The sequence below is a fragment of the Ixodes scapularis genome, unplaced genomic scaffold (assembly GCF_016920785.2).
Source record: "Ixodes scapularis isolate PalLabHiFi unplaced genomic scaffold, ASM1692078v2 PGA_scaffold0__279_contigs__length_252992795, whole genome shotgun sequence".
Lineage (NCBI taxonomy): Eukaryota > Metazoa > Arthropoda > Arachnida > Ixodida > Ixodidae > Ixodes > Ixodes scapularis.
Genome location: NW_024609835.1, coordinates 176,313,669 through 176,385,757, shown reverse-complemented (window position 1 = coordinate 176,385,757; position 72,089 = coordinate 176,313,669). Strand labels below are relative to the sequence as shown.

General features: G+C 47.6%; 1 protein-coding gene and 3 pseudogenes across 1 annotated transcript; 3 read left to right on the top strand and 1 right to left on the bottom strand.

Moving 5' to 3' along the window:
- Positions 1-25,424: 25,424 nt before the first annotated feature.
- LOC8053255 (aminopeptidase N) lies at positions 25,425-42,644 on the bottom strand. Its single transcript, XM_040213417.2, has 5 exons — positions 42,583-42,644; positions 34,219-34,392; positions 27,958-28,101; positions 25,647-25,719; positions 25,425-25,574 (listed from the first exon to the last, which is right to left on the bottom strand). Exons 1-5 carry the CDS (start codon positions 42,606-42,608, stop codon positions 25,425-25,427), a joined length of 567 nt encoding a protein of 188 aa, XP_040069351.2. The 5' UTR covers positions 42,609-42,644.
- A 13,609-nt stretch (positions 42,645-56,253) lies between these two features.
- Positions 56,254-58,051, top strand: LOC120850113 (annotated as a pseudogene).
- Positions 58,052-58,720: 669 nt separating this feature from the next.
- Positions 58,721-59,621, top strand: LOC121837746 (annotated as a pseudogene).
- Positions 59,622-61,360: 1,739 nt separating this feature from the next.
- LOC121837744 lies at positions 61,361-69,748 on the top strand (annotated as a pseudogene).
- Positions 69,749-72,089: the final 2,341 nt, after the last annotated feature.

The window sequence follows — 72,089 nt, the reverse complement described above, 5'->3', positions numbered from 1 at the left end:
ATGGCGCCGGTTTTCAGCGCCTACATAACCGTTCTCACGCTGCGTGCAATGTAATATACCTTTCCCCAAGAAAATCGCGAGCGCTCCGAGATTCTCGTCGTTCATCATCTTTTCTGGGCGAGTAAGCCCAGATCCAGCGCCGCCATTGGCACACGAATCGGCGAACGAAGCTGTCAGTTGCAAACCAAAGTGGTTTTCCTGGTGGCATCTGTCGCGAGAACAAAAAAAAGAATCTCGTACACTCTCAGAAAAAAAGGTGTATTATTACTCCCCTTGTCCCATATAATGAACCCCAAAACTTCAATTTGACGTACAGCTCTTCATAATCGAACAGGCGGCCCCAAAGTTTACGAGGGGCTTGATAGCCGTGTAGTACAACTTATTAAGATAGCTGATGTACGTATTTTTGACTACAAAAAAGATTATCGGAGTTTTTTTGGCCGTACTGCAAAAGCTCCGTGCCTTCTTTCTTTGGTCTTTGATACGTACTTTAGCAATTTAATAAGTTATATCTCACCGTTATCAAGCCCCTGCTAAAATTTGGTGCCGTCTGTTCGACTATAGGGCGCTGTACGTCGTTCAGAAGTTTCGGGGTGTATTATATGGGACAAAAAGGTGTAAGGTGATACCCTTTTTTTTTAGAGTGTAGATAACTGCACGCAAGAACACCATTAAGTCTTTCCAATAGATGTGTAAATATACCGAAGATGCGTTAAATAGCATCTTTTATCTTGATGGACCTAGTAAACGCAGATGAATAGACCCGTTTGAAAAGTAAGAGCCGTTTCCCCCTCCCTTCTCCAGCGTTCCGATTGCTTCCTCAAATACTTTACTGGGGGAAATACATTCCACTTTGCTCATTTGCATTAGACAGAACGCCTACAGCGCCGAATCAAGCCCTGACAGAGTGGAGGTCCACATCAGTCCACGCGCATGTGCACGTGGATGTTCGCGGCGGCTGCAGCGGTGTCGTCTCCGATTCCACCTAAAGCCAATTCATGTTTCAAAAGTAGCACAAGGTGCGTCGGTGCACGAGGCACGTGCAACGTGCAATCCTTGGGAAGATCATGGCGGCACAGCGCAGCAAAGTATTTGGCACAGCACTGAGCTAGATTTTAGACGCCATGTTCTTCCTTGAAGTGGCGCGCGGAACGTGGCTCGAGCATTTCTACAACAATAAATTTGGTGTGTAGAACAAACATCATCATCATCATCATTTACCGCCCGATAGCCGAGACCGTCCCGACGATAGATGGCTCTCGCCAAGCCCAGAAAACCTGTCCGCGCCGAGGCTATTGTATTTGAGAGGAGTGGAATGTAGTCCCCCCCAGTATTGTATTTGTATTCCTCCTCCCCGGCCCGTCTAACCCTCGCCCTACTTTCTTGAGTTGCAACGGATTCTAGTGCCAGTCTCAAAACTTAATTATTTTTTTTGCACTAATTTTGGTAATGAAAGAACAAGAACGCCTTCTAAAGCGGCTGGCCAATTAGCTTCTGGTTAGGTTTATAGCTGCCGTGCCGAGGGCCAGTACCCATCATCGCCAAACCCCTTGCATCGACTTGTGGATTTAAGGCCCGTTAGCACACTTGCGACACCTTAAAACCGACTGCCTTGAAACCTCTTAAAATTTCTTAGGACGAGAGAACACATTGGCACGCTGGCGCCATCTATGCTGGAACCCTGGAACTGCATTTCAGAAAAGGAAGGTTTTGAGGGATTTACGAGGTCAAATCTGTGTAATACGTGTGAGAGCTGCTCGTTTATAACGTTGACAAAAGTTTTTCGAGCCAAGAAAGAAAGGATGATGATGCACGAGAGAAATAGAAAATATGCGGACCGCCAAGTTTCCACTGCCACCCAATAGATGGCGCCAGTGTGTCCTATCGTTGTAAAAAATTTTAAGAGGTTCCAGGGCTCTCGCGGACATCGTCCACTACGCCGCGCCAAGCCGCGCGGAGAAGAGGCCGACCAAATGTGTTGAGTCCAGCGCGATCAAACGCGCTCCACTCAACACTTTTTTTTTTCTGCTCGTTTTTTGTCGATTTGTAATAATGCGATCGGTGTGTTCGAAGTAGCGATTTGGGGCAGGTTGGGGCAAAACCGAACAAACTCGACAGGATTTTGTGCGGTTTTGCACGCTCAACCATCTACATTTTAAGTTTCGGTTTGCTATCGGAGCGCATCTCAGCCCCGGCGGCACCGCGCCCCGTGGAGAGATAGTGCAGCCAACCTATGCGCTCCGATAGCAAACCAAAACTTAAAAACCTGTCGATTTTGTGCGGTTTTTCAGAAAGCCGTAAAATGCTTCGCGTGCCTTCTATCGTTCTGCACTTTGTTGATTTAGTGTTTTTTTGGTGATGCTGAGCAATTTTCTAATTTAAACCATGTCCTTAAACATAATATTAAAAAGTTAATTGCGCAGAAATAATTAACAACTTAATTATCCCGGACTTTAAAATTTTTCCTAAATGGGCCCCTGGCCCTGGACCAAGACGCCACAAGCCTTTTTTCGCTGCGATGAGTAGTTTTCGCAGCGATTTTGCCTGCGTTCTCTGAAACACCCTGTAGATATATATATAAAGCGGAAAACAACATGTGGCAGGCTTCGGTAATGGGCCTACGGGGTGATACCGCGTATGTACGGCGTGAGGTATAACCCCGATACTGCCGGCTCTGAAAGCACCGTAAAACAAGGAAGAAAAAACCGGGACACTGCCGATGCCTCGTCACTAATACTTTCGGGCTTTGATTTTTATATATGTATATCTTGCAGCGTGTAGCGTTTTTGCAATCGTTAGTAATGTTTAGGAACAGGCAAATTTCGATACTTGAAAATATCTGCAAAATGCCTTCACCACATAGGTGATCGCAGACACAAGGTGTTGCATGCTAAGATGAAAGCTTGGGAAAGTTGGGGATTTATGTTAGAGGCAACAGCGCGAAAAGAATTTGGCGATGTTGCTTATGATATGTCCTGTGTGTTTTCTTTTCTTTTTTTATTGTTGCCTTTTGGCGCTGTTGCTGCTAATATAAAACTGTGCAGCTAGGAAAAAAATCCGGACATTTGATGGCCGTTCGGGTGCAAAAATTATTTTATCGCGATTACTTTTTTTGTGTGCTTATATTCCACATTTTTGAAGCGTTCGAAGAAATAAAACGGTATCAGTGTTGAGGTTGTTCATTACCTCTTAAAAGCCACATCATTCACGCACACCATCGCGGGAACCTTCCTAATCTTCTCTCGCTTTTCCTTCCTGCAGACACTTGAGAAGAATACACTATGCCTGGGCTTGCAGGTACAAGTACGCTCCCTGCGTCATTGAAGCTAGACACGCCTTCAACTTCTTCAGGCGTTCTGGGCCGCGAAGCAAAAGGTAACGTGCTAATGTTGCTTTTGCATCCCCGTCTGACCAGGAACATTAGAGAAAAGACAAACTTTGGACATCGTCAGTCCATAATGGCGAACTTAAACCCGTTTCGAACAAATCCGGATTCTGGTTTGCGAGTTTTAAAAACCGCAAAGTCTCTGCAGCGTCCGCTGCCCGTTGCGGGAGGAAGTTTTATGGTTCAGTTTGGATGGTTTGAAGGGCCGACTGCTGATAACAAAGTGATTTTTTTCCTCGCCACGCACGACGTGAAAGAAAACAAGAGCGTGGCTTTCGAAGACTAGTGCAATCACCAACTACTTTATTATGGAATGCACTTTACTCCGACAAAATTCAATGGCCTTGGGGCCGCCAGCTTCCGCGTATACTACGTTTCACAATAGCTTGGCGAAGTGTGAAGGCTGTGGACCCCGCGACCCAATAAGAGCGCCAGAGCAAGACACGGGATAAAACTGCATGGCCGAGACCATAGGGTTGCTGCGGGGGCCTCGTTACCGCCAAAGCAACGGCGCCGTCCGTGGCGAAAAGTAGTTCTGGGCTTCTTTTTCTTTCAACAGCAATGGAACTAGCGTGATTTCATTTCTATCGTAAAGATATAAAAAAAAAATCATCACAAATTTATAAGTTTCAATATATAGAAACCAAAAAAGTGACGCCCCATTCGTATCCGCTCCCCATTTTTTTCCTCTTCGTAGCGTCATAGCCGTTGGCGATCGCAGCCGTGTAATCGGCTGTTTCCGCTCAAAACTTCGCGCTTGGCCCTGGCGCTAGCACTCGTTACTAATTCGATGGTAAATTGAGCGTGTGGTTGTCTCATGAATTGTTACCGAAGAGCCTTCTATTCCAGTGGACGGAAATGTTACGGAAGTGGACGTTCATCTGCAGTTGGCTAGTTTCAGTAAAATGGCTACCTGTCTAACTGAAAAAAAGCGCCTCAAAAATTCGTGGACACGAGAAAGAAGGGACAGGACCAAGCCCTACTTACAACTGAACGTTTATTGAAAACACACTCCCTATTAATAAAAGCAATTAGGCTTCCGATACAAAAAAAGCGAACTAGCTTTCTCGGTTAAGTGCATCGACGGTGCACTTGCGCAGTTATTTTCACCTTTTGCTCTTGTATGTAATAGGCCTCAAGCAATTATCTCCTAGATTTATTTTTTTAATTTTCTTACGATTTTGGTATCTTCACGAGTAGGCGCACAGGGTCACCTATCCCAACGAATGACGAGATTGCCCGATGGGGAGCTTGTGACAGATAGGGCATGCTCACGCGCCTTGTCATTTATACAGATTCAGGTTTGCTCAACGTACACTCTATACCGCAAGTCATAGGTATTTCGGAGACAACTGACGTTGCACAATCAACGTACTGCGCTGCGTTTTTGTTAGCACGTGTCTTTTTTTTTAAATTTTGTGTTGTGTTTCACAGCAGACGACAACCGGTTTCTCCGGGCCTCGCATTTGGCGCAGTGACACACACGCCTCGTGAAGCAGTGTCAAGTACCTCGCTCCAACGCTCTTGTTTCGTCGCAGTGTTAGTAGCCTACAGACCAAGTTATCGCGAAACGGGTATAGTAAGAACGGCTGAACGCGCGAAGCCTCGGGGTGTTACCCTTTGAACTGGATGGGGTGACTTCCGCCATCTATCGCCGTGGACAGCCTTCGACACAGCGGAGACGGCCGCCTGTGCTGTCTTGGCGGATCCGGTATCTGGGCGCGTTGTTGGCAGCACTCTTCCTCGGCGCAGTACAAAAGCGCGACAGCGTGGACAGCGCGATGCGCATGCGTTCTCTTGGGAGCGAGCTGCAGTCCACACCGATAGGGGAGTATTTGGTTCTGCAGTCGCGCTGTCTAATGAAAATAAGCGTAGTAGAATACATTCTCCTCGTAAACTATTTCTAGGCAGCACGAGGCGACTGGGCGGAGAGGGGCGGCAGGGCGGAGGTGCGTCCAGCCGTTGCGGATATCTGCAAGTTGAAATAAATGTAACTTTAAATCTGGCTGGCGGAAGCCCCTAGGTGTCGCAAATAACGTCACACAACCCGCAAAAAGATCTTACTTTTTATTATTTGCTTGACGGACCCCGGATTAGTTTTAACGTTTTTAAACCTACCTAACCTTTCTTCACGTCGTGAGTTATCCCGTCTTTGTCTGTTTCATAAAATTTATCATCACAATTCTTCCTTGCATCAAAAATTACTAACCCCTCCCTCATATGTCTCGCCACGCGTTGATCACCAACACAAAATCGGTCTACCTGTTTGTAAAACCACTACTTTTTATAATTCATTCATCCCCAATACAACAATCACGTGGAACCACCTTCCATCGTCAGTTGTGTCTGTAACAGATGCCACCATGTTTAAGCGTTGTTTAACCACTTTTCTAAGTTAAAATTTCTTATGTTCGTGTTTCTATTCTTAGGTTGTCATTTTGTTTTTTAGTGATTTTACTTTGTAACCCACTCCCCTCTGTAATGCCCTCGGGCCCTGAGGGTACAATAAATAAATAAATAAATAAACCGGCCTTTAGTGGATTCTTCAGCACCGGATGATTTCGTTTTTCTGTCGCACAGTCTGCTTGTAGACCATCAGGTGACCGTGTTCTGCACCGTCATCGAGGACGGCGGAGAAAGCGAGTGGCAGGCACTGTACAACCTGCTGAGTCACGCCTCCAGCCCCACTGAAAGGACCAACATCATCGTCTCGCTGGGCTGTTCCAAAAACCCCTCCACTTTACGCAGGTACAGCGTGGGTTTTTCGAATGGCGGGCTCTTCTTTTTTTTTTATTAATCTCTCAGCCATAAACTGAAAATTAGATACACGGTCTTCGTAAAATTTCATACGGTCTTCATAAAATGTCGCTAACCTCATAAATGTGTTTAAATGCGTATTTATTTATTTGGTTATTTCAAAAGGCCCCGATGGAGCATTACAAAGAGGGGTGTATCATATAAAACATGCGTGAAGGCACAAATAGTATCAGTATAAAAAAAATTTAACGACAACACAAATATAGATTACGAGTCCACAAGTCACAATCACCCACGAAGAGTCTAAGAAAAATCGATGCTGCTAAGCGAGTGAGAAAGGTTTACGAATGGTGAGTCATTAAGAATCACGCGACAGTGACATGAAGAAGTGTACCCTTATGTTAAAACCCAGCGCAGTCTCAGGTGTTTTAACATAATAGTAAATTTACACCAGCTCGCCTGCGCCCTCACTGTGCTTTTATGAGAAAGTGGAGGTCTCTGGTGAGAGCTATTTCACTTGCCAGCTCATTCCAGTCACTCCTGACCAGGAGGAACGTGGAAAATTTTTACAAATTCGGCTTAACAAAGGGAATCTGAACTTTGTAAGGGTGATCATGACGAGAAAAATTGCGAGTGGTTGGCCGGATGTCAGATTTTTTTAGTATGAACAGAGTTGCCCTGTTTTGTGTCGATTCAAGACTGTCGACTAAATATTTTTGATGTGGGTTCCAAATTATACATGTATATTCCAACTTTGACCCAACGAGAGCGGTGTACGCAAGCAGCTTAGTTTCTACCCTTGCCACATACAAATGTATTTTTTTATAAACTCAATGCTTGATTGGCGCTTCCTAACGTATTCTACATAGGTATTCCATAATAGGTTAGGAGTTAAGTGAACGCCCAAATATATGTAGCAACTTTTTCTAGATTGAAAACTATAATTTATTAATCGTAATTAAGCATTCTAAGACGGTTAGTTAATACAGTTTTTTTTCACATTTATTTTAATCTGCCATACTTCGGTCCATCTGCTTAGCTGAGAGATTAGGTATGTGGACACGTGTTTATTGGCCATGATGGTATTATTTTCTGTTGCTTATTTTGGTTGTTCATTTTTTACATTGAAACTCCAGTTGAGAGCCACCGCTTGTCTTGTGTACACCCTTCTACTTTGTCTTTGATCTTTTTTTTTTTTTTTGCGCTGTGTCATTTTTTTAGGCTGTCCAAGTCCCTTCGAAGAGCAACACATTCATCATTATCTGATCTATGGCGATAAACCACACAGTCGTCGGCAAATGAGCTCTGACTTCCTTTCCGATAAATATTTAAAAGCTTATATTAATAACGTTCTGTGTTATAATGTCCTTGTGAGCTACACAGTAAAAAAGACGCGGTCAAAACTTCGGTGTTTGGGTCGAAATTTTAAGCAAGCTCATTTACATGTGAAATTAACCGCGTACAAAATATTTATTCTTTCGACTTACAAGTATGGTGTACTTTTGTGAGTACATTTTTCTACTAAAAAATATACAAAGGAAAGCACATTGTTTTTTTTTTTTTTAACAATTACAGTTGCAAAGATTCAGTCTCAGCTTTTTTGTGAGCGGGCAAATTGGCTCATATTACAACAAGCACGCACGGTAGGCAGCTCAAAATGTATCTTCATTCTAAATTCTGGTTACGTATATCAGTACACATTACTATACTAGATACCCATTCACTAGATACCCATCAGTACACATTACTAGGTACCCATTCAGGCATCGAAACAGCGAGGTGTTCGCAAAACAGTTGCAGATTAGACGATTAGCAGATTAAGGGCCAGTTTTCCCAGTTTCGTGTCCGGTACCAAACAAATGTCGGCACAAAACTCTGGACAGCTACCGCCATCTATGAGCAACTGCGGCAACCAGACAACCAGTCTGGTTGCCGCCGTCGCTGAGAGATGGCGGCAACCTTTCCAGCTATCATAGAAGAATGGATAGTTGGGCGAGTTGGTGGGAATTCATCGTAGTAAACAGGCGAGCAAAACAGACGAGGACGAAGAAGAAACACAAGGAACGAGCGTACAGCTTCGCTGGTATTCCTTCTTCATTAGAGTGGAAAGGCCGAAACTTTTTTTAACACCCATGTTACACGGGCACCCTTAATCAGAGTTAAATCAACTTTAACTGCTGTTACGCGTCACCAGAGTTACCATATATGCCAGGGGTGGCCAGGCTGTCCCGGCCTAAGAGCCGCAAACAAACCCCCGAAACTTCCAAGAGCCGCGAGGGAGGGGGGGGCAGACTTTTGTCTAGGGAAATAAACGAAACTAGAACTACTTGCAATCTATCCGAGTCAAAAGCAGTCGAACTGTACGTAAAGTTGCAGTAGCATACGACTACCAAACCGCAACCTCTCTCAATATAAAATGCGTTCCATTTCTCTTTTTGGGGAAGTGCTCATGTGACCGGGAGGGATAGGTGTGTGCGTGTGTGTGTGTGTGGGGGGGGGGGGGGGGGGGGGAGGTGCTAGGGGAGGGAGCCGCGAGCCGCACTTTAACGCGCGAAGAGCCGCACCTTGGCCACCCCTGATATATGCTATACTCTTGGACATGTATTTCAGAAAAAGTGCATACTGTGCGTGCGCAGCTTTGATGAATGCGCAAGATGCTCAAGCTCACGTGCGCCCATAGCTTTGACTGCATAGCCGCAAAATGTTGTCCGCAAGTGTAGTGTGTTTTTAGAATAACTGCAGTTAAGATACCAACTTGTAATCTGTTTAGTGAAATCGTTTTGTTTGCTGTTCCTCGAAGCCCCACGGAAACCAAAAGTTGTGTTTTGTGTTTTGTTTGATTTTTCATATGTTGTCTTGATATTTCATATGTTGACTTACGACTTTGTATTGCATAAACGCGATGGCCCCTATTTCTACATTTTAAAGGCTTCATCCGCTGTTAGACCGTTGTGTTGATTTTGAAGTTATTTTTATTCCACTTTCACTATGTCTTTCTTTGTAAATAAAAAATGTGTGTAAATAAAAAAATCCTGAGCAGACACGGTAATATTTTAAAATAATTTGAAGTAGTTTATTACATTATTTGGCTTAATTAAGTATTAAACAAATAAAAGCCCTGAGAGCCCATTAGGCTAACATGAACACAAAGCAGGTTGGCACAGCTGACTTGAAACACGAAAGAATAAAACCGTCCATTTGTGTTTTATTCTTTCGAATTTTAACTCATTAGGCTTACTGGGCTTTTTTTGATTAATTAAGGAGATGACTTTCGTATTGCGAAAATACAAAAAATTTTGTTTCATTATATCTATACGGAAACAAATAAAAATCAGCTTTTTTGTTTCTTTTGTGTTTTGTTTGTCGGCTTTTGTAGAATACCTCCATAGTTAAAATAAAGTAGCATAATCAATACAGTCAGCCTCCGGCGACTTAAGTAACCTGTATTGAATGTTACGTATTTCTTGAGCATTTTTTCTTCGCCTTTGCAAATATTTTAATGTTAAGTTGTTTGACGACGTTAGGAGTGAATGGACGCGTGCTCGAAATCGTCTCTATAATGTAACGTGACTTCCATAGTTTTCTCTTGTTGTCGCAAGACTGTATTTCTATTAGATCCTAATAATCCTAGTTTTCCGCCTTTATTTTTTTTTTCTTATTTTCTGTTTAGGTACTTCCAGGTGTTCACGCCAACTCACATGATAGCCGTTCCGTTGATCTTTGAAGAAACGGCCAGACGCAGCACAATCGGAAGAGCCGCGGCATCGGAGTTCATTCTCGAGAACTCGCATGCTCTCAAGGTTATGTAAGCGTGCTTCACGATATGTACCGTACCGCCGTCTATATATCCGCCGACTAAACGAACCTTTATGCTTCTGCCGAATATGCGCCCAAACGAGAAACGAATTGGATTGAACATCGCGTTCTGCGCGTAGCTAGCTTCGTCTACTGGGCTGTGAAAGGCGTCCTGATTAGGCGGAACAGCTCTCATGCGTCTACTAGCCTACTGCCCGAACATATTTTCCCTGTGATAGGCTCTATAAAGGTTCATCGTTATTGACAGCTTAAGAAACATATGCAAAGGAAAACTGTTTTTTTTTTAACAGAATAGATGGAAAAAGGATGTCACAAAATAAATTTAAAACAAAAAATGCTGCAGTGTACTTAAGACTGCTTACTTGTAGGAATGCGAAAGCATTCCTTAATGCAATGCATTCCTACAAGCAGGGCGCCCAGCTGTCATCCGCGGCGCGGAGGACAGCGGGCAGCGCTGGCAGAGCGTATAACACGTGACACGGGAGCGGGAATTTCCCGCTCCCCCTTTCCCCACCCTCAAAAAAATTAGCTGGAGTATTGACTTGAGGATAATGCAATTAAATGCAAAGGTGCAAGCGAGTTGGACAAGAATGACGATAATAATTCTTGGAGAAGGGGAACAAGGGGGTCAAAGAACAAGCACAAATCTGCAAACACAGCTTGTCCTTGTTCCCCTTCTCCAGGGATTATTATCGTCGTTCTTGTCCGACTCGCTTGCACCTTAGCATTATTTGCATCATCATCATAATCTTAAGAATGCGGGTCGTTCAGCTTTGTTGATGTTAGACCGGTGGCAGCTGATAAAACCTGTTTGCTCTAATGACGTATAACTCCTGAATACCTCAGTGCAATAAAGAAGAAAAAAAAAACTCCTGGGTAGCTCAGTTGGTATACAGCTCCACTGGAAATGGAGAGGTCCCGGGCTCGATACCAGGACCAGGCGGATTTTTTCGGTCGCGCACCAGTCGCCTAGTTGTGTTTGGAGATTTGTGTTTGCCCTTTGTCCCCCTTGTTCCCCTTCGATTATCGTCCTCACATCGCGTTATGACATATGTCACTTTCCAGTCAAGATTGTTTAAACATTTTCTGCCGCGTCATCGCGTTCTGACATCTTTTATCTCTGGAGCGAATAGCGGAAGCAGGCATGAAATCACTGTGCGCTATTAGTGCTACGAAACGCTCCAACTTTATTGAGAAAATATCCAACGCCCTAGAGTCTGAAATAAAGGTTTAGAAGTCTGGGAAAACTAGCTGAGTATGAACACAAAGAAAATATTGGAAGTGATACCAGTTGGTAAAACCCGCAAATATCTAAATGAAATAAATATATATATATATATATATATATATATATATATATATATATATATATATATATATATATATCAGGGATGGGCAGTATTTCAAATTCAATTGTAATTAAATACTATTTTGCGGGCGAAAATACATCCCTTAAATTTATTGTCACTGTCCAGAGCAGGAAGAAAACTGCGTTCTGCACCGAATGCAGTGTCTCTCAATCAAGCACAAGCGTTTAGTGACTTTGTGATTATGGTGCTGTCCAGGGCAAGAATAGTGACGAAATCGACATTCACTGGCAGACGGGCTAAATAAGTGCCTGTAACAACTTGTGGTGCTTTCCAGCCTGATTTCCATCCATATTTTTGCCTGGAACATTCTAAATGCGCGGGTCGTCCAGATTTTCGTAACTGGTGCGAGTTGCAACTATAAAAACTTATAGCGCTCCGCGTCTTGGTCGTCTCGGTTCTTTGTTCGTCTATACCAAAATGTAATCGAAAAAAAAAAAACTGCTTGAAGCTCTGTATTTTTTTCACCTATTACGTCCAAGGTGATTACATTTTTTTTATTATATTTCTATTACGTTACTAGAGCCTCGCACACTAACTCCCGAGTGCGCGATGCAAAATTAAATTGAGATAACCAGAAACCCGTTGCAGGTGCCCTGAAGTCGCTGACGCAAACTTTGAGGAATGTATTTGGAAAAGTATTTGGAGGAGACCAAATACATTTGGTTGTATTTGTATCTTGTACTTAAATGCTTTTTTGGAAATGTAATTAGATGTGTAATTAAACACATTTTGACGAAGTATTTTGAATTTGTATTTTGATACATATTTGCATGTATTTTGCCCATCCCCGTTATATATATATATATATAAAACTGAGAAGAAAAAACCCTTAGTGAAAACAGCAACAACGGACGATTCAATCTTCGACGTTTCGGCCGGAGTCCGGCCTTCGTCAGGAAGATATATATATATATATATATATATATATATATATATATATATATATATATATATATATATATATATATATATATATATATATATATATATATATATATATATATATATATATATATATATATATATATATATATATATATATATATATATATATATATATATATATATATACCGGGTGTTTTTGCGAAGACTTTCAAAAATCCTAAAAATTAGGGCGATTGAAAAAAGAAGAAACTCTCTTCGGGAACAAACTACCAGCCACGGCGGACGTCAGGAATTGCCAAAAACCTACTAATTAGCCAGTAAATTAATTAAAACTTGTTAATTAACTTTTTTATTAGAGGAAATAGACATATGATTCCAATTAGAAAGTTGCTGAGCGTTATCGAAAACCACTAAATCAGTGATTTTCAGAAAGACTTTAAGCGCTTGAGAAGAGTAGTAGCGCACTAAAGTTACCACTCGTGGAGCAGGTACAAGGCTGGGGCTAGATAAGAGGCGGAAAAATCGCGCGGGCGCCTTACCGCAACCGCTAGCCTTGTACCTGCTCCACGAGTGGTAACTTTAGTGTGCTACCACTCGTCTCACGCGCTCACAGTCTTTCTGAAAATGACTGATTTAGTGGTTTTCGATAACGCTCAGCAACTTTCTAATTGGAACCATATGTTTATTTCCCCTAATTAAAAAGTTAATTAACAAGGTTTAATTAATTATCTGGCTAATTAGTAGGTTTTGGGCAATTCCTGACGTCCGCCGTGGCTGGTAGTTTGTTCCCGAAGAGAGTTGCTTCTTTTTTCAATCGCCCTAATTTTTAGGATTTTTGAAAGTCTTCACAAAAACACCCGGTATATATATATATATATATATATATTTTTATATATATATATATATATATATATATATATATATATATATATATATATATATATATATATATATATATATATATATATATATATATATATATATATATATATAAACTGGTTTTTAAGGTAGCGTATTTTTTTTTCTTTTGCCTGTCAAGGTACCCGGAAATCTTCGGAGACATCCTGGTTGCTGTCTTCAGTAATATCAACACGTTGGCGGAACTTGGAAAGGTACTATATATATTCTTTGGTCGACAGCCCGTCTCAAAATAATCCCTCAAAATGTTTGTAGTTTTCTCGTGCTTTTTTCTTGCACAAAGGTATTGCGGAATGTAACCTTAATTTGCAAACAAAAAAATTATCAGTTATGTAAACTCTAAAGCTCGTTATGATTCCGTTCCTATTGCATAAATGGTTCCCACCTTGGGCAATTCATTATAAAAACCTGTCACGCATAACTGAAGCATAGCAATAACTTATCACACCTAACTGAAGCAGGGAAATGAATTTTAATACAGGAAAAAGTTAAAGCATAATATTACTTGGGCATATTTATCTGGACTAAAACAATATCGTAAATATAGTAATAGATAAAACAATTGGTCGGTGCATTGGTGTACTATGCTGCATACATTTTCGTAGAGCTACGTGCGGGTGACACGAGACATATGAAGTTTTAGAATAACGTACGCAATTTTAGCGCACGCTAGCACTAAATTTAGCGCTTGGGTTAGCGCACACTGCACAGGAGTGTTTTAGAACAGCGTTTCTCCGCCGCGACGGAAAAGCCCAAGCATCAACCGCTTTTAATGCTACAAACACACAGTAATTAACACTTTTTGAATGTAAACATTAGGCAGATGTCTGTCTGGTTGGGGGAAATCATTATTAAAATAAGCCGACCAACCAAATGCTAAATCAGGGGCCCAACGTTTCGCCTGTTCGGCTTCTTCTTCAGGGGCGACTATAGACGAAAGGAGCCGCCATCTTCTTTTTCCTTTATAGCGGTGGCGAATGCGTAAGAGTCCTTCTGCTTCCTCTGTGGTCGTTTTGTGATGACACGTGGTGGGTCCCGTTCCCATACACAGATGACAGTGCGCCGAGACCTATTAATGTTTGTTGGCGTGGTCTGAATGTGCCAAGATTCAAGGAAGAGCCTCCGGCGGGGGTTAGTTTCGATGTCCACGATACGTGTGTGAAGAAAGTCAATGCGCTGGTCATTTGTTTCAAAGTGTTCAGCAACCGCGCTGCGCTCTTGATCGAGATTGCGCACATCAGCCTTTTGTTAATGAATCCGCTCATGATAGTTTTTTTTTTTTTTTTTTCGCCGATGTATGAGGACGGACACTTCGCGGAGGGAACCCTGTAGACCACACCTTGCGCTTTCTCTTTAAGGGGCCGATCTTTCGGTTGTAGCATAAAGCGTCGAATGATTGAAATTGGCTTGTGAGCCATCTTAATGCCTCCTTCGCTAGCACCCATGCCACAGCTTCACTTGTTCCCTTGATGTAGGAGAACACTGATGCGCGTGATGGGCCGACGTTGCGTGTGAACCTGCGGCTGGCGGGGTTGTCGACTTCGGTTCTGACGACGGGCAACGCGTTGTATAAAGCTGCCCGTTCTTCTTGAGGTCGCAAATGATGGCGTCTTTTTTTCGTCGATCAGAATCAGTTGAGCAAATGTTCTTTGCCCTTGATAGGAGTGTGTTAACCACCGATGCTTTATGACTCGTTGGGTGGTTGAGGTAAAATTGTAGGTATCTTTCCGTGTGGGTTGGCTTTCGGTAAGCTGAGAACTGGAGATGATCTCCCTGCCTTTTTACAAGCACATCGAGAAACGGTAAGGAGTCGTTTTTTTCCCGTTCCACGGTGAGTTGTATGTCAAGTTCGATGTAATTAAGGTGTGTCAAAAACTTGTCCACTTGAGGCTTTTTCATGATGCGGATGCAGTCGTCCACATATCGTAGAAACACTTTGGTGCTTGCGGCAAAGGACTGTAGAGCTTTTTGTTCTGTGGCTTCCATGCACAGGTCTGCCGTGGCGACAGAGACGGAGGCCCCCGTTGCGGTTCCAAAGGTCTGCCTAGAGTAGTCCTCTTTGAAACTAAAATAAGTATTACTCAGGCAAAATTTGAGAAGGCGGCAAAGTTCGTCCGGGTTGAGCTTGGTCCGGTTGCTTAAATCGCTGTCTTTCTCCAGGGTGTTTCTGGCAGCCATGACTTCTAAGGAGACCGGAACGCTTGTGAACAGCGATAAAACGTCAAAAGATACCATAATCTCTTCGGTGTTTATCTTTAAATGCGAAACCTGCTCCACGAAGTCGCTGGCGTTGCGCACATATGTCGGAGTTTTCCCAACAAGAGGAGAGAGGGTGTGATGAAGGGAGTTTGACAATGCTTTGAGCGGCAAGGTGATAACATCCACGATGGGTCGAAGGGGAACGTCAGGTTTGTGTGTTTTAGGAAGTCACTAGAAACCAAGGGTAAAGCCATTCCGGCAGAGGCGGCGCAGGTGAAGGCTACTGGAATCTGGGTGCCCTTTGAAAATATTTAGGAATCTTGGTGATGTTCGTGTGGACTTGCTGTTAGGTCCATCTTGAGTTTTTCATATGTAGAGGAGTCAAGAAGATCGTGGACCTCATGCTCGTAGGCATCCCGGTCTAGGACGACCGCTGAGTTGCCCTTATCCGCTGGCAGGATAACGATGTTTTTGTCCTCTCGAAGCTTGCGAAGAGCTTGCATATTCTCTTGATGAATTGTGTCGGTGATGTGGAAGTTTTGATAGCGCACCAACCACCTTTTGTCGGACTTGTTCGCGAGCGTTTGAATTCAGCTGCGCGATGCCTACGGAGGCTTGTCCTTGAATCTTGGCACAATCAGACCACGCCAACAAGCATTGATAGGTCTCTTGGCGCACTGCCATCTATGTATGTGAACGGGCTCCACCACGTGTCATCAAAAAACGGCCATGGGGGAATCAGAAGAGATCGTGCACATTTGCGACCGCTATAGAGGGAAAACAAGATTGCGGCTCTTTTCTTCCATAGTCGTCCCTGAAGAAGAAGCCGAACAGGCTTCGAAACGTCGGGCCCCTGGTTTAGGGATTGCTTTGTCGTCTTATTTTAATAAGTAACACTTTTTTATTTCACACACGAAAAACTGTAGTTTCATGAAAAAAAAAACTAGTTTTTAGCTTCACAGTAAGATATTAGATTCATTTAAATATGATAATATGACGGGACTGGTCGACCGGTCGTGTCCGCTTGCGTCGCCTCGACAAGAGAGGTCTCCTTCGCACACCGTACAACCTTCGCCGATAAACGTTCGCGCGTCGCAGGCAGCACGTTGCCGGCGATCGTTGCCCACCTTGCTGGGTCTTCCAAAACGTTTCTGACGTGCACCTCGCGTAGGAGTGCAGTTTCGTCCTGCGTTGAAAATTACAGTTGAAAGGATATGCCACCGACATCGCGCTCACGACGCATGCCGCAGCCATGGTCCTGGGAGCCGCCATTTCACAACTGTGCTCGTCTCGGCTTTTACCAAATTCTTATCACAAATTTTCCGTGGAGCAGCGCAAACACTTTGTGTACGCACGCAATTTATGAAAAATAGCGTACGCTAAAATAGCGCACGCAAAGAGCAAAACGGGGGGGGGGGGGGGGGGGGGGGGGGGGGTTAGCGTTCGGCAGATCCGCAGTGGCGACGACGCTATTTTTTGCGTCAACAAAACTCTAGCGTGTTTTTTTTTTTTTTTTTTTTCTAACTGCCTAATGGAAGGGAGATATGAGAGGCCGTGCCTTGTCCACTCGTCGCATATGTGTCGTTTGTGTCAGCTGGAGACACGTCCACGGGCTCGTGCCGCATGACGATGGCGGGTGCGCAGTGAATGTCCGTAGCTCGGGTATTAGCAAAGTCGCGTGATCTGACGTCACGGGACTCACAGACCAAATCATTTTCCCGCTAAAGTTAGCGGGAAAATTCACGTCCCGTGCCCTAGACACCAGTTATATTTCCCCACTAAAACACCATGGCATCAATTTCCTTGCTAAATTTAGCGGGGAAACTGAATTGTGTATATGTCACGCTACGTCAGGCCACATGACATAAATTTCTCGTGAAATAAAACCGTTGTACTAAAACGGCAAAAGAGAAAAATAAAAAAAGGCTGCTGGCGCTTTCTTCCTTAGAGAGTGGTTAGGAACGAGCGAAAAACCCGAATGAACGCCTTGGACGTGTCTGTTTCTCCAAGTTTGACTGTTTTCTTCGCGGTTACCCCTTTATTGTTTTGCTTCCAGATGTAATTAGACCTAGCAATATCAATGGTGAGAATCCCCCGGTCATCGGGACATGATTGTTCGGTAATAGGCTGCACGAATCACAACCGAAAGCGCGGGATATTATCTGGGGACATCTCTATCGCGCACGGGTTCCGACGAGGCAACTGCGGCTGCAATGTCTTCAAACTACATCGCTTTCCAAATGACCGAAACGTCCGGTGGAAATGAGTCGCGTTCGTAAACAGAATACACTTTTTCTCCAATGCCATCCTGTCCAGTGTGCTAGGAACATTTCGTGAATATAGCGCGCAGCGAACGTAACCACTGTACCGTCAATGAATACGCTACCAAGGTGGGTCAAATTTTCTCGTGAGAATCGCCGTTTCAGCTTGTGACTTTTCCAAACTCAGTTTATCTTAATCCTGATATCTTGCAATGGTGACATTGACTCGATTTTATTATCTACGACGCTTAGTTGAAGGCCTGTTTTCTCTACCGGGTGTGGCAGGACACTGCCGAAAAATTAGTTTTATCGGTTTTTCATAATCGCGATAATTCATGCGCTCTAGCAGAGAGCTGTGAAGTTACGATGATCATAACAACGCGACTGGGTTCTTCTTATTTTGTAAATTAGTGCATAACGTATCTGGAAAGAAAAGTTGAACTGGTATTACTGAAACATGCTCGTGCGCCGATTTCGAATCGTTAAATCATTGATTGACTGGTTCCGGCAATGGGCCCATCTCGACCTTGCTCTCGCCAGTAGTTATCCTGGTGGCGTCCCAACAGCTGTGGTGGAGTGGCAGACGCCTGTTTTGCTGCTTGTCGCTCTCCAGTGTAGCAGTCCACGAAACCTTCGGCAGCCAGAAGTTTGGACGCCGTGATGACAGTAACACTCGCGTTCGCTCGTGCTACTCGCAGCTCTCGTTAGCATTTCTACGACAAACCGCCGGGATCGCGACATGCGACAGCATGACATATCGGCTCCTGTGACGTCATTTTTGCGACTTCTTAACCACTTTTGATGTACGGGCAGCAGAGGACGCTAAACGCACTAATCGAAGACGCGCTCCAGGCACCATAGCTGAACGAAGCGGGCTAAGCGGTGGCGGCGGACCTCTAGTTTAGAGCTGTTGTTTGCAGTACCGGAGAATCCGTCTAGTAGCTTCGAAAGAGAAATCGTGAAGCGATCAAAACAATTAGGATTTATTTCGTACGACAAGCCTGACCACCAAGCTAATTCGCACGAAGACGTCGCCGAGTCGTCGCCCCTTCTCCTGGCTTTGAACACCGCTCGACCCTTGAAGAACGCGCCAACAAACGCGGTCGGGTGTAGCCACGCGACTTCCGGTACATTCTCCTCTACATTTCTCCCTCCCCAGTTCAGTTTCAATTGCGGTTTCGAACAATTGCAATGTTTCTTTTTTTTTTTTTTTTTTCCTTTTTGTTTCCTTTTTTTTTTTTTAATATACGTGACGCTGCAGCAAAATATCGTTTGGATAGTCTTCCGACACCATATTAAATCGCTTGGCTAAAAATACCAAAAAAGTTTCTTTGTTTGTTGTTGTTTTTCTTGAGGGAGGGGGGGAGCGTGTCAGTATTCCTTTAAAACTGTTGTTGGCAGTTATGTCAAGCTTTATCTTAAATCGCAGGGAATTATTTTCTCTTCTCCAGAAATCTTAGAACGGTCCGCGACAAAGCAAAGCAATATTGCCTTAGCTTACTAGCGCCGGATCGAGTGCTCAGGAAGTCTCATTTTCGAATCGTAGCAGCGTTCGCAACTTTCGCGACCTATAGGGGGGGGCGCTGGCGCTTTTCAAACTGGCTGTCACCTGGATGATTGTCGTCGAACAGCAGTACGAGGCAGGGTCTGCGACGTGTAATTATAGTTTTGCTCTATACGAGCAGTATTAGAGACTTACTTTATTTTTTTTTTTTTTCACGCCAGAAAGCTGTAGGCAAGCACCTTTATTTTGAAGCCGGTCATCCGAATCTCACACCGCGGTACCACCATCGCTGAAAGTTGCGAATTGCTAATAAACTCCTTTCAAAAGTCCGCGGCATCGCCTGTCCGCCATTGCTTGATCGCCTACTCTGAGTTTGTATTACAGTGTACTAGAATACTCGGGTAGTGTTGGGACCGGAGGGGCTTGCCTGAAGCGCGTGGTATTGATCGCGACAGGTGTCGACACCGGAGCGTTATCCAGAAGGTGTGCGCATGCGCGGCTGCACGCACGAAAATATGAATCTTTGCTGCGGCTTTGGTGGAGTGCACATAGAATTTCTGATACAGCTGCGACCTGCCAGCGGTCGTACCGCGGCATCAATTACGCTGGGGCACGATCGTTAGCAACATGAGGCTTCAATGTATTGGACGGTACAAGCCACATTACCCTTCCTTTATATAAAAACAATTGCGACTTCAACGACGCGGATTGCAAGTTGTTTCAGCGTAAAATTAGCTGCGACTTTCGGTTTTTCGGATGGTGAGCATTTTAAATGAAATGCCCATTTCCTTGGTCGCAAAGGCCGAACATTAGATACTTGAAAGGAATATCTAAAACACGGAAGCAGTTTTTTTTTCTATTTTATTTTATAATGGAACGAAACTTCGCATACTGAAGTCCGAGATTGTTTTAGTATGTTTTTAGTACCCCGGCTAACTTCTCTGTCTTCTTTTCTGCCCGTCTTCTTTTTCTTGACCTTAATCAGCTCGCTTCACTTGTCACTCATTCATGTGTTCATTTATGCGACAAACCACTGAAGCGACGGTCGCAAAGGGGTGAGAATTTTTTCTTCATGGCTGCCACGACCATCCGAGGACCACCCGACGTTCACTTTTAAGAAATGGCTTATAAGCCGTGACAATTTTTATCACGCGTTTTAACCTTGCACTTAAGTCCAAAAACTGAGACAACGTGGGCTGAACAAGTAATGCTTTATAAGATTCAAAGAAAACAAGCAACTGTTTCACATCATTTTGAGCAGAAAACATGAGCACACGTAGATCAGGCAAGGAAAAAGTTGTAATAGTTTACAGCACGGCATTGAAATAATGGTTACAATGTGCAGCGCATACATAGTTACAATATGCAGCGCATTATCCTCTTGAAGGTAAACCATCTGAAACCTACACGCTCATAACAATACATTTAACCGACAGCTGTTTTCTGACAACCATGGTAAGTCTCGCCTGAGCTGGGTATTCGAAGGGAAAGACCCATGGTTCCACAGGGGGTGTATCTGGTTCAAGCAGACATACAGGGTGTTTTTGTTTTATTCTTTGCAAAACTTTCATATTTTACAAAAAGAAAAAAAAAGGGATGTGGGAGATATGTGGATGCCGTCTTTCGTTATATCTGTAGGGCTCGGTAAACAATGAATGGGTAAATAACCGTTGCGGTGTTTAATAATTAACCAAAATCTGTTAGTTAACTTCTTTATTAACGGCTTAATTGTCTATGGTTCAATAGCAGTTTTAAAAGGAGTCATTATTAAAGGCAAACACAATTTTGACCATTCGCGAAAAGGCAACGAGGTTCGCGAAATTTATCGTAAAAGTTTGCCTCTCTTCACTTGATTCAGAAACTGCGTTATTAAAATAATACGTAGAATAGTGACTTAGTCGTCTTGATGCGTGTTGCCGGCGAGTCCACCGAAGACACGGCGTCGAGTTAGGGACGAGGGGACAGAAACAACTGTGTCATTCATCTACGCATCAATATCAGCACAACCTATTCGCGCTTTCAGCGCGCGGTTTTCTAATTAAGCGAAGAAAGGCAAAATTTGATGAATATCTCAGGACAGAACGAGCAGGTTTGTAGAGATAATTAAGCTTGAGGAAGAAAACGAGAAAGGACGGACAAACACAACAAAAACGAGCGCCTTATTGCTTTCGCTCGAAGCTCGTTGTTTGTTCGCGAACTTTCGAAATTGGGTTGGCCTTTAATAATGGCTCCCTTTAAAGCTGCAATTGCAACATGACCAATTAAACCGTTCATTAACCCTTTCCCTACCGCAAAAATTAGAAAAAAAAGATTTGAAAAAAACGATTTTTTTTATGTGCCCTATACTTTGTTTCACCTTGTGTTGTACCACAGGAAAGGCTACAAGCGCCAGCTCCTTGCTCTATGGCATATCTCGGCGGCACAAGCTCTCGTGCATTAAGAGTAGCTCCCAACGCTATGAGCTCGCGCTTTTAGCCTTCGCTGCGGTAAAACATAAGGTGAAACGGAGTGTATAAAATCGTGGTACCGACATATGCACCGCTCAAAGTGGAAAAAAAAAAAAAAAAAAGGCGGGCTGCGCGATTTTTTCCGGATAACTCGACTACAGCGCCGCCACGAACTGTCAATGCACACGCCCTCACGAGCTCCCGCTGCCGAGCCGCTTTGGTCCCAACACTACCCAAGTATTCTAGTACACTGTACTTGTATTGGACACGAGTGATTACGTCAGCGTTTGGCAAGGACTCTGATCCAATCACGCGCTTCGTTTCCAAGCAATGGCGACCGTCAGTGTTGCTTGATGGGATTTTGAAAAGGGTCGATTACGCCTGGCCTGAGCTCTATAAAATAAAAACGGCGCTGCCTGCAAGAAAATTGAGGGATAAAGGCCGATCCTCTAAGCCAATGCCAACAAAAAATCTTGATTTTTTTTAAATCAGTAAGTCCAATTTATTCAATCAGATTAATGTTATTTAAATCACTGTAGCTAAAAAATATTACCACTAGATGCGTTCTTCAACATGGCAAATTGACACATGGCCAATCACTGATAAGTGATCGGACATGGTCATGCGACCCTGAACAGTGCTTGCAGTGCACAAGCGCGCGTGTTTGTCAGAGACGATGAAAGGCCGGAGCTCGCCCTTGCAGTGCTGAGCTCAAACTTAAAACAAAGTATAGAACGAAACCAGCTTCATTCTTTTGTTGGTTAAAAAATATATTTTTTCTATTTTTTTAGTTATGACTTAATTGCAATGAGACATTACATTTCTAAATCTTGTTCCTTCTTTCTTTTTTTTTTTTATTTTGTGGCAATAGGACGTTACGTATAGCTGGCGAACACGAAATCAAGCTCGACGCTTCGATTTACTTAAAAGAACACTTCATTTTGCTCCTGTTCAGGCTTTTATGAACCGTTATTGCTTGATGGTTCTTCCACCGAGATACGAGTCAAATGCATATAAAGAGTATCAAGTGAAAGCCAAAAGCCAGATAAAGCTTCTTTCGAGATTATTTCTTCAGAAAATTTTTATTTTAAATTATCATAGAAAAACTAGTATGATTTAAATGCTATTGATTTTACTGTCTATACTCTTCTCTAAGCGTGAGTAGCAGTGGCTCGGCTTCAAGCCCGTTTTGCGATAGGCGATACAATGGCGGCGCCTCCGCGACGATCGGGGAATGGATTGTACTTACTCTGAGCGGATTTTATAAATGACTCTGGCCTCGAGGATTCACCAAGACTGTCGTTAAACACTTGTCTCGTGCGTAGGTAACCGACCTGTTCAAAGAACACGGGGCGTCGCTAGATGCGCACAAGGCGGCCTTGGAGCGCATCAAAGAAAGTGCCAACCGCAACGTCCACTGGATGATGAATCACTACGCCGAGGTGTCGCGCTGGCTTCAACGAGACGTCACCGAGTTCATCTTGGACGACCAGGTGATGCGCGGAAACATCACCAACAACGCCGCCATCGGAGGCGGCAACGTCTCGGACGTCTTCTTTGAAGAGAGCGATTTTACCAACGTGACTCGAAATTAAAACGTAGCCATCGCTACAACTGCGTCTCGTTTGCCTGCTAAAACTTTGTGGTAAACTACGTAGTCGTGAGCGCGTGTAAGCTAACACAAATGCATGACTGAAGAAGGAGTGTAATCTCACTGAGAAAAAGGGTGTACTGGTTACTATGGGGCGGGGTATGCGATTGCAACCTGGTTAATAATCATCATATAGCCTCCTCGGGAGCCCGAGGCAAGGTGCTGGCCTACGGATCCCCAGGTAGCGGGTTCGAATCCCGGCCGGGGTGTCCGTCAGCTGTATTCCAGTGGTCCAGACCAGGGGTCTCCAAACCCTGGCCGGTGGGCCAGATCTAACCCGCAGAAGGTAAAAGGCCGTGATCTTTCCCGGTGACGAACGGCCCACGGCCCGCTGCTACAAACGCAAAAACAAGCGCCCGTACAAAGAAAAATGGCGTTGCGACGAGCGCCAAAAGCGCAAATTAATATATCCAAAATAATGAAAGAAAACTTCATCAAAACGCGGGTTTATCATCACCAGCATCACGCGCTCGTAGTTCCCAGCTTTATGTCTGCGTAGCTATAACAAAATTCCTTTGCGTTCTCATGTATATCGTGCTTAGTGTATTGTGTCATAACGCTCGCATAAATTCTCATCAGATCATCCATCCTCGTCAATCGTCTTCCGCGTGAAAATATGCCGAAGTTCTTATGCGCTTTGGTTTAACCTTGTTCAGTTCTATGGGTCGCAATTATTTTATGTCAAAATTAGCAGCATATTGCATTTTTTTTAAAGAACAGGTATACATATTTATTCACTTTACTTTTTTTTAGGGTTGCTCTAGCTTAAATTTTTGTATTTAAATGCTTATTAAGGCTTATTTATTTTATTATTTCCTCATTATTCTTGTATTATTTATTTTCCGGCCTTAGGGACTGCGACAGGTCGCCAATACGGCCCCTTAGCCAAACAGTTTGGAGACCCCTGGTCTAGAGATCTGCAAGCTCGTATTTTCAGCAACCATGCAGTCGGCGTCGACATTGCAAATAATAAATAATGCATGAAACTCCAGGGTGCCTATGTTGAGAAGTGACAGAGTTTTCTATTTCTGTTGCGTGCACCTCTTCATTTTATTTTTAATAAATTAAAAACCTCAGCAAAATAACTACGAAAATTATCAACACCACAAACGCGGTATTCTAGTCCAAACAGTTCATACGACCAGCCTAAGGTCTTGTGTTACTAAAGTAACATAGGCTGTTTTAGTGACACGACGCATGGGCTCCTAGAAATATAGATGCTACTAAAGAAATATAAGTTATTTTGTAGTCTCTGACAACTAAAATAAACAGGGCATCGCAAGTCACGAGCATTTTCTGTCACACCACATACAATGAGACAGCGGCATAGCCGTCAAGAGCACCGATTAACAAATCACGAAAAGAGTAAATATAATAAGTCGCGCCCTGTGTTTTTTAAACTGTCAGTCGCTGAGTATACAGATATTTAGGATTGTCTCACGACGCGTAAAGTGCTGTTTTAATAAAAGCAAATCTAGGCCGTGTCGAACCCGAAAATAAATGTTAGAAATTACAGCTAGGTAGCGGTTTTGGACCCACTTGTTATAAATATAACGTACGGGCACGTTTATGACCTGTTTTTTGCAGTAGTGAAAGTAGTAGTAATAGTGACGAGAACTTCTCGAGTATTTCCAATTTTCAGTGTATCCAGGTTTAGACAAAATCATGGCCATGCCCCAGCCTACTGTAATTTCTGCTGACATTGTCAGTTATTTTTTTTTCTCGCGATGTTGGGAAGCACGTTGTCAACTCTTATATTTTTACGTAGCATGACTCAAACAAACTTTAACAAAATGTCAAAATTTAGAATGTACCTTCATATGTGAAAGATAACAGCTTCGTCGATGCTTTTCCAAACTTGTTTTTACATGGGTTGTCCAACAACCCCGGCGCCTCTCCCCAACAATTCCGCTAGTTTTTAGAAATGGCAGCGCTATTTTTAGGCGTGCTTCCCACGGGAAGTAAGCATGCCGACGCAAACCGTTAATGGGAAAGTCCAGGCTTACTGACAGATCCTGTTCGTTCCCCAAAAAGAAAATGCCCTCGGCTGGCTGAAGTGGGCACACATATTAGCTGCTTTACTGAATGTGGAATACGCCATAAACAAATGCGATTCCCGGTCTACAAAAATCAATGCATCGTACTTATTTCAGAAATATAATCAATGGCACTCAAATGATCGATGTCATTTACTCGGGCGCAGGTGCAAGAGTTTATTCACACCACAAGCGCTATGTGATATTAGCTTGGAGCCACTTCTGTATGTCTTTATATTGAGAGTTCATCCATGCTGAGTTTGAAATGATGTTGTGACTTGACTGCTGGAACGCCCAGGTAACTTCCGCCATTGTGTCGTTGAAGTTGTAGTATAGGCTTCTCATCTGAAAAACAGGACGCGTGTTATAAAGCCTAAAGTTACCTGTTGATTCGCATCACGTTCGTTCCGAACTCACTTCGTTGAATTCTTTCTCATCCAAGATTCTGGATGACATTTGGATGAGAATTTCCAGGAATTTATCCTTCCACCTGAAACAAAGAGGCCAAGAGTGTTGTTCCTGCCAGAATGATAATTTATCCCCATGTTGCAGGGGGAGAAAAGAGTCGTCAGATGTCCAAAACAACGTGTTTTTGGTGTAGGAATTCTGGTGTTAGGTGCTTTGGTTTGAAATTACTATGCGCTCTAGACACTCAGTCATCTGCGTTAAGTCCTTATTTCTAACTCTTTTCATTCGCGTTCAGACAATTAAAAAGCAAACCGAAGGAGCCCAAGTCGGCACCTGATCTTGATAGTCCACCTTCTTTTTATATAGAGACTATAGCCACCAAATGTCACCAGACGCGCATGTGAACGCAGCATCTGAAACAAGCTTGGGCTCCAAGCTAGGCTGCAAAACACACCGGGTTTTGCGCGGTCGCCCCTCACTTCACTCAGGGAAACGTTAATATAAGCTCAGGCCCGAGCGTGCACCAAGACTCGTCGGCACCACCAAAGGTTCCAAGGTTTCACCAGTGATCGCTTTCCTTTCTCAGCATCGACATCCACAACGGCGCGTCCGACTCTGGCTGTTGTTGCGACGTTCACGTTAGCAGACGACATTCAGATGATGGCGTCTCCCGTTGCTGGCTTCAGAAGCTGCGTTCGCGCGTTCCTCCATAAAGAAGACTCTTTGTTGCCATGGTGACGCTAGCAATAGCAAACGGTCTTTATCGTACGGAAGGAGACGTCGGAGTGGCGAAATTAGCTGCATATTTGGGCTTTTGCGCCGTGCGTTTAAACCGGGTGGCACGTGAACAAAAAGAGATCGAAGGAGTGATAGGCGGGACGCTGCGAAGCACCGTCCCGCCTGTTCACTAGCCACTCATGCAGCGATATATCTAACGAATGGCCGTATTTTTGGATAAGAACGGCACGATTGAACACAGCCGACGAGCCCAACGAGGCATGTAACGTCGCAATTTTCATTCCCACTCCTCTTCGCTTTATTCCCTCAAGCAGGTGAACCGAACTGAATAAAGAAGCAAGCCGCTTCCCATCATCCTCATCTCTTAAAAGAAAATCATGACTTCACATTCCTCGCTTGATCGCGCCCTTCTTTTCCAAAAATACTGCCATCCATTTGAGATATCGAAGTATGAGTAATGTTTTGGAGTTCGTAGCGTCCCGCTCAACGCTTCTGCGGCCTTATTTTTGAACTTCAAATTTCGATTCGGCATTCGGATGCTGAGCCAAAAGCGAGGAACGTAACGTCACGACTCTCTTTGAAGAGTTGAGAATGAGAGGAAGCGGCCTTACTTCTCTCCTCTTCGCTTCGGTTCACCTGCTCGACGGGACGAAGCGAAAAGGAAGGGGAATGAGGATAGCGACGTCAAATGTCTGGACGCGCTCGTCGTTCATGTTCAATCGCGCACTTCGTTTCCAAAAATACGGCCATCCGTTAGAGATATTACTGTATAACTGGTGTTTTTGGGTTTCTCAGTGTCTCGCCTATCCCTCCAGCCTTGTTTTGTGAGCTCCAAATTTCATTTAACATCTCTTTCACACAGATGGCTGATTTTCGCCAGCGCAAAATATCTCAACGGGCCTTCATATCATTACATGGGGTTAAATTACCGATGTACTTTTCTCTTATGTTTGGGGACAACGTTTTTCATTTCTGAAAAGACGAGAAACACGCCCAGCTCTAATCAGTGCCCAGTCTGGGAGAGGGCACGCGTGCCAGTACCTCTGACTGCATTGCCCAGAAACGTTGTCGCCGAATTCAGTCTATACTTCGTTTCAGCTTTGGTCCGAGCGCGGCCGATGTTATGAGCCGAAGGGCCAATCAAACAGCGCAAAAAGCGCAGCGTCATGGCGTGCTCTCTGTGCCTGATAGGACTAGCCGGCGGAGGAGCGCGCACAGAGAGACGGCGAATACCGGCTGGTCCTATCAACTGCAGAGAGCACGCCATGACGTCGTGCCTCCTTCGCTGCTTGATTGGCCCTTCGGCTCATAACATCGGCCGCGCTCGGACCGAAGCTGAAACAAAGTATAGGGTCACTGAAAACTCAGGAAATGCATGACGTAGAAAGTCCCCCAATGATCACTCCGGAGCCAATGAAATTGCGGCATAAGCCGATAAGAAGGTCAACGGTCGAATCATGAGATACGAAGTGAGAACGCAACCCTTCGTTTCTTGAGTTGCCACTGACGATAAATGTTGGAAGCGTTGCAGCCTCAGCCTGGTGCTGTTATTCAGGCTAACTCAAAAACATGCGGTACGTACATGAAGAACATAGAAGGCCAGTTCCTTCGGATAAAATCCATCGTAATATTTCTCGCCCCCGCGCCTTGCTGGGAAACGTGGTCGAAGATCTTGACGCAGTCTTCTGGCCTCAGCAATTTTTCGTTGAGCGTTTTCTTAAGAAGCCTGTGGACACCAATATTATGTTATCCTCTGTAGTTAAAGAAAAATTTTCGTTTCCAGAAACCATTTTTATCATTACCCTTGGCGCCCCCGAAGCCGGCAAAAAATAAATTCCAGTTTTGATAAGGTAACTGGAATATATTAAAATTCAAACTGAGCTTAAAACCAGTTATATCCCCCCCCCCCCCCCCCCCGCGTTATATATTTGTCATGCCTTTTATACTTTATTTTAATTGTTTGAATGATTATACTATAAAGTTGTATTTTGCAAAAAAAAAAAAAGAAACAGATTCCAATGAAGGGGAAGACAACAACATACATGTATAACTTAAAAAAAAAAAAGTTTAGATGAGAGAAGGCTCACACTAGATGCTTCTGCTTCCAAGACTTAAGGTTTATTCACATGGTGCATTTTTTCAACGCCCAGCGGTTTAACGAAATCGAGATTTCGAGCAATCGGCCTGTTCACACGTCGAGTCTCATGCGCAATATCTCTGACGTACTAACTCACGAAAATTTCGACAAATTTTGTCGTCTCCTCCGGGAATATCGGGTACTTGGCATCAAAATGATATGAAGTACGCACAGTGTGAAGCCCGACAGTCTGCTTTATTAATATCACTCGATAAACTTCGTCGAATTTGGCTCACTCGGTTTACTTGGCCTGCCAAACCGGGCAAAAGACCGCGAACGTCAAACAGGAGGATGGCTGCCCTGAGAGATCTGCTACGCGCCACCAACTCGCACAGCCAACTCGTACCGTCCGTACGCACCGCTTCGCCGTGTGTCGCTTACCACCACGTATTTTTTTTTTTCTTTTTTGCACTTTGTTCGGATCAGGCTCCTCCAAAAGCTCGCTTCGCCTCGAGGGTCAGACGTCCCACCAATGTGGAGCGGCCATTGTCAGCGGCCACGTTTCTCCTTTGGCTGATCGAACAGGCCTCGGTGAGGTTTCGGTGTTTCAGCAAAAGTTCGCTCGAGAAGCGAGAAGCGAGGGCAACTCTTTTAGGAGGCGCGCGCTATCTTCAGTCGCGTTCAAACGGCGTATCTGTTTCGCGAAACCAAGTTTTGCGACATAAGACTCCCCAAGAAAGGAGCACCACGTGAATAGACCTTTGGAGCGAGAGAAACTGCGTTATTCTCTTTAGACGGACATAGTGCTACAGAAAGGCAAAAAGTGTCTCTATGGATGAAAATATACTAAGAAATTTCTCGCTCTACCAGTACGATAATAGCAGTTCATAACATTTTTGAACAAGGTCTCGTTGTCGGGAACAAGTTTTTAAATAAAGTAAGGAGCTATTTTTTTATGAACGCCTGTTTGAGTGGAACAATGCTTTATGGCATATCTTTTTTTTTTAATATCTAGATTTAAGTTTGATTTCTGTTTTAAGAGCGATGCTTGTACACAGACTCGGAAAGTAATCACTACAAGTGACGGATTACTTGTCAAACCGTTACTGTTTCAACCAACTTAGAAATTGCCAGGTTACATTTCGTGGCAGTAATTTGTAATGTATTTACGTTACAAATATTCGTAGCGAATTACTTGAATTACTCGTTACTTTTTTAAAAATATGAATAGATTACAGAAACTGGAGCAATATAATCAAGCGATTCAGCAGCATCCAGATAGAAAATTCAACCAAATAGGAAACATCGTGAAAAAGGAGAATAACTGAAACGAAAACACGATTTTTGTATGACCAGTCACTTGAACCACTATAAAAACGTGCGAGGCATATACAAATATGCAAAAAACGAATGTCAAAAAAACAGCGCCGAGTACGCGTTGTCTTCTGGATCTCCTAGCGGAGGTAGACGCTGCTACTCAGCATGCGCACCTCAAGCTTTGTTCGCGAAATTCCAGGGATCATTTCCGATCGCCGTAAGCTAGCGGGATGGCGGGTGTGGTTGCAGCTTTCACTGCTTGGTCAGCTTACAGACGAACGGAGTGCACCTACATCTTTTCTCTTAAATGCAATGTATTATTTTTAAGGGGACTACCATAATGCGGACGTCTGAAAAATCGGAAGTTGTGTCGCGGAACTTTTTTGAAAACATTAATATTGTTTCCATTGTTTTCTTTCAGTAGTGTACAAGAAACGCAACGTGAAAGTGATATCTAACGTAACGAGTAAAGTAATTTGTTTGTTTTCAGCGAAAGTAATTTGCAATGGTTATCCATTACATTTGAGGCTCGGTAATTTGTAATTGTAGTCCATTACAATTTTTTTAAGAAACAGACAAAAATCTGCTTGTAAGTAGTTATCACCAAGATAGACATTGTTTGGCTATAGCAATTAAATCGTCTACTTCACGCAACAACACTAATGTTTTTTTTGTTTTTTTTTTTTTTTGTTTTTTTGCCAGTGGTGGTTGTGAAGCGAGTGTTTCTACAAAAAGCAAACAACAAAATTATTTTTTTCCAGACTCGTACAGCGCGACACCAAGATCTCTTGCTTCTCTAGTTTCTATCCCGGTCCCCATTCGAGCTAGAGCGCTTATCTTTATTTTTAGCGATTTTTGGATTACTGCATTCGCTCTTTATTGGGAAAACGAGGTTATCCGGCAGCCGCGCTTGGACGTTAAAGGAACAGAAAATATCCGTAGGTTTAGCAAGTCAGCTTCCCCGAATACGCAAAGCCCTCGAGGCTGTCTTGAAAAAAAAATAAAGAAAGATTTGATTGCGGAAAATACGTTACTTGCTAATGCGAGATTTTTTTTCCTTATTATCACGCATTTGCAGTCTATGAAACGCAGGCCCTGTTGCGTCCCAGGCATCCTATTATCGCTATGCAGCCAATGACGTTGCAGCATCAGCCACTGAAAATGCCGAAGAACAAATCATCCAACCAAAAATAGTAAACATACTAATCAGTCTACATTGATGTCGTTTTTAAGGCAACACCATTCTTCGTAGGCCCTCCTGAAAACAGAACCAATGAACATAAATATTTAAATAAGCATTTTGTTTCAAAAAGGCACCGAGACCCACGCCAGATGCAAGGGCTCGAGCTCTAGGGCAAAACAAAAAAGTATCGCGTTACAAAGTTACCCGCTGTCCTTACTCTTGGCGTTCAGTGAATGATAACGCCCATGCGCGTTAGTCTTTTCAAAAAAATCAAAAAGAAAAAAAATATCCTATATACTTTTTTTATTTATTTATTTGTTTATTTATTTATTTATTTAGTTAGTTAGTTTAGCCTTACATTTAGTGGCGCTGCCAAGTATTCGCTTCTGAGCAATCGAGCGTCCGTAAGACGGCGACGGGGCCTTTGAACCGGGCACATGGGCGACGTTATATAGAGCTGCGCTAATCACTCTGTGTAAACCATCCCTCCTGGTGTCTAAAAATACATTTTGCCGTCTCAAAACAACGGCAATAAATTTGTAAAGGTCTTGGAGGGCATTTTAATAATCTGTGGGTTATTCTCGAAACTCAAAAGTTTAGTTTTAATGGATTCAATTGGAGCAGAAGTTGCACGTGGCTAACCCTCGAAATAAAGTATTCGAGCTGAGTACCTGGTACTGTGAACATCGTGCTTTAAAGGGCCTATCTAGCCTAAAAATTGCGATGCTAGGGCTTTACGCCTTGCGCTATATTACGAACCTGCAATGAGGCAGCCAAAGTATCGAACCAAAATAACTAACATTTCATCGAGAGATTAATTCGAGGAGCTCAAAATTTGATACAAACATTTTTGTTTCGTCACTCTACGAAACATGGGAAGTAACAAGATACTACAGCCCCAAATGTGACGTCACACTTTTTCTTTTATTTTGGTTCCCCTCCTAACCAACATCGAGCGTCTCTCCCAAGACACCCGAAATGTACGTCGGACACAGTGGCGAATTTCTTAAAGATCGACAGCGAGAGCATCATAATAACAAAAACAAGACTATCTCTGGCCATCTAAAATATCACTGCCGAGTCTATGTCTCCAATCCTTAGTTCACAAAAGGAATTGCAGTGACGGAGCGACGACAAGTGTATCAGCGCCCCTTGAATTTTTTATCCGCCAAAGACTTATACGTACTACTTGACGATGGAGTCAATGGGATAAGAGCAGATTCCCAATGGTTGTTGTTGTTCTTCTTTTTGTGTGTGTGTGTCATAGTTATGCTTTTTACAAATAAACAGAAGAATAAACGTGAGTTGTAAGTCATCGCTGTGTTCGTCCTACTATGTGTCCTCTACTTTTGTCGTTGTTTGCAACGCGCTGTTGCTGCTATAATGAACCCAAGACGTGTTCGGCGACGCGACGCGACTGACGCGCTGACAACAGGCGGAACAGCGGGGTAGGAAGCAATAGCAAATAGGACGGGGGGAGGAGCACCCTGAGGGGACGGCATCCTGATACTGTTTCGTCACAGACTGTTTATAATTGGGTTGCAATACAGGAGCCTCTAGAAGGTTTTTTTTTTTTATGCTTCATTCTTCAAATAGCGAGCTGAAATTTCGTGGACACTTCCATGAGCAGGTCCTGGTACCTGCCACGACATTTTTATATAAAACGAACGACCCTTATTTCAGGCTGGAGAGACCCTTTAAAACCACGAATGCGCAATATTCTTAATCTAAATGTTTCTGTGTAGTTATTTTTAGGGGCGGGGCATGTCATTTGTTATTTAAGCATTAAAAGAAGTAGGGGTTTAGCTCCGCCTAAACGTAAACCCGATCTTCTTTTTTTTAAGTATACGTGTGGAAGTTTAATGGTGGATTTATAAGCTAGATGCGTGGTTCACAGCTCCTTACGCTACCCAGAGAGTGGGTGGTTTTCACCTTTAGATATGTATACATTTTTGCTTGTTCTCAAGGCTCTACTCAGCAGGACTCCAAAGGCTTTCTTGTCATAAGACTTAGTAGCAGTGGCTGGCGGATTCAGAGGGGGGGGAGGGGGGGAGGGGGGTCCGGATGTCCTGACCCTCCTCTTGAATTCTGAATGTGTAAAAATTTAGGGCGTGGAAACGGGAAGAGGGGAGGTGGGTGTTAAACATATGATTCACTGACCAACCCCCCCCCCCCCCCCCCCTCCCCCCCCCCCCCTCAAGAAATACCTGCGTCCGCCCCTGCTTACTAATGCTTTTCTGCCTCGGAACGTGTTTAAAAATAAACGAGCAGGGGAATCACCCGGTATAAATGAATTGAAATCTCTGGGAAGCTGGTGATGTTCTACACTTTTTTTTCTTCTTTTTCTAGAGGTAAAGGGGGCTTTTGCTGTTTAGACTTCATGACTGTAGTCCGTTGCAACTCAAGAAGGTTGGACGAGGGTAAGACGGGCCGGGGAGGAGGAAGCAGACAAAACGCTAAAGAGGGGAGGAGGGTTTTCCTTTCTTTTCCAGCGCTAAGTCTGCTTCATCCTCCCCGGCTCGTCTTACCCTCACCCTACCTTCTTGAGTTGCAACGGACTAGCATCTTAGTAACGAGAGGAAACGATGCGGAAAGAGCGAGGGAAGAGACCTCACCCTCCCGCTTGCTCTTCCTGCTTTTGCACCTGTGTTCATGACCACATAGCCGTGTAATATAATGAAGATACTTTGTTTTAAGTAAAAACCGACAAACCACACAAAATAATCCCTGAAACGGTTTTATCAAACTCGCCGGAAATTAAAAAAAAAAGGAAAAAAACGGTTTTAAGCTATTCTCTCTTAGAAAGAACTCAAGCATCACTTAAAGAAATCTTTATCTACAGCTTTATCTTCTGGCAGTCAAGAACACAGCCCGAAATGAACATTCTACATTGCTGCTTCATCCTTAGAATCCACGCCCCTAACCCCACTTTCTCCTCTATTCGGTACTGTGGCATTTTCTAAGTAGACGGGCAACGCGCATGCCCTTTGAAATTAAGGGAGCCGTTGCCTCTATCTCATTTCTTTTTTTTTTCTTTTTTTTTTACATGAGTTTTAGTAAACGCATTTCTTGGCGCCGAAAATTGGCACCAATAAACACTGAATTATGGGGAATAAATAAACCCCAAAAGAACACCCCCCCCCCCCCCCCCCCCCACACACACACACATTTGAAGAGAAAAAACTCCGAAAACACGGAACCCTAATCCTAATGCCTGCATTTGAGTCTTGTATATATGCGTCGCGACTTCCAGATCGTGAACTTACGTTCGCGTGATGCGCTGGTTCCGGGAACAAGTGAGGGCCCACACGATGTCGGACCTTTCGTAGCCGACATCCTGGGAGCCCCCCACGAAGCGGTCCCAGAGGAACTTCCAGTCCGAGTAGTCACCGCGCTCAATGGCCGTGCAGTACACGAACCCCCGGTGGTTCCTCGAAATCCTGCCGAAACAGGTCGCACCATTAGGTACCCATCATAGCCTGAGTTCGAGCATTGCACGTCATCTTGAACGGCAAACGCTCTCGAGTCTCGCCGTAGTAGAAAGTGGTCTAGCGCAACTTGAACTTCGTGTAAAAAATGCCAAAGCCGAACTTCGCTCGCGAATTCCTCCTATCCCGATGTCAGCGGGTGAGTCCAATGCCAGGACTTTCTATTGAGTCACCTGGAATCTTTATATTGTGTTGATTGTGATTTATCATATCCCTATACATTTTCACTCAAATAGGGTTCTTTATACTCATTGTCAGATGCGAAGTGCGAAGAAAATGATTTCTTATGTACCCAGGGAAAATGATTTTGACTTTGACAGTTTAATTAGCGTTGTATTATACGAAAACGTATAATTAGTGTTATTGTTCTCACTATTGGGGCCGTGTTTTAACTGAACTTGGTAAGAAAAAAACAACGCACGCACGCTCAGCGTAGCTAACAGATTTTTAATCAGTATTTATGTAACTTATTATTTTCTGTGTTCAGTAATTTACGTCGTATTTTTTTATTATTTCAATGTGTGTTCCACCGCCGGAAATATTGATTACAGCAGGGGTGGCCAGGGGAGGGGCCGGAGGGGGGGGGGGGGGGGGGGGGGAGAGGGGGGGGGCGGGGCAACCTTTTGTTTAAAGCAATAGACGAATCTCGAACTTCTTTCGATCTATCTGAGCCAAACCAGTCCAACTGTACGTAAGGTAGCAGTAGCACAAGAATATCACCTCTTTTTGGGGAAGTGCTCGTGTGACCGGAAGGGCGGCGGGGGGAGGGGGGGGGGGGGTAAGGGAGGGAGCCGCAAGCCCCACTTTAACACGCGAAAAGCCCCATGCGGCTCGCGAGACGCAGCTTGGCCACCCCTGGCTTACAGCATGAAAACATGGCGATATTTTTAAGCTTTTAATAAGCAAGACGCATTTCTCCGAAATCTGCGTATATGGTCGGTTTGGATAAGTATAGGGTGTCCCAAGTCACCAGGCGATATCTAAAATGGACCGTAAAAATCGACAAATGCACGTAGCGAACTAAACGTTTCGGCGAAGGTGCATTTCACCGGTCGGGATTTTCATGTAAAATTACAAATTGTAGCTCATTTTTTTGTAAAAAAAGGACCAAAAAACTTGCCAAGGTCAACGGCGGGCGGCAGGGCGGCAGGGTGGCCAATCCGAGGGAAATTTCCCAGATTAAGGTAAATTCAGGTCTATGTGGGAATAAGGCAAATCTTGCTACTTTGAGGGAATTTTAGGCCACCATGTATATCTGGAATTTTATAGGTCAATTATGATTTTTTTTTTTTTTGGGGGGGGGGGGGCATATTATTAAATTTTAGCGGTTTTGGCTACATTTGCGTTATTCCCTCTAGCCGTTTGACGGTTCGCTGAACGACTATCTGGCAACACTAAAATGAACTTAATAAACTTTTTTTTTTTCAAAATCAATTTTTATGTTGTTATTGTACCCAAGAAAACTATGGAGGAAGGAACCAGTCAAGTCAAAGCTTCTGGGAGTGATGCTGTGCCATCTAGAAAAGGAAAGCTTGAGTAGAAGAAGAAATACTGCGATGTGTGCAGACAAACTTACCATAAATCATATTTCGTAAAGTGCCGTGCACGAGATGGCAGTTACTGTGTGCCGTGTTCCGTGTGTTCGAGTTTAAGAACTCGATTGATTTAGACCTCTTCTTTTAAAATTACTATTATAAAAATCACTAATGAAGTTATTAAAGCTGTACCATGTTCTGGTGACATGCATAACATCCAAGGCCAAGGGAGGGTTTCATTCGTCAGTTTGAATCTCCCGGAACACTTCACACCGCCAAGTTTGAGTTGGCCACGGTTTTGGCTCGATAAACTCATTTTGACGAAATGTATGCGGGGCGTAAAGGCGAAATAATTATCTTTGATCGTAAAAACTGAAGTGATGTAGAAAACAACGATTATATAATTATTAGGGAAAGCGAGAAAAATGTAGGCAGAAAGACGAAACTTTCAAGCGTCCGCTATAGGGAAAGTTTTGATTTCCTTGTTGGCAGCCCTGGCGGGCGGCGACGCGCACGACCAAGCCGAGTTGCGGGGCGCGTTTGGCGCTCGTACTGATAGATGGCGTCGGGAGCAGCTTCGGAAGATGAAGCCGACCAGCGAAAAAAAAAAGCAGACGACACGCAGACGAAATCTGTTTTCCTTTTTTGTTAAGTTTTTCATTGACTTTCCACATTTATTTTTAACCAAAGGTACATTACAAAAATATTATGTTCATTTTAATGAACCACGGCAGTCGCGAACAGTCTCGATAAGGAGGTAGCGTTATCTATCAATGCGAGCGCCAAACGCGCCGCGCAACTCGACTTAAGTCGTGTGCGTCGCCGCCCGCCGTTGACACTGGCAAGTTTCTTTGTCCTATATTTTGCAGAAAGGGAGATACGCTTTGTAATTTTACGTAAAAAAGCCGACCTGTGAAATACATCTTTGATGAAGAGATTAGATTGCTACGTGGAGGCGTCGATTTTTACGGTACATTTTAGATCAAGCCAGGTGACATGGAACACCCTATATACCTAAACCGTCCGTGTATTTTTAATCGTCTCTTTCGAGTACTCAGCTTGTTGGCTGTTCCGGGGTTGTCCTTGAAAGCTTTGAACAGGGCCAAGGCACCGTGCACACATGGTGGATAGTCGTACTTGCATGCCAGAGCGTAGATGTCTCGTCGAAGCAGTCTGCGTAAGGAAATCTATCCATGACTTCTCGGATAAAATGCACAAAAAAAATAAACTTTTTGAAATCTTTTTTTTAAGTACAAAGGTACGCAAAAATAATATATTGCCGCGCGCGCGCGCAGCTGGCCAAAGAGGCAGCGCGCGCGTGGCCTAACGATTATCGTACCTGGCTCCCACGCGAAAAGCCAGGGTTCGATTCCTGGGACCGGCGCATCTTTTCGTTTATTCCTGCAGACCAGGCATTCCTGGTAAATTCGAGAACCGTCTTGCTGATTCGAGGTTAGAATGTTCTACGCGCCGAACCTTCTACGCCGAATGCTCCAAAGCCCACGCCTGTACAAAAGCGGCTCCGCCTGCCAAGCCGGAGTCAGTTTCGCCCCAGCGTTCGACTCTGCTGTCACGCCGACTTCGACGCCCGCGACGCTCTACTTTCTTCTGTTCCCTTTTTATTTTTGGGCACAAGTTCTCCCAATTAAACGTTTAGTTTCTTCAGTTATTATCGCCTCATCACTTGTCATTCGTGACATATTGGTGGAGGTGCGGGGTATCGCATTCTATGCCCGTGGAGCGTACCCCTCCGCAGACATCCCGGCCAAGTGAGGTGCTCAACCCCGGAAGGCTATCGCAGAAGACACCGACGCCCGAGCAAACCGCCATAACAAAGTCCAACTGCCGGAATCCGGACCTCTGCTGCACAAGCCGAAGGAGAAGATTTTGTCAATGACCACCCCACCCGTCGTCGTCCTGCCCGTCGTTCCGCGAACGTCTTCTTCCTTCCTCGGCGAGACCTATACAAGGGCGTCGAAGACTGGATCAACCAGTACGAACGCGTGGCTCGCCACAACGGGTGGAGTGACGAACAGCGCCAGCAGAACCTCGAATTCTCACTTGAAGGGATTGCAAGGCGCTGGTTCGGAAACCACGAAGCTTCCTTGACTTCATGGGAGCTTTGCAAGAACGAGCTAACACGTACGTTCACCAATCAACATCGGAGAGAGAGGGCCGATGATCCACTGCAATCCAGGACCCAGCGCCCCAATGAGAGCGTCACGAGTTTCGTGGAAGACGTCCTGCGCATGAGCTCCCGCGCCGACCCTCAGGCCACCGACGAAAATAAGCTACGTATTCTGATGCGTGGCGTGAAGGACGACATCTTTGGTGGACTCGTACGCAACCCACCGACGTCCGTTCAAGTATTCGGCACGGAAGCCACGAATATCGAGCGTGCTCTGCAAGCCCGGGCCAGCCACTACCAGAGACTGCCCGGCGTCAGCGCGATTTCACAGTCCCCTTGCGACCTTCCCGCGACACCCCGGGCATTCGTGAACTTATTCGCGACATCGTCCGGGAGGAGCTTAAGAAGCTTCTGCCGACTGCTGAGCTCCCGGCATCAATCTCCATTACCGAGGTTGTTCTGGACGAGGTTCAGCGAGCGCTCCTGCCGGATACCCCTGTCACCGTGGCCGCAGCCGACGAGCCGACGCTGACCTACGCCGCAGTGGCCCGACGAATGCCGCCAACTGCTCAACATTACCCTGAGGCGCCACGACGAGACCCACCAACGCAAGCGTACCCCCGACGCAACGACGAAGTACGTCAGTACGACCGCCGAGAACAGCCGGCGCCAAGGAAAACCGACGTGTGGAGGACAGCGGATCGACGACCCATCTGCTACCACTGCGGGGAAGCCGACCATATCTAACGCCGTTGTCCTTACCTACAAATAGGCCTGCGTGGGTTCCACCCAAACGACCCACGCCCGAGGTACGGCGAACGCCCTCGCGACATCGAGGAGTACCTTCGACGCTCGCCCTCCCCAGTGTCGTCTCTCCGCCGTGAAGCCTGCTTTTCATAGCCAGGACGTTCAGCGTCTCCAGCGCCACGACCCCGCCGAGAGAGCCTGTCTCCCCTGCGTCGTCGGGAAAACTAAGTGTGGCAACGCCTGGAGGTGACGTTGCCGAAAACGACGAAAGCAAAGAGCCTCCGAAAACGCCGGAGCACTCCCACTCTCCCGACGCCCCCCAGCGCACCGACGCCCCTGCAACGGTGTCCAACAACCTAAACGTTGTTATCGACGGCCTCGACGCATCGGCACTCGTGGACACCGGGGCAGACTACTCAGTCTTCAGTGGGAGGCTCTCTCGCCGCCTGCGAAAAGTGACAACGCCGTGGGATGGACCTCAAATATGGACCGCCGGAGGGCATCTCATCACACCAGTCGGGAGGTGCACCGCTCGCGTCGAGATCCACGGTGAGACGTGCCCTGTGAAATTCTTCATTCTACAAGACTGTGCCAGAGACGTCATTGTCGGCATGGACTTTCTGTGTGAATACGGTGCCGTCATCGACCTTGGTGAAAACAGATTGACGCTGCGGACGCCCATCCTACCTTCAGAGAAACCCCGAACAGCGTCAACCGCCGTCCGAGTCGCTGCCGACAACGTGAACCTGCCGCCGCGATCAAGTGTTGTCGTACCCGTCGTGACCGATGCAGCTACCTGCGGCGAAGTTGTTCTGGAAGGCAGCCTTCAATTGCTCCTAGGAAGAGGAATAGGCGTCGCAAGAGGAGTGACTAAACTTCAGGATGGGCGCACCGTGGTCCTCGGACAAACTTCCAAAAAGAAACGCAACACCTCACAAAAGGTGCCGCTGTGGGTCACGTCGAGGAACTTCGGAACTCCGTCGAAATCGCCGCGATTGCTGAAGAATCATCGCCAGCTCAGCAAGACACTACGCCGCCAGCGCAGCTTGACATTGACCCCAAGCTTCCAGGCCCGAAATGACGGCAGCTGAGTGACCTCCTCGCCAAATACAGCGACTGCTTCGCGACGTCATCGAAGGTGCGCCAAACCACCGTTGCGAAGCATCGCATCGTCACCGAGGACGACGTGCTCCCTGTGCACCGATCGCCGAACCGAGTCTCCGTAAAATAACGGGAGGTCATTGAACAGCAAGTGGAAGAAATGCTGAACGACGACATAATCCAGCCTTCGAGAAGTCCGTGGGCCTCTCCAGTCGTGCTGTTTAGGAAGAAGGACGGAACGCTTAGGTTCTGCGAAGACTACCGGCAGCTGAACGCGGTGACGAAGAAAGGCGTCTACCCATTTATCCGCATCGACGACACGTTAGACCGGCTGCGCCACTCTCGATACTTCTCATCGATGGACCTGAAGAGCGGCTACTGGCAGATCGAAGTCGACGAGCGGGACCGATAGAAGACAGCTTTCGTCACGCCGGATGGGCTGTACGAGTTCAAGGTGATGCCCTTCGGACTGTGCACGGCGCCAGCAACTTTCCAGGGTGTCATGGACACCGTACTGGCAGGACTGAAGTGGCAGAGCTGTCTGGTCTACCTCGATGACGTCGTGGTGTTTTCCAGCGAATTCGAAGAGCACTTGCGACGACTCCGAGCTGTTCTTCAAGCCATACGGACCGCTGGACTAACCCTCAAGCCGTCAAAGTGTCGGTTCGCCTATGACGAACTGAAGTTTCTAGGTCACGTGGTTAGCAACGATCCTGAGAAGACTCGCGCCGTCGCGTCATTTCCAGCGCCGACAGACAAAAAGGCCGTGCGAAGATTCCTTGGACTTTGCGCCTACTATCGTCGCTTTGTTCGGGATTTCGCAAGGATTTCCGCACCGCTCACAAACCTCACGAAGGACGCCGAGAGGTTCGAATGGGCCGAGGAACAGCAGCAGGCATTCGACGAGCTGAAGCGACGACTCCCGACGCCTCCGGTTCTTGGACATTTCGATCAGGATGCGGACACCGAGATTCACACTGACGCAAGTAACGCAGGACTTGGCGCGGTACTAGTTCAAGTACAAGAAGGCACCGAACGAGTCATCGCCTACGCAAGTCGGACACTGTCCAAGGCAGAGAGAAATTACTCCACGACTGAGAAAGAATGCCTTGCGGTCGTCTGGGCAATCACGAAGTTTCGTCCGTACTTGTACGGGAGCCCGTTCCGTGTAGTCACGGACCACCACTCGCTCTGCTGGCTTGCGAACCTCAAGGACCCGTCAGGACGCCTCGCTCGATGGAGCCTCCGGCTACAAGAGTTCAACATGACTGTGGTTTACAAGTCAGGGCGCAAGCACAGCGACGCTGACTGCCTGTCCAGGGCCCCTGTCGAAACACCTTGGTTTTGCAGAGTCTCGTTACATTCTTGTCCCGCAGTAGCCAGGGCAACTATACATGGGGTGTTTAATTTTATTTAAAAAATACATATATTTTTTTTCTTTTTTTAAGAAAGGGGGTCAGACTCGCAGTGCTGTAGGCGTTACCGAAAAAAAGTAACGAAATACACTACTCGTCACTTGCAAAATAAAGGAACGCGTTACCCACCTGCGTTAACAAAAAAAAAGGAACGCGTTACAGCTACCGGTACCGACAAGAAGGAACGGACGTTAATTTTGCGTTAACTTGTAGTTGTGAATTGACGGTAACAGCGATTTTTGTGCGACAGCGTTTTTCGACACTGGGACAAAAGACGTGGGCGTCGGGGTTTTTCTAAAGTGAGACTTTTTGCGTGGGGGGAAAAGACATTCAAAGTGCAGACGAAGTCAACGCGACGACCTAATGGGTCAATCGACCAGCGTACAGAAACATGACGAGCACCACGATGGTGCCCTTTAACGATGTTCGATTGGTCACATGAGCTCGTAGCGTCGGCTGCGTCTGGACTTGAGGTAGAACGAAGTATAGAAACACACACAAAAAAAAATGGAAGCGTACCTTATTTTTACGTTTTGGGAGGGTGTAACGAGTAAGGTAACTACGTCACCCGTTACTTGTAGTAAGTACGTTACCCGTTACTTTTTCGAAAATCTAGCGAGTACGTTAATACGTTACCGAACAAGGTAACGCGTTACCGGTAACGCCGTTACCTGTACCGCGGTACGGCCACAACACTGGGTGAGAAGTAGACGAGTGTCGTCTTCACCATATATTTCTCAGGCACGGCAGACATTACATGAGGGGATTCTCATTATGCCAAGTTGAACAATTAATCAAAATTTTTTCATTCATGTTTTAACTACTAGTTTGGGGGTCATCCTGGAAGTAGGGTATAGAAGGCAATTATTATTAGAGGCCGGACAAATCCTTAATAAATTGCTAAGCGATAATTATTTTTGAGAAATTAATCGATCAATGTTAGTGTGTCTTGCCCAATAACGCGCCCCCAATAATCGCTATAACGTCGATTTGAAGAAATGGCGCTGTTCGCTAAACAACGATTCGCTCATGTAATATGGACCTTGCGCATCCGTTGACGGACGTCGACAAGCATACTGCAAGAGGAGAATACGGTGCTCTAGGCACGCTGTCTACTACAGATGAGAGGGGTGGAATTTAATCTTCGTAGTAGAGTGTTTCGGTGTCCCCTTTCTTTCCTCTAACCAGACTGTTATAAAATGAAGAGAATACTCACGTTCTCAGGACGTTGTCCGACGGCATCTCCTCCCAGTTGAGTGCGGTGTAGATGGGGGTGATAAGACGAATCACAAAGCCCTGCCCGAAAGGGTGAGCGAGTTAACTGCTCGACATTGTTGCCGGAAACACGACTTGGGTGTTCTTTTTTTTCTCCTCATTTTACTTTGAAAGGACACCGGTGGGCTTCAGATTTTGCCGCCTATATAGTTTAGTATTTCCACTGAGCACTTTCCACTACTATAGTAGTTTTTGTTAGAGACTTTCGATATAGAGAGGAAGACAGAGTAAGCCGGCGATGGCTTGTTCGCGTTAACAGTGTCGCAAGGTGTACAAGGTAGACCGTTATATGCCTTGGAAATACATAAGTTATATGTTCTCTGTTGAGTTTTGTATGTGCCAAACTAAAAATACACTGCACGTTTAAAGGCACTAGAAAAGCCAGTTGAATAGCCCACAAATGTAACAAAGCTATTGTTACAACAAACAAAAAAAATTGTCGGCGCAATATTTACTCTGCTACAGGCAATTTAGACGAGGCCTTGGATTAAGCGTACGTGCGCACTGGAAAATTCTCCTTTCGAATTGCCTCTTGCGCCTTTTCGCAGCGCGTGAAGCTAACATATTGTGCTCGATTTTTTTACGTCACATATAGAATAGTGTCCGAAATCCTAGCCAGCAGCGATAAGAATGGAAACTAATAATCTCAAACTCAGACTCGTGTGAACAGAGGCCGCTGCGCATAAAACGATATTTTGCTTTTTACAGCACTGCTGGCATCGGTGTTGTTTTTGTAGCTTCGTGACTACGCATTTCTGACGCTCCTGCATAACGAAAAGTGCAAAGATTTAAAAAAAAAACGGAGTCTTGCTAAAAGCCCCCCCTCCCCTCCCACCTTTTACTGTGTCAGGGCATCAGCATAAACAAACATGGCGGCACCCAAGGCGGCTTCAATTTCGTTGGTTCCGCTTTCAGCGGGCTCGCGACTGTGTTGGTGTGTTATGTCGTTTTCGCTTGATTTTGTCATATAAATGTATTCCTTGTGGTACAGAATCAATGATACATTGATAATGGGACACCTCAAAAACTACGACGTAGTTACGAGCCTAAATTATGGACGTTTTAACGAACACCTTCATCTAATCATGTTCCTCGTTCGGTCAGGTTCGGCGGCACACGACTGAAATGATGCCGGGTAGGGTTACCGATGTCTACGGCCGTAACGGAACGTACCCGCTGGTACTATAGTTTCCATAAAAATAAACTAATAAAAACACTAGCGCATGGAGGCAGTGTAAAAGCGGATGGACGACCAGAGATACAATGCGCTCAATTGCACAGAACAGATGAACTCGCAAGTTGAGTGCTCACTGTTCAGCTTTCGAGGACACCAACGTTTTGTGAAAATAGCCGACCGGGAAACACCCTAACAATGACGCATGGAATTCAAAAAAGAGTTGACATTGTCTCCATAGGTTCCTTTACAGAAGATAAGTACTCAAGAGATGTTTCCATAATGCTTCCTAGGCCGAATAGGACATTTTTTACACTATCAGCTTCGCAAAAGTATTCATTATCAGCATTTCCCAATGTTGACCTTAGAAAACTGTTTGTTGTACGGACATTTTCTTACAACGTATTGAGAATATGAGATACGAGGCAAACCAGTCAATTAAAGTCTGACGTCTGTATTTCGTATGAATTGCGGAATAAAGTTAAATGGCGCAAGAGAAATTACCTCCAGCAAACTTGACTCAAGTCAAACGCCAAACACCATTTTATGGACTTGTGTAGACAGATCTTTAATTGTTTGAACAAATATGTTTGTTTCTTTGTTGTTGTTCTTTTTTTACTTTCAGCGGCGTCGAGAGTAAATCATCCGATCCGGCATCTACAACGCTGCACTCGAGTGATTTCCATGCAGACGGTTTCTTTTTGGCGTCACATATTGCGTATATCAGGCGCTTTTGTCAGACACCGAGAAGCTGTCTTTGACACCTTTTGTCACCGGGGCAGCCCAACCTTTTGTGTCTAAATAAAATAATTGAATCGGATATCCTAAGAAAATTGAATGACTGCAGACATGAGACCCAGCATAGTGTATACTTTCTTTAAATTTATAAGTAAGCAGATCAAGGGAATGTTTATACAGCAGAAATGATTCCCCCGTATATTCAAAACCAGCTGTTTCGGACTTGTTATGAAGGCAGAGCACGATGCTTTGAAGAAACACACATAGTGACTACTTGCGTTGGCTATATTTGCCTTCTTCTTTACGATCATCATTGCGGGATCACAAATATTCCTCGCGCTCCTTATCGCGCCACAAACACTAAGCCATTATCACTTAAACAGATTTCCGCTGTCATAAATAATTTGCCTCTCAACCCTCGTTTGTCTTAGAGACATCTGCATATTCAATGTGCGCCAGTGCTAACGCTGATTCCTTCCCTCACACGTATATGGTATATGCCAACGGTGCAAATAGTCACAACATGTTATAAAATAAAGCGCAGACGTTGTACACATAAGGATGACATGCAGTTATGTAGTAAAAATAAGTATCAAACGGCACTTCACCAACCAAGAGAAAAAATCGCGGTGAAACTTGACGAAAAAAATTAATACAACGACTTCGCCGCGAGGAGGGGAGAGGAGCGTCGATTTGAAGGTGCGTTATATGGCGGCCGCGTCACGTGATTCCAAGATGACAGCGCCCATGCGAAGTAAGGTCTGATAAGAGCTTCCTACAAGTAGAGACATTATTTGAAGCGTCGACCACAGAGAAATATAGTACTACGTAAAGAGCGGACACTTCCATAGGCCCCAGCGGCCCAATTCAGTGTCAGCGAGCGCACCCAGCGGCCTTTATAGTCCCTAGTTGAGTGTTCGATGGATGGATACACACAGTAACCGCTGGCCAGATGAATGAATGGGTTCAAGGCGAGTTCTGGCGGTATTTTTGTATCGGGCAGTAGCATGCGCCTTCTAGTTTAACGAGTCAGTGTTATTGTAACTAGCATGGTTTTTGTTTAAAGTATAATGGCTTTATAAGCATACCTTAATTGTACTGCAGAAGAAAAGTCATCCAGCGCTACATATAGTTCAAACTGACCGCACACCGAAAACGATATTTTCACATGTGTGCTAACTCTCTTGAAGGGACGACATGGGACGACACCAGGGATTGACACACAGAAGTATTCATTTTTGTAACTATAATATAATAATATTATTCTTTATTTTCTGGTAGTCTCCAAAAACGGTTACGAAGGCCTACTTATTGGTACACTATAAACACAATAACCATCACATTAAAGATGCATCTGTCTGTTGAGGCATAGGTTGAGGCACAGGTTAACCAATACTAGCCACAGAATTAACAAACGCAATACACACAGATATCAAGACGCTACAGATAACACATAGCGCTAAATAAAAAAAAAACACAATGCAAGAAACGCAAACAAAGTTTCACACGCTATAAATGCTTCACCATTTTTTTAAAAAAACGTATCTGCGTAGATGTCAAGATCAGGAAAAGAAAGCTCGTTATAAGGGTGCTGGATCCTAGACATTGGTGAGGCATGGTATGAGGTGTTTGGGTAAAGTTGCAAAAGAAATCTGCGAGTGCGAAGAGGTACATGAAAGTTCACAGATAAGAGTGAAATACTATCAATTCTACCACAGATGACTTTATGCAAAAACGACAAATCACGAATGGTACGCCGTTTACTAAGTTCTCGCAAGTTAAGGTATTTAAGTAGTAATTCGTAACTATAATAACAACGACGATTAAAGTATCTATCGTATGCAATTCGAACCAGACGCTCCTGAACTCTTTCAATTTCGTTGCAGTGATTCACAGAAAAGGAGTTCCACACTACGGAACTGAATTCAAGTCTCGGTCGAACCAAGGATCAAAACAAACGAACCAAATATCTGTAACTCAAAAACTTTCGCGTCATACGTGAGGTCAGCCTCAGTACACGTAGGAAAGTACCCACCATTGAAGTGACATGTTCTTTGAATGAAAGTCAGCTATCAACGATAACGCCAAGGTCACGCATGGTGGTCACACGCTGAATCACTGTCGCATTCTGTAGCGTATGTTGAAAACCAATCGGGTCGGGCTTTCTGGACAAAGAAATAACTTTTTTTTTGTGAGTTAAGGAACAATAGATATAGATGAGCATCACACTGACACTCGGTCAATATCCGGTTTTAGTAATAAAATATCGTCTAAGCCACGCACCGAGAAATAAAGCTTGATGTCGTCTGCGAACAGTAGAATCTTAGCACTCTTGACAGCTGAAACAATATCATTAATAAAATTAGAAAAAGGAGAGGGCCCAGGTTTGAGCCCTGTGGAACGCCCGATGGTGAGATGAAATGATCCGATAAAATATTCGAAATCCGAACAGCGTTTGTACGCGAAGAAAGGTATGATTCAAACCAAGCAAGATACACAGGACAAAAACCATACAACTGCAGTTTCGAAAATAGCAAAACATGATTCACCGTATCGAATGCCTTCGACATATCAAAATACACAGTATCAACTTGTCCCTGGTCAAAAACGACTGGAGACGAGCAATTGGAGAATGTGCATATGACAAGCAAAACAAGCATCAACTCTGAAGACAAGGAGTGATGTATGCTATTCGTACGTTACAAAAATAAAAATACACATGCAAAATTTATAAATAACGCGTCGACAGTTGTACACTGGAAAAAAAGTACTGTATTACAGCGAGACTTAGAGCGACAAATACAATATGATGGAGGGCATTTAAAAAAATTACCGTCCAAGTTTCATGAAAGGCGCCTGCACATATGACCATGTGCTGAAAGACGCTTGCACATATATGACTGGCCCAGTGGCTTATAAATTCAGTGACCGAATGCAAATGTCCGTCAACAAAAAAACTACAGTCCCAATACTTCTTACGTATACCGTATACCATGACCGCAATGAAAGAGTGACTAGAAACCCGCACGAGACAACAAGCCGCGGAAACAACTCAACCCACTCAACGATGCAAAAGGCACAGACCAAGCAGCCGAAGTATCTGCCCTCCGTCGAGTCCACGACGCAGCCATAGCCACAGCCGTTGAAGTCGTTTTTTGGAAGTTTTCAAAGTTCGTAATAATTTTAAAAGTTTACTCGATACAACGAAGTTATTTATTAATATTATATATCAGACAAATTTTCAGAATAAGTGGCACTGTTGCGCCTACTAACGGCCAGTAGAGTCCCTAACTCGTGGGCCGCGATACGGCTTGAGTGGCCACTCTTTACGTAGTACTATATTTCTCTATGCGTCGACCACATGACGGTGCAGGTTTTAGGAAGCGAATGGCGGCGCACTGCAGGAGACTGAACTGAAAGGCGCGACTTTGTTCCAGCAGAACGTGCTTTGTTATTTGCATTGGTTTTGGTTACTTGTAGAAATGAGTATCAAGAGACTTTAATGCGGGACGGAGGGTGAAACGGTACCGAGAACCAACCAAGGCGTTCTAGATAATAAAGCCTTAGTGCAGAATCAATTATTCGGCGTCGCTACAAAAGGCCACCGAAGGCTCAGATTGGACGCGACTGCGTCAGAAAATTTTGGCTGAAAGTCGTGTTTTCACTGATTGAACACGATTTCCATCAGAACGCTGACGACACACTTCGGTCTAAATTGGGAACTACAACGGCCTTGTTCATACTTCGTTTCGCGTTGAAGCCGACGCTACGATGTGATGGAACTAATCAAACGGCGTGAAAAACGCGTAGTGTCACTGGGCTTTTCCTGTACATGGTTGGTTCAGCGGTAATAAAACACGTACGGAAACATGCATGACGAAGAGCTTGTTGGTGCGCTTTTGAGGTAGTGACTAAGGAAAATTCAGCCCTAAAGCTTTCTCATCTGTGACGTGGTGGGGCACGTCTAACACGAGTGTAGTGTCAGCGTTCGGCTAGAGACTCGTGTTTCGACCGGTTGAACGCCATTTCCAGCCAAGTGCTCACCCGCCACGACGTGAAGACGGCAGTGGACGTCAAGAGCCGCTCGATGTTCCTCCACGCGTTCAGGACCGTTTTCCACGGAAGGTACTCAGTTTCTTTGGTCAGATAGCGACACGCCGAGAGGGCCAAGCTCGTCTGGCCCAGTCCAGAGCTGCGTAGAACGCTACACTTTGACATAGCGTTCGGGTCTTGACTAATCGCAATCTGTGCGAGCAAACGGATGAAGGCTCGTACAGTAAATTTACCCTAAGATATATAGAATATATTAAATTATTAACACATTTTTGCCACTAAGGATAGTGCACATAGATAACATGATGGAGAAAACAGCTAAAAAAATGTGGACTACGAAGAAAAACAAGCGCGGTAGGACAATGACTTACAATGCTGAACAAACACGACAGAACAATGCTGTCGTGTTTGTTCTTTTCGTAGTCCACGTTTTCTGAGCTGTTTTTCCCATCATATATAGCGTCAAACAACTGGACCAGCTTATCAGCTTATTACGCCTAGATAACCTTGTTGAATGTGCGTTCGGTAACGTCCGAAAATGTCATTCGTTTCCCCTTCTTGCTAGCCGGTGAAACAAACAGAACAAGCGAAAACAGACAAACGAGGCAATGCGCCAAAATAGTATGGTCGTCGTCATCTTTGCGCGTTTGCTGTACCGACTAAGCCACTCACGCCCAGTGAATGTGGCGTGATGCTGTGATTTTTAGGTGCGTGATTGGTTTAGCAGGTGATAGAAATCGCACAAATATGACGAGCGCCGTGACTGCTTGAGTGGCTCCATCGTGTCGCAGTGTTGGCTGTGATCGGACTTGGTGTGATACCGGGTGTAGAAGGGAAGGTGTAATCAACTCTCGCTTTGCCAAGAAAGGCAAAAATGGCTCCATGATTCAGCCGAGCAGAACACCACCCGTAAGTCAACAGCAGCGCCACAGTTGCAGCAAGTCGCCTTTTCCCCCTCCCGACCGCACACTCTTTCCCGCTCAGTAGAAGTTCAGGGTGGCGTTGCTGTGACTCACCATAGATACTCTACTCGTTGTGCCAAACCGCTGGACTATCTGGTCAGTCTTCAGCGTCGGTTTGGCTTACGGCTTCTGATTCTGACTTAAGCAGAAGACGATCTTTTAAAAGGTTGTACGTACATTATAATTATTATCGATCAAGCGGAGTACCAGTGATGTCGGCCAAAGCCGCGTTTTAGAGCGCAGCTCTTAGGGGCCCGTTCCCGGCTTGAGCGGCGTCGGCGTTGGCGTCGGCGTCGGCGTCGGCGTCGGCGTAACCAAGGTCATCCCAAGGTCACGTGACCCTCAAGGTCACATGACCCCTCCCAAGGTCACCTTAAGGTCACGTGACCCCACGTAACCCCCTGAAGGTCACGTGACCCCTCGAGGTCACGTGACCCCTCCCAAGGTCATCTCAAGGTCACGTGACCCCAAGATGACCCCACGTGACCCTTTGAAGGTCACGTGACCCCCAAGGTCACGTCACCCATCTGAGGTCACGTGACCCTCGAGGTCACGTGGTCTCCTCCCCAAGGTCACGTGACCCCAAAGGTCACATGACCCCTCCCAAGGTCATCTCAAGGTCACGTGACCCCAAGGTGACCCCCACGTAACCCCCAGGTCACGTGACCCCTCTGAGGTCACGTGACCCTAGAGGTCACGTGACCCCTCCAGTCACGTGACCCCCAAGGTCACGTGACCCCTGAGGTCACGTGGGGGTCACCTTGGGGGTCACGTGACCTTGAGGTGACCCCCATGTGACACCCAAGGTCACGTGACCTCCAGGTCACGCCTCCCCGAGGTCACGTGACCCCCCTCCCCGAGGTCACGTGACCCCCCGGAGCATATTAAAGAATGAGGGGAGGGGGAGGAGAAGGAGGAGGGGTCTACCCTCCCCTCAGTACCCTTCACTCCTCCTCCTCAAGAGCTGCGCTCCAATTCGGCGTTACAGGGATTTGTAAACGGCTTTCACTTTTAGAGCGCAGCTCTTAGGGGCCCGTTTCCGGCTTGAGCGGCGTCGCCGTCGGCGTCGGCGTCGCCGTCGGCGTCGCCGTCGCCGTCGGCGTAACCGCGCGGTGCATCATGGGAAATGTCCCATAATGCACCGCGCGAGCCCCCCACCAAGGTCACGTGACCTCGTGGGGGGTCACGTGACCCCCCGAAGTCACGTGACTCCCCTGAGGTCACGTGGCCCCCTCCTCGAGGTCACGTGACCCCCGCCGATGTCGCGTGACCCCCCGATGACGTCATCGTCACTGATGACGTCACCGGCATCCACATCGTCATCGTCACTGATGACGTCACCGGCATCCACATCGTCATCGTCATTATCACTGATGACGTCACCGGCATCCACATCGTCATCGTCATCACTGATGACGTCACCGGCATCCGCATCGTCATCGTCATCATCACTGATGACGTCACCGGCATCCACATCGTCATCGTCATCATCACTGATGACGTCACCGGCATCCACATCGTCATCGTCATCATCACTGATGACGTCATCGGCATCCGCATCGTCATCGTCATCATCACTGATGACGTCACCGGCATCCACATCGTCATCGTCATCATCACTGATGACGTCACCGGCATCCACATCGTCATCGTCATCATCACTGATGACGTCACCGGCATCCACATCGTCATCGTCATCATCACTGATGACGTCACCGACATCCGCATTGTCATCGTCATCATCACTGATGACGTCATCAGTGACGTCACTGATGTCGTCACCGGCATCCGCATCGTCATCGTCACTGATGACGTCATCAGCGACGTCACTGATGACGTCACCGACATTCGCATCGTCATCATCACTGGTGAAGTCATCAGTGACGTCACTAATGACGTCATCGGTACCCGCATCGTCATCGTCACTGATGACGTCATCAGTGACGTCAGTGATGACATCATTGGGGGTCACGTGACCCCCAAGGTAACGTGACCCCCCCCTGGTTAGTTTAACCCCCCCCCAGTGCCCTTCCCTCCTCCTCCTCAAGAGCTGCGCTCTAATTCGGCGTTACAGGGAGTTGTAAGCGGCTTTTTTGTTCTTTTTTTATTATTTAATTTGTTTATAATAAAGTATCGCTGTATTTGGGGTCAACTTTTTGTGTCAATGCTGCCAAAGCTACGGAGCCAGGGCACGCTGTTTTACAGAGCAGTTGAATAAAATTCAATCAAAATAATTTCCGGGTGCAGCTTAACCATTGAAAAAGTATAAAATGGTTCTTTTTAGCTTCGGCCTCACAATCTTACTATAATATTAGAGAAGGTACGCCAGACTTATTGCATTTTTTTTTAGCTCCTTCGCGATTTTTTCGTATTTTGTTTAAGTCCGTCGCAGGTTTTAGTAGTTCTAGTATTTCCCTCAAAAACAAAAACAAAAAAACATGGCGTATTTCTCATCGGTATACACCAACTCAACTCTCCTACGTCACGCCGCGGTGGTGGCGCGCCGGACGCACTTCCGGTCTGGGGCGGTGGGCAGAAGTCGCCATGCGCAGTGTTGCCAGATTGGGCTATATATAGCCAAATTGGGCTACATCTTTTTCTAGTTGGCGTCAAAATTTCGCCTTTGGCTTTGTGGCTATTTTTGGGCTATTTCTAAGGGCGCGCCGAACTCTTGTCGAACCTCAGGTTCGACGTCGAACTTTGAGGTTCGACTAGTTAATTTTCGAACTTCTAGTCAGTTTCGTAAAAAAAATTGTTTCTCTTTTGGCTAATCGAGAGGAGAGAGAGGAAGGAGAATGGCTTCAAACTTCTACAAACTTCAGGGTTTTCACAATGCGCAGAGAAGCAGTGCTAGCAGAGTTCAAGCGGTCTCCCCACAGCGCAGTGAAGCAAATCAAACAAACAAATTGCGCCGTTTTTACAGGTCCGGTAGCACGTCTTCTACCCGGACGTAGACTGGACTCTCCAAACGCAGCTTCGGTGCCCATTGCGAAAATTCTTAGGCATCGCCAACTTTAAGAAAAGAAACACAATAAAAAATAGCTTGAACCGGAACGGGGGACGCTCATATTCTATACAAAGAAAAATAGGCGGGTGGGTTATTGGTAAGAACCTTAGATATAGGGGGTGCCAGTTTAAAACTCTCAGTTCTGACTGTTCTGCTTCTACATTCTGTTCTTTTACTGTATGATTATATCTCCCGGGCTTCACAATACAGCTGTCATTGTATGTTTTCTATTTCTGAAAACCTACGAAGGATGGGTAATTGTTTTACAAATTTTCATCCTTCTGAAGCTTTTTTATATATATATATATATCAGGGGACCTAATGTACACAAAAAGTGGCGCATCTGAGGGTTGAAAAAGGGAATTTAACGTGTTATTTTTTGCGCGTATGAAAAATTGTCAATAAAAGGCTTAAAAATCGTTGTGTTTAGTCTTGGCTATTTTGGGCTATATTTATTTTATGGCTTTGGCTATATTTGGGCTATACCTCCCAGCCGCTTGGCGGTTTTTTGTTGGGACCATCTGGCAACACTGGTCATGCGAGACATGCATTCCTGTGTTCCTTTGGAAGAAACGAGATAAAAAACCTGCCTTCTCGTCAAAATGCTGCGATGGGGGCTTTACCAAGAGAATCTGGAAAGGTTTGAAGATCAGTTTTCATGTGTTTCTGCCCCCTCCGTTCGTCCGAGAACGTGGATAGCAGCCGTGAAAAGGGCAAACCAGACGCTGTCGAACTACGATTGCGTGTGCGGACCACAATTTGTGGTCACCAGATGTATTTGCTTTGTTCCAACATGAACGAGAGAAAACCCCCAAGTTGTCCGGACTGCCCACGGATTCAGTGCGTCTTCAAATTCACACGGTCGCCTGATCGTTCGAACTTTCGTCTGCTCTTTCAAAGTTGTCTGCTTTTTGTCGTCTGCTCGTTCAAACAAAAGCGGCCCGTAGACCAAACTTTGACCCGGTGAATGCAATAAGAAGTAATTGCGGGCCTCAAAAGACTTAAGTAGGCTCGGTGTAAACAGTAGATACAAGATGTTAATTATTGGTACCGGTGGCCATCACCTACTTGTTACGCTTGGTCTGTTTCCGCTTCCAATTTTCAGTATCGACGTCGATCATCGCCGCTACCTTTTACACTTTTGCAGCACGAGCGACGTCGCGACCGAAAATAGCTACAAGAATCTCATCATGGTTTTGGCGTCCATTCTGCAGCGTTCATGCGAATGAATCGCCGCACGGCAAATTATTTACGGAAATTTTAGCGGCGTAACGAGCCTTTATAATTTCGCTCAGGCGATTGAAGTGGTAAGACACTGCGATGAGGACGTAGAATCGACAACTCCAACGCGAAAAAGAGTATGCAGACTCACACAGACGCCGACAACGTGACATTCGAATGGTTTGTTTACACGGGACGCGGTGCTTCTTGCCCGTACTCCATTGCGCGTGCGTTCGAACTGTCTTCTGCTCTTTCAAACTTGGCTGCTTTTTGTCGTCAGTTCGTTAAAACGACAGCGGCCCGTAAACCAAACGTTGACCCGGTAATTGCGATAAGAACTAAGTGCAGGCCTCAAAACACTTTTGAAGGTTGGTTCGGGTAAGTCGGCTAAGTGTAAACAGATACAATAAGTTGTTGATCATTGTTACCAGTGGCCATCACCGACTTGTAATTCCCGATTCTACTTGCGGTTTTCAGTATCGATGTCCACCATCTCAGCTACGGTCGACGCTTTTGCAGTCCGAGCGACGTCACGACTGTAAATAGCGAGCAGAATCTCATCGTGGGAGTCAGGCTTTAGCGCCCATTCTGCGGCGTCCACGTGAAATGAATCGCCGCACGTCACATTATTCAAGCAAAGTTTTGCCTCGATAGTTTTGGTGAAGCCGCTCAAGTACTCAGACATTGTTAGGAGGACGTAGAATCAACAATTCTTACGCGAAAAAGAGCATGGGGACTCCCACCGACGCCGACAACAACGCAATTCAATGGTTTGTTTATGGGCGACGGCGGGCTTCTTGCCCACCATCCACCGCGCATGCGCGGCGCCGGTGGCGTCCGCTAGGGGCGCTCCGGTTTGTTTGTAAACATGAGTTGGTGTATACTCGGTGTGGTGTATCGCCGGTACCTTCCGCCAGCTCGCCCCTTTGTTCTCCCTGTAGGAGTTTTCCGAAGTTTGGCAACAAAAATGTTGTCAAAACAAATCAAGCAAGTGGTGCCCAACGTGCACAAATAAGTGAGACAGAGGGAACCGGGGCTATCCATTGTTCCCGTATGCCGGTTCGTTAGCTAGCTCACCGGCGTAAGCGAGCGGGGCTGGAGATTGAGCCCAGGATCTCTGAGTTTCTCAGCGCGAGCTCTCAGCATACGTGTTCCGAGCAAAGGTGCGCCACAGACCCCCCTAGGGCCAGGGTTGACGTATCAATAAACTCTAAACTGCAGCGAGGATGAAAATATTTCTTAAATCGACGCCGCAAATCTACGTCGGTCGCAATGACAACTAGAATCAGACGAAATAGACCCCGGTGTAATTTTCCCTGTAAGTCGGGCCAAGTGCTTACATCAGAATGTTGACTTGTATGTAGAAAGTGGCAAAACGTAGGGAAAGAGACGCGGATATGCCTGCATGCTCGGCAATCGCGATAAAGCATGCCTAACCGCGATCCTCTACGCGAGGAGATCAACTATAGCGTGGATGATTGAGCGTGTTGACGCCTAAATAACGAAATTAAAAGAGGAGCACAGGTTCTCAACTCGCAAAAAAACGTTTACCGACTCTCTTCAACTTACCTCCCGAAGCTCAACTGCAGGGCGCGTCGAGGGGGAGTAGGGTGGTGGCTGAGAAAAGCAACACCTATGCGTACGCGTCTATCACGTCGAAACCCAAAGTGAAACCCAAACCAACAAAAGTCCGGAACTACTTGGCGCAATAACACAGAGCCATTAGCTCCGCCCCGTTACTCTCGTTGGATTTCTCCTCAATGCCACCGAAAATGGACCCCGAGTATAGTATTGTACATTCGCTCTTTGTAAATTTAAACCTATAGACTAGCGAGCGCTGCCCTTTTAACGGCCCTCGTGCTTGAAGATTTTGCTGTGCACGCGCGCTTGTGCGGCGCGCGAGCGTCATTTAGAACTGGGCCTCCAAACCCCGGCCCCTCTGACCATATCCGGCCCGCGGAAGGCTTCCGACCGGCCCGCGGCTGACTGCGGTCCTTCCAATGAACCCCGACCCGCGGCCCACTTACGGCAGACCCTCTGCTACCGGCGCAAAAAAGAGATGCGCGTAAAGAAACGACGCTGCGATGTACTAAATACGAAAACGAAGATACCAGAAAGAACGAGAGAAACTGCAACGTAATGTGGGTCCTCGCGCCATGCATGGAGGCGCTGCGGTCGCCGGAGGGAGCGGACGTGTCTCCACATCGGCTCCTGCTTTAATTCCAACTTATTCAGTGCTAATTAATCAATATTGTTCTAAAATTGGTACCCAAGTGCGGGCGAAGGTGTGGCCTATCGGCGGACACCAAATTTTCCTAAGTGGTACGTGAATTTTTCAAGTTACGTGGACTTTGTTCTCGGGGTGGCGGGAATCCCCGCTAAGCCTAACGTAGGCCTAGGACGAGTACGGCTGTCGGCGACGACCGGCCGGCCGCTAGGCCTAACCCGTCGGTAATCATGTTCGAGATGATGGACGAGACAACGACGGCTACGTCAACAGGAGAGGCTGTAGCTCCATCGCTACGAGTCGGCAACGTCGACGGGCGCACGTTCATCGAGGTGCCCGGGGAGCGTATCGAACCGGAAGAGGCCGAGGGATGGAAGGTCCCCGGCAAGCGAATCAAGGAGATCACGAACGGCACGGAAAGCGGTGAGTTCGCTGCAACCAACCGGCCGTCCAGGCCAAGAACTAGGGCCAACTGCGCCAAGAAAGTTGCATCGGAAATCACGAAAGGGGCACGGATGCCAGTAAGCATGCCGAAGGAGGATATCAAGATAGTGGTCAGGCCACGTGGCGGCCTCAATATAGCGAAGATGGGAGGCCCGGCTGCCATGGCGGCGGTCACAAGGGCGGCGGCGGTCACAAGGGCGGCGAAGGTCACAAGGGAGGAGGCTGGCGAGGATACCGTCGGTATAAATACGCAGCAGAACATTATAGTGATTAGCACCCCAGACAAGCGGCGAGCTACCAGATACGCTCAAATGACGTCCATTAGCGAGGGAGGCAAGACGTATGAGAACAGCGCCTATAGAACGGCTGCTGACGGAACAGTCAAGGGAGTCATTCGAGACAAACATAGAAGAGACGACGGAGGGTATCACGGAAAACGTAGTGAATAAGAACAGCCCCACGGCATTGGAGGCGCATAGAATCGGAGAGACGACCGCGGTCGTAGTGCTCTTCGCGGGGCAGAAGGTACCGCATTACGTCAAGTACGGCATAGTTTTGATCAAGTGTGGATTATATCGCAAGCATTTCGATGTTTGCAAGACGTGCGGTAAGCTGGGACATAGACGAGACGTGTGCCCGAATCCCGGAAAGAAGTCCTGCTTCGGCTGCGGCATGGCGAACCCGGAGGAAGGGCATGAGCTGAAATGTCAACCGAAATGCAAGCTATGCGGGGGCCCACATCCAACAGGGGAGAGGGGCTGTAAAAACAAATACAAGATGCCACACATAGTTAAGCGACGCCAATGGGAGCGCAAAGCGGAGACCGCGGAGCAGCAAGTGGTAGCCGGAGACTTTCCACCGTTGAGGTCGCGCTCCATCGAGAATCCGCGCAGCGTATCAAGACGACGAGCCGACAGTCGGCGAAGGGAAGTCAGTAAGGAAGGTAGAAGCATCAGTCGCCGCCGCGACGTATCGCGGCCGAGAGAGGGGACTTCCTGGGCAGACGCTGTCAAGACAACTAGGTACGAGAGCAAGCAACCCAGTGTGAATAGTTATTACGAGCAGAAGAGGCAGGAGGACCTGGCAGTGATGAAGGCCCTCAAGGACGAAAATGACAAGCTCAAGCGCAGAATCTCGGAGCAGGATGATATAATCAAGGAAATCAATGCGAAGCTGGCAATCCTGATTGGGGAGCGACAGCAACAGGCACCACAACCAGTACCAGAAAAAACGACGGAGATTATAGTCGAGGACGTATCAGAGACCGAAGTGGACCCCAGAGCCGATAGGGCGACGGAACCAGCCCCCAAGTGGAGGGCCATAGAAAGCTTCAGGGATCGAAAGATCATGTATAAGCTTAAGAGACACGATGAAAGATTGGACAGAATGGAGGAAATCTGCAAGGAGACTAGCGAGCGCCTCACATCGCTCGAGAAGAGCATGCAGAGTATGTTGGCGCAACTACAGATACAGATACAAGCACAAATACAAGCGCAGATACAGACCATGGAAATCCGGATCATCACTAAACTCCAACAATCATGGACGGGACAGAGCGTGCAGCAACAACCACTCCGTCAGTAAAAGGCCTCGTAGTCTGGCACTGGAACTGTAGCGGTTTTGCCCGCAAGAAAGCGGTATTACAACAGCACTTGCAGAGAGTAGATAGGAAACCGGATGTGGTCATGGTACAGGAATCTAATGCCGCGGAGACACCCAAGCTCGCGGGATACCGATCGCACAACAGGCCCCCGGATACCTGCGAAACGCCCAAGGGGAAGGGTAGGGGAGTCTATCTTCGTACGAAAAGGTATCACATTCGTAGAGCACGAAATACTAGAAAAGAGCACCATAGGACACTGCACGGTGGAGGTTATCACGGGAAGGAAGAGAAAAGAGTGCACCTTCTTAGTTAATGTGAACAGCAAGCCAGCTCACACGCAACAGAAATTCAAAGCACTGTTTCATAAAGCATGTAGGGTAGCGGGAGGAAACACGCTGATGGTATGCGGCGACTTTAACGCAGCGAACCAAGTCTGGGGGTACCGCAAGACAACGGCCAAGGGTTGGTTGACTCGGAGGAGCACACCTCCTGTGTTGCTCTCGGATCTAAGGTTTCAGTGGGGCGGTCGAGACCTCAAGACAACGCGCGGACGCCATCCGATGCCCCCAAGAAAAGCCGAGAGATCCCTCCGATCTCAGTCAGCCCGCCCACCCACATCCAGAAGTGGGACACCCGAGGATGGAAGCCCTATGCCAGCAGCTACGCCGCCTGGCCCTCCGAGTAGGGTCCCCTTCAGCTCCGTTCCCGCTCCGCCATCCAACCCGGTGGCCTCCAGACCCTCCGGCACCCCGGCGCCGGCAACCCAGGAGCTCGTCTCCGCACTCACGCCCGCCCTTAGGGCTGCCTTCCCGGAGGCGCCTCCTACCCGACGTGCTCGTGTCTCCGAGATGGCTCAGCATATCCCCGTCACGACGACCGACGACGACGAGGAGGACCTCATCTTCAGAGGATATCCCTCCAGCCAGGACCCTGCTGGCCGGTACCGAGCCCGCATCCCAGACGATTCAGACCACAGCTCCAGCAGCAGCGGCGACACCCCGCCCCGTCGAGATCGTCACTACCCAAGACACATCCATCCATCCCGTGCCCCCACCGGCAGCCGTGGGCAAAGACTCTTCACCACGCACCACCCCCCGACACGTCGGGACTTCCGTAACGCCCTCTTGTACGTGGACCGGGCCAGCCGCCAGTCACGTTTCTTCGGAACTCGAGACGTGATCGAGCTCCAGACCTTGGAGCTTTTCCTCCAGGTCTGGGACTCCGACCCCCCCCCCCCCCCTCCGTGCCTCCGCAAAGCTCCGAGTCTTCGACAGAGTGCGCCTCCTTTACCACGTTGCGCTCACAGGATGGCAAGCCGCCCTCCAGGGGTATGCTGACCCCACGGCCTCCTACCTTTTGGGAGCCCCGCTCCCCGCTCCACAGGCCCCCCCTCCAGCATCCGACAGGCCCTCCCGGCCAACCAACAGAGGAAGAGGTGCTGCCAATCGTGGTGGCCGTCCACGACAACCCGCAACCCGCACCCGCGACGTTCCCGACGCCGCTGAGCGATCTGTTTCCGCCTTTACGACGGACCACGGCCACCCTTCCTGACTCCTTGCTCCACCGTCTTCCCCTGTGGGACTCTGTGGACTACGCACCCCTCCCCGACACACCGCCACCCACAGTGGTGAGTTCTGACTTACCTCCCCCTCTTGTGCAAGAACTGATAGAGCCCTTAGACATAGTCTTACATGAACCCCAACCAGTTTTGGTATCCATAGCCGGCCAACATGTAGTGGCTGTAGTCCAGGATGTCATAGATCCGCCAGATCTCCTTCTTCAGGCACTCAAAGCCGCAGACATCCCTTTTCAAACGCGAGCCTCCCCGGCTCCATCCTCTTTGGCGCCCTCCTCGTCCTCCTCCTCCCTCTCCTCCTCGGAGACGGAGGAGGAGGACACCTGGGTCCTTGCGGCCGACCGCATTTTGCGGTGGCTACGGGACCAAGACTCTGATGAGCCCTCTGACGGGGACGATGAGTCACCCGAGGAAGACTCCCGTCTTCCCATTCTACCCGGCCTTCCATGGCAACCTGTGCGAGCCAGTGCTCCTCCCCCAGATGTTAACTGGGATCTTACCTCTGAGACCTTTGGGTTCTTTCCCCCCGCCGACTATGGCAACTTGAGGATCCGCTGCACCGCGACCTCTGTGGTTAACAACCGCCCCCCCCCCCCTCCCGACCAGTTGCCCATTCTGCGCGCTGCAGTCGCTTCGATGACCACTTCGGGCATCCTTAGGCGCACTCGCCGCGGACCCTATCTTAGTCCAATACAGTTGGCACCAAAATCCACCACAGAATCCCGGTTTATCCTAGATGCTAGCCATCTCACCCCGCACCTCAGTGCACCACCGTTTCGTCTTGACCCTTTACCTAAAGTCCTCCTCCAGGTCCCCCTCCCCAAACATGCATACTTTACTAAGGTGGACCTGGCGGAGGCCTTTTACCATGTATCTCTTCACCCCTCCGCCCAACGGCTTACAACGTTTCGCCTCGACGGCGCTTACTTTTCTTTCACGCGTTTGCCGTTCGGGCTCCGACCTGCTCCTTTTTTAATGCAGTCTCTTGCGACTGCTCTCTCTCTTACCCTTCGTTCACGCGGGATCTGGGCGTGGGCGTATATAGATAACTTCCTTCTCGCACACCCAGATCCCTCGTTCCTTACCAAACAGACACAACTTTTTGTCCAACAACTAACTACGTGTGGGTTCCGGATAAACCCCAAAGACACCAGCCTTCTGCCGTCCCAGACTATTAAGTTTCTGGGCTTTCGTTTGGACACTGCCACTTCCACCATCGGACACACGTCCCAACGCATTCAGTCCCTGGCAGATACTCTCCCTTTACTTAGAACCCCCTGTTCTCGCGCCCAGTACCGCCGTCTTGCAGGCCTTTGGGCATTTTACTTTTCATTGTATAGATCAGGTTACAGCGCCCTCCGGCCGCTTTTCGACTCGACTCTTACCAACCCCCCCCCCCCCCTTCCAGTGGCTTCTTGTTTTCAAGGAACTTTGGCGCACCCTCCCGCACACCCTCCCGCTCGTCCCCGCTCCGCCAGTGCATTTTCTTTTTGCGGACGCCTCAAACGACGGACTTGGTGTGGTGACCCCAACTTCCGCGCTCGCTATCCTGAAAACACCGGATCCACGCATCTACTTGAGGGAAGCTGTTGCCTGGACCCTTGCGGCCCTCCTAGCACCGCCCTCGTCCCTGATCTTCACGGGCAACCGTGCCCTGCGGTGTGCCATCACCAGCGGACATCTCCGTGCCCTTCCGTGAACACTGACTGTAGCCATGACAGCGCTGACAATAAAGAAAGACCTAAGAGCAAAGTGGCTCCCAACGACGCAGAACCCCGCCGACATGCCCTCACGCCTTCCGCACTTCTTTTCGCCCAAGGGGAAGGGTAGGGGAGTCTATCTTCGTACGAAAAGGTATCACATTCGCAGAGCACGAAATACTAGAAAAGAGCACCATAGGACACTGCACGGTGGAGGTTATCACGGGAAGGAAGAAAAAAGAGTGCACCTTCTTAGTTAATGTGAACAGCAAGCCAGCTCACACGCAACAGAAATTCAAAGCACTGTTTCATAAAGCATGTAGGGTAGCGGGAGGAAACACGCTGATGGTATGCGGCGACTTTAACGCAGCGAACCAAGTCTGGGGGTACCGCAAGACAACGGCCAAGGGAAGAGACTTATTGCAGGACGCGCTGGACGCAGGGTTGAGTCTCGTCACAGATCCCGAATAACCCACTCGAACGGGAACATCGGTTTCCCAGGACACCACCCTGGACCTCACCTTCGGCAAAGTGGCGGGAAGGAAGAGAGAGGTGACTTGAAACAACACGGGCTATGACCTTGGAAGTGATCACTACATAGTAGAAGTCCTCATCCCGCTGGAGGGGTAAGGTGGTAACACTGAGAAGAGAAAGCACCGGGTCACGGATTGGGACGCTTTCAGGACGGCACTCACTAGCTGGCAATCAGAAATCGCGAATATCGATCAATGAACGGATAACGTTAATAGGACGATGGAGGGACCCACGAAGGAGATAGAAACGGACGAGATTATAGACGGAGTGGACAGCAGATTAGCTCACCTACTGGAAGCTAAGCAGTCAATCAAAGCAAGATGGAAGGTGTAGGGATGGCCGAAGGGGCTTAGCCGAAAGAGCTCGGGGAATTGGCGGCGCGGTCACCCGAAGCGTCCTTCGGAGGCGCCCGATGTCTTGTCTTTCCCTTTGGCGGCAAGCGGAGGCCAGCTCCCGAAAGTGGAAGCAGTTTTCCCCGCGCGGGAAGTAAACAAACCTCTGTTCGCGGGTGGTCGCCCTTGCCGCCGAGGTAATTGGGGAGGCGACCTTGTCGGGGCCATGTCGGCGACTTCGGGGGAGAGAGGGAGGTCTGGCCTCCCTTCGGAATGTCGGTGCGCCTTTTTGGAAAAGTTGAGTCTGAACGAGCCCGTGCGCGGAGCAAGACGTTATTCTCCCGCGGTCCCGAGGGCTCCGCGTACCTTGTCCTGCGGGGCAAAGAACTTGCCGTGCGCGGCAACGGATTTGGCGCTGAGGCGCCATTGTTGGCGTTGGACTGTCGCGAGCGACAGTACGCCAAGCGTGACGGTTTCCTGTTTTGTCTTGTAAAAAGTTGTGCATAATCTGTAAATATATATTTATTTACTCTACCACCGAGTCCTGAGCGTCACTGAAGCCACCGGAAAAAAGCCACCCTTCAGCCAGCGCAGCACCCCACGATAGACGAAGAACATTACTGGCGCAGTCGACAGGATCGTGGACGTCGTCGGCCACCTCGACAACAACGTGTGCCAGGAAGACGACGAGGCCAGTGCTGGCGCGGAGTGTGGCGGTGTCCATCGGCAGGAGCCCAGGACCAGTCGAGACGACCAGCAGCCTGGCACAGCGAGGCACGGCTACGAGTACGCCTGTGGCCGACAGCGACGAAAGCCGAGAAGCGGACGTCGCGTGGGGCGATCGGCGCCGGTGACCTGCGGGTTCGGCGTCATCGACAACTGCCGTGGGCCTGGGGCCTTCGACGGCGACAACAGATTCAGGCAAGCGAACGTCGCCGGCTGCAATCGACGCCAGTGACCTGCGGGTTTGGCGACACCCGACGCCTGCAGCGGTGACAGCCGGGTCTCACAGAACGGACTCTGCTTGTGGCGATCGACGCCGCGGGGACTCGCGAGTTCGGCGGCGTCAACGACCTCCGTGGGCTCTACAGCACCGCCAGGTAAGTGGTCGTTTTCCCTTCCGTCGCCGGCTGACACCCGCGCACTTAGCTGCATGGCGAGGTATAACTGGCCCATTGGGGAGAGCCTCAGTGACGGAGACGACGAATGGTCGGATGGGGAAGCGGTTCCGCTGAGTGTTCAGATAGCCCTCGTGAGGAAAAGAACGAAGGAGCTAGACCTGCAGATACAACTCGCAGAGCTCCGGGCGGAGGAGCGGAGAGCAAGAGCTCGGCTCCTGGAGGAGCGCCGAGAAGGGTCGCTGATTAATGCAGCGGCGGGCGCGGAGCCCGAGGCTCACCGCGTGAGCGAAACGGAACCGGACGCACTGGGCGACCCGGAGGCTGCCATGGGGTCCGAGGCCGATTGTGCCGCACAAAAGCCGGAGACTGCCATGGAGTCCGAGGGTGATCGCGCTGTCCAGGGGCCGGAGACTGCGGTAGGCTCCGAGGCCAATCGAGCCGTACCGGGACCGCTGACTGCCGTGGGGTCCGAGGCCGACCGTCCCGTGCTAGGACTGGAGACTGCCGGGGGGCCCGACGCCGATCGCGCTCTCCAGGAACCAGACACGGTCATAGGGTTCGAGGCCGATCGTGCCGTACTGGGACCGCAGACTGCCGTGGGGTCCGACGCCGATCGCGCTCTCCAGGAACCGGACACTGCCGTAGGGTTCGAGGCCGATCGTGCCGTATTGGAACTGGAGACTGCCGGGGGGTCTGAGGGCCATCGGGCCACTTGCCAACCAGGGTCTTCCTACGTCCGGGCGGCTGGAAGGGAGGAGCTCCCGGAGAGCCAGGGGTCGGTCCCGGCACTGGGGAGGCTGGTGGATGCCGATGTCGCGAGGGGGGCCACTGCCGCTGTTCGGATTGGACTTCGGGGTCACCACGACGGGCCTTGTGTTGAGGGTGTGACACAGCGGGTGCCACCAAGCGGGCGGCGCGAGGAGGTACAGGTGCAGGAGCACGAATCGCCGTGGGGCAACAATCTTGGAAGGGGGACGGCGATGGCGCGCCATGGGCGCAAAGTTGATCCTTTCTCTGATGTCTGCGAAGCGATTGCCGAAAGCGCTTCCGTGGAGAGGCCGAGCCGAGCACGCCTTCGTGGGCCTAATGAAGCTCTGGCGAGCTACACTGTTCTCGCGACACTCGACACGGGTGCCCGAGTAAGGGTTGATTGTAGGGTGGCAAGTGAGCGCTTTGTCGCGCTCATACACGCGGTGTCAGCGGGCGTGCATGTGGGGAAGCGATCACTGCCGCGGCCCTTGCGAGGTGCCATTGAGCTCACACTTACTGATAGCGTTTGCCGCGCTTTTCGAGTTTTGTTGTCTTTTTTTTTACGGCAACGGCTTGCAGCGTTCTTGGTGTCGCTGGAGTCTAGCTGAGTGTGTGATCAAGGTTCTCCCTGTTTTAATTTTTATTTAGCAGGTCGTGCTAGAGGAGCGTGGCTGTGTTTTATTTTTCGCTCTCTCTATACGGGAATGCTGTCAGCTTCAGGAGGCAATCACTGCCGCGGTTTTGTGCAATCGAACGTTCCAGCGTTGTTCAGTGTTCACCAAGCGTTTTCAGTTTTTCGTTTACTGTTGGTTTGCCGGGATTTATTGATGTTTTTGTCTTTTGGTTGCGGAAGCTCTTGCGGCACCAGAGGGGTCGTTGTTGCGAGCGATTCAGGTCCTCAGAGGCCGGCTGAGAAACGGAGTGTAGTAAGAAGTGTTGTCCTTTTTTTTTCTTCAGTTTTATATAGCAATTGGTGCTAGAGGTGCCTGGCTTGGTTATTTCCAGCCATGTGTTTTGTTGTTTTTATTTTTCGCTTCAGTTTAAGCGGGTTGTTTTTGTGTTCTTGTTGGGTTTTCGGCCATCCTGTTTTTGTAACTGCTGGCTAGTCCAGAAGTCCTAGCGCAGTTTTCGGGGGGACGTGTAGGGATGGCCGAAGGGGCTTAGCCGAAAGAGCTCGGGGAATTGGCGGCGCGGTCACCCGAAGCGTCCTTCGGAGGCGCCCGATGTCTTGTCTTTCCCTTTGGCGGCAAGCGGAGGCCAGCTCCCGAAAGTGGAAGCAGTTTTCCCCGCGCGGGAAGTAAACAAACCTCTGTTCGCGGGTGGTCGCCCTTGCCGCCGAGGTAATTGAGGAGGCGACCTTGTCGGGGCCATGTCGGCGACTTCGGGGGAGAGAGGGAGGTCTGGCCTCCCTTCGGAATGTCGGTGCGCCTTTTTGGAAAAGTTGAGTCTGAACGAGCCCGTGCGCGGAGCAAGACGTTATTCTCCCGCGGTCCCGAGGGCTCCGCGTACTTTGTCCTGCGGGGCAAAGAACTTGCCGTGCGCGGCAACGGATTTGGCGCTGAGGCGCCATTGTTGGCGTTGGACTGTCGCGAGCGACAGTACGCCAAGCGTGACGGTTTCCTGTTTTGTCTTGTAAAAAGTTGTGCATAATCTGTAAATATATATTTATTTACTCTACCACCGAGTCCTGAGCGTCACTGAAGCCACCGGAAAAAAGCCACCCTCCAGCCAGCGCAGCACCCCACGATAGACGAAGAACATTACTGAAGGGTCAGCGCACAAACAGAAAACTACGGAAGAAGATCGCGGAACTCAATCAGCGTATAGAAGGCCATTGCAGGTTACTCTGCGTGCAGCAGTGGAACGAGGTATGCAACGAGGCGGACGGTCAAATGAACACGAGCAGGACCTGGAACATGCTCAGACATCTCCTCGACGAGACCAAGACTAAGGGGTGTCAGCACGACAACCTTGCGAGGATCCTACACAAGGCCGTTAGCAAGGAAGGAGAAGTCGAGTTCAAGAGGCGTCTGGACGAGAAGTATTTACCGCCCACTCCTACAACGGAACATCAGGAGTACCAGGGTACCGACAACGCGACCCTGGACAAGGACATTGCAACGTGGGAAGTCAGAGCAGCCATGCAAAAACTCAACAGCAGAACGGCAGCCGGTCCTGACCGAGTTACTAACAAGGCGATCAAGAACCTCAGCGAGGCGGCTATCAAGAATATCACGAAGTACTACAACAAGTGTTGGCGAGAAGGAAAACTACCAAAGCAGTGGAAGACGGCCAAAACGATCCTCATCCCCCAGCTGGGCAAGCAACCCAGTGTAGGGAACCTTAGGCCGATCTCACTTACGTCGTGCGTCGGGATACTTCTCGAGCACGTACTGCTGGACAGGTGGCAACGATATCTGGAGGAGTCGGGCCTCTACCCGGACTCCATCATCGGGTTCCGGAATAAGCTGGGGACACAAGACGCAATGATACTCCTGAAGAATGAAATCATAGACGTACCACTTAGCATAGGTGACAACAGGGCCATCCTGGGACTGGACTTACAGAGCGCCTTCAATAAGGTGAGCTACTCTGCCATCCTTGCACACGTCTCAAAACTTGACATGGTTAGGCGATCCTACGATTATATCAGAGACTTTCTAACTGTGCGAACCACTAGAATCTGTGCGGGGGACTTACAACTAGACGAGAAAGAGTTAGGCAGCGTCGGAACTCCACAGGGGTCGGTAATCTCCCCACTGCTCTTCAATCTTGTCATGATAGGGGTGGCTAACCGATTACAGGAAGTTAGGGACGTCAGACAGACCATTTATGCCGACGATATCACATTATGGGTCAAAGGAGGCAGCGATGGTCACATAGAAAACCAACTGCAGGAAGCAGTCGAGGCCATAGAGGAACACCTAGAAGGGTCCGGGCTCGTGTGCTCCCCGACAAAATCAGAACTGCTAGTGTTACCACCTAAAAGTGCAGGCAGGAGAAGAAAGGACGCGCCGATCACGGTGGAGAGACCTAACATCACGGTCAAGACGGCGGGCGGGCAGATAATCCCAGAGGTAGACAAGACCAGGGTGCTCGGTTTGCTACTCGAGCGGAACAGAGTGAATGGAGAAACAATCACTAAGCTCAATACCAAGGTCATGTCTGCTACGAAGCTCTTACGGAGGATCTCCAATGGGAAAGATGGCATGAAGGAAGAAAGCTTAATCAGGTTAGTGCAGTCCTTTGCGATCAGCCACATTGCGTACGTGGCTGCCTTCCACAAATGGACTCCAGGGGAACGAAACAAGATAGACGCCCTCATCCGCAAGGTATACAAGATTGCACTGGGACTCCCAGGCAACGTGAGCACACAGAAGCTCATGGAGCTGGGGGTACACAACACTCTGGAGGAGATTGCAGAAGCTCAACGGTCGGCGCACCTGGAGCGCCTCTCCGGCACGAAGACGGGGAGGAAGATCCTACAGGACCTGGGCATAAATCCTAATGGCAGCGGCTCGGCGGCTTCTGAACCCGTTCCGAGCAGCTTAATGAGCTGAATCCGAGTATGTCCAATACCGCGGAACATGGACTGAATCCGAGTATGTCCAATACCGCGGAACCGGGCATATATCCTAATGGCGCTGCTCTTCTTCCCACGCACAGCGCGGAAAGAAGAGCAGTGAGGGCGGGTGCTCTCGTGGATAGGCACGCGGAAGACGAGGGAGCCGTCTACGTAGATGCGGCGGAATATCAAGACCGCGTCGAGGCGTACACAGCACTAGTGGTGAGTAGTGGTGAGTGCCTCGACGGGAGCAGTCAAAACGGCGGCCAGCACCCGCACCAGGGACACGCATCAAGCAGAGGAGGTGGCCATTGCCTTCACCATCGCCGACCCCGGCTGCAGGACGGTGCTAAGTGACTCAGGGACGGCGGTGTTGAGTTACGCTGAGGGCAGAGTGTGCAGTGCGGCAGCCCACATTTTGCGGGCAGTCGAAGAAGCAGGGCGACAAGGGGCGGTGGTGATCAAGTGGTTCCCGGCCCACATGGGCAGTGATGTGTCGGGGCGGAGCAACAGCAACCACAACGAGACGGCCAACGCCGTGGCGCGAGGACTAACCAACCGCGCGACGGCAAACGTGGCCCTCTCGGAGGGCGGTGCGTGGTATAGTTCCAAGGACCGGATGACTACGTACAACGAGATTGTGAAGTGGTATAGGTGAGATAGAAGAACTATGCCTCCCCCTTACCCTGGACTCAAGCGGGGGGAGGCTGTGATATTTAGGCAACTACAAACAGGGTCCCTACTAACACCGGTGTTAGCTAAGTACATATACCCCGGACTTCACGCGGTCGATACGTGTAGACTGTGCATGAAGGCTAGGGCCACCGCGGTGCACGTACTCTGGGACTGTGAGAAGAACCCGAGAGAGGCAACCGAGATGACGACGATTCCCCCGCAGTTCGAGGCAGCGGCGAGAAGCTGTGACTTATGGTGAATTCCGCTCGTAGATCTCGAGCGCTCCGAGAGCGCTCCATTTGGAGCGCACATATTCCGCTCGCAGATCTGGCTCGAGCTGGTCATCTGCCGCTCGTAGATCTCTAGCAGCGCCCGCTCCACGAAGCGCATCAAACCCCGCCGAACTTGCTCTGCGGGAATTCACAGATCTCTCTGGAAGTTGACAGAGCGGCCCACGTGATTTCCGCCTAAATCGGCAGCGCGCATGCGCGGCGAGGTTGGAGAGGTCGGCGGGCCGGTCGGGCCGTCGAGTTGGATCTGTGCGGGTGCGTCGGTTGTCTACGCGGGATTGTGACGGCTCGAACGCTTCTACTTCGCGTAGATCAGGGATACAAAGCCGGGACTGGGGAGCGTGGCAAATCGCAAGCGCTGACATCTGTGATCGTGAGAGGAAGAACGACAGAAAAGCCGGAGGCAGACGCAAGGTTAGGCCTGTTCATTCTGCAGCCAATGATTGTTTACCTTTTTACACGGCATTCCGCCTGCGTTTTCCCATGAAATAAAGCAAGAAGTGTTTAGGCAACGACCGCGCCAGTGATGGTTTGTTACCTCTGTGTTTATTGAAGTCGTACCAGAAATCTGAACTCCACCGCGAGCAATCGCTGTCCGTGCCCCGCCGCTTCGAGGCGACCGAAAGGTATGTGACGGTGCCGAACGCAAACTTATTTGTGATTTGTGACATGGGCGTCGTGGTGCGTATAATTTCGCCCGGCCTGCGTCGCGCGTTATTTCTGCAGCTAAGCATTGGCATTCGTCACTGGTTGTCGGAAAGATCAGTCAGCTGAGGCGTTGGTGGGCTTGTTAAGTTCGAGCAGCGGTCATTTTGAACGGTGGTGGGGAGGGGTGTGGGGGAGGTCGCTCCAAAAATGCAAGTTTATCTTCCCCTCGTCGATTCGGAGCGGGTCCCACGGAGCGGAATTTCGCCTCCCTCGCGGATTTCGGAAAGCGCTCCGGGTCTACGAGTGGAATTCACCATTAGAGACTCAACGTAGGGCCGTCCAGCAGATCTCGGCAGCCTTGGAGAGGCAACGGGCAGACGATAGTAGGGGGGGTAAGGGAACGCCCGGAAAACCGGGCGGCTTCCCCTCCCGATCCCGGTTAGATAAGGGGAATGCTCGGGGCCGGCGAGTAGAAGGCGCGAGATAGACGTGGGGGCCGCGTCGCGTTGTGGTCACCACCCCCTGCATGGGGCAAGGTACCACCGACTGCTGGCATTCAAATAAAGTTTTTCCTCCTACTCCCCCTCCTCCTCGCCATGCATGTTATTTACTGAACATTGTCATCACCAGCATCACCGTTCGTATAGTCCTCTACCTACTGTATGTCTATGTTAAAATTCACCTGCGTTCTCATGTCCATTGTGAGGGCCCAGTGTCATCTCTCACAACTAGTACGTAATGTCAACATTATTTTTTTAATCTTAGTAGTTTTTTTTTTTTTTTTTGCAATGCGCGAATAGGCCAAAGTTCCAATGCGCTTTGATTGATGCTTGGTAAGTTTTCTTGATCACACTTGTTGTGCAGTCAGTGTTATAATTAGCAATATATCAGATTTAAAATTGAAGTATACGTACTCGTCGACCTTATGCTTTTTATTACTCACCCTAAGATTCATTTTTGTGTTTATATGTTATCTAGTTTTATCTTCTGTTTCCCTCGCTTCAAGTTTTTTTGTTTTTTTTCGGCCCTCGAGACAGCGACAGATCACTAATCCGACCATTTAAGCCAAGAAATTTAGACCCTGGGTAGTGGGTTTACAGAAGCGTGCTCGCACTTCTTGCCTAGGCTTCACTCGCACTTATGGTGAAACAAAGCATATAATAAATCCAAATGGGGATATACGCCAAAATATTGACGTTAAAAAGTCAGTGGCACACAAGACAGAATATCCTGTGTGCCACCAATATTTTTTTCCCATTTTTTTCGTTTATCTCTATTATGAATTAGAGCCAACTAGCACTACTTGCAGTCTTAGTACATAACACGATACTTGTTAGCATAATATTAAACAAATGGGATATTTGTTTACTTATCTTCATAAGCAAACGTATCTTCATTTCAAAATCACCAAAACAGTCAACAAGGCTTACCGAGCGAAATCGAAGAGATCGTTTAGAATTCGAGCCCGATCCAGTGTGTGTATCCGCTGCGTTCAACATGTTCAACCTGATTAGTCTCTATATCATTTAAAAAAAAAAAAGAATCAAAATTTCAAGCACTTTTATATATATATATATTTGTTACTTGCCGTGTGGCTCGTTCTCAGCTGTGTGATCAGCATCATCCAATTTTTCTTGTCATAATTGACTCGATAGAACCCCCTCGCATCCGCGTTGAGCAGCAGCCATGTATTGCTGTCATTAATTTCCGTCAGTGTCCCTTGAATTTGAAAGGTGGAGCAAATGACGCGCGCGGACACAATCATGCGAAAACATAACATTCATTAGCTCCGCCCACCTGTATAATCATCTTTAAAGTTGCTTGTATACAGTAAAGTCTGGTTCTCAAACTTGCGTTTAAGTTACAACCGAATTTTCGTCATCTCTTAGGACAGAAGGTGGCCCTGGAACTGCATTTCGCAAGAGCGAAGCTTTTGCGGTAGTTACGAGACAAGATGTGCGTACTCTATAATGATGAAACTTATAATACTATGCACACTACAAATTTGAGTGTGTCATATGCATCTTTCCAATGCTCTTCTTTGATACGCGCCAGACAAATTACAACAGGCTGCGTGTTCCTTTCGAAACCCTTGATATGGTGAATTTCATCAAGTGGTTTACCCAGGTAAGCCCCTCGAACAGAGGGATGTTTCGTGTTACCAGAAAAACAAACGAATTAAAAATAAAATTTAAAAAAAAACTTGGGGGACGCCTAAGTTTTGCCTTTAGGGGTGAAACGCGACAGTGGTATCGGGTTCCTTTCGCGAGGCCTCCTCATTCGCTTCTCGTGCTCTTCCTACCGGTGAACAGGAAGTGCGGCGGACACCGCCTACTCAGTAGCGTGCCTGGCTTGTAATCGAATGGTCGTGGGTTCGAATCCCGCGTAACATTCTTCAAACTCTTCTTTAAAGGGACACTGACAGGCTATTTATGCTCGCCGAGGTTTTTATTTGTACAAGGTATAATACAGCACAACTACCCAGAACGCAGTATGTGGCTCAAAATCCGTTGTCTTTCCACCCGAAAACTGGCCGGCTTGAGTCACGCTCACTCTCTTCTCCCTGCTCACGTGCCGTTCTTTATGATTTAGACACAACAACCGGATATAATCAAAGTCCTGGGTCATCGAAAGTGCACACTCAATATTAATTATAGAAAATAAATATTATGCTCGTCTTTCGTGGCTTCTAGAACCTCAAACCTCAAAAACGTCAAAAAACCTCAAAACCGCCGATTGCAGAAAAGCAAAAAAGTTGCGGAGCCACGTGACTTCCGCTAACTCGCTCGTCCTCTATATTCCTTCTTGCTCCCCAGTTCAGTGTTCGT

What these genes read in the sequence shown, in the direction of transcription:
- LOC8053255 (XM_040213417.2), bottom strand. Translation starts at nt 42,608, where the DNA reads ATGCCGTCGGACAACGTCCTGAGAAC. An exon ending in TCGGACAACGTCCTGAGAAC is followed by an intron (nt 34,393 to 42,582) that starts GTGAGTATTCTC and finishes CTGTTTCGGCAG; the next exon opens with GATTTCGAGGAACCACCGGG. An exon ending in AACCAGCGCATCACGCGAAC is followed by an intron (nt 28,102 to 34,218) that starts GTAAGTTCACGA and finishes TGGTGTCCACAG; the next exon opens with GCTTCTTAAGAAAACGCTCA.